General features: G+C 47.4%; 3 protein-coding genes across 8 annotated transcripts in view; all 3 read left to right on the top strand.

Moving 5' to 3' along the window:
• The window catches only part of cebpg (CCAAT enhancer binding protein gamma), a 9,596-nt gene extending 542 nt beyond the window's left edge, over window positions 1-9,054 (top strand). The window contains exons 2-3 of the mRNA XM_062392803.1: window positions 4,628-4,821; window positions 6,079-9,054. Of these exons, the coding sequence (XP_062248787.1) occupies window positions 4,628-4,821; window positions 6,079-6,566 (682 nt within the window). The 3' untranslated portion in view covers window positions 6,567-9,054. The remainder of the gene's footprint in view (window positions 1-4,627; window positions 4,822-6,078) is intronic.
• A 16,524-nt stretch (window positions 9,055-25,578) lies between these two features.
• Window positions 25,579-50,541, top strand: fhod1 (formin homology 2 domain containing 1). 6 transcript variants are annotated; one of them, XM_062391453.1, is made up of 28 exons: window positions 25,579-25,823; window positions 30,062-30,168; window positions 32,483-32,547; window positions 37,985-38,052; window positions 38,243-38,348; window positions 38,630-38,724; window positions 38,842-38,953; window positions 39,080-39,174; window positions 39,347-39,490; window positions 39,706-40,103; window positions 40,704-40,811; window positions 41,044-41,136; window positions 41,947-41,973; window positions 42,111-42,161; window positions 43,231-43,397; window positions 43,470-43,520; window positions 43,697-43,837; window positions 44,138-44,310; window positions 44,472-45,038; window positions 45,200-45,355; window positions 45,445-45,627; window positions 45,832-45,951; window positions 46,884-47,045; window positions 47,123-47,313; window positions 47,490-47,682; window positions 47,834-48,011; window positions 48,580-48,756; window positions 49,409-50,541. In XM_062391453.1, exons 1-28 carry the CDS (start codon window positions 25,659-25,661, stop codon window positions 49,489-49,491), a joined length of 4,176 nt encoding a protein of 1,391 aa, XP_062247437.1. In that variant the 5' UTR covers window positions 25,579-25,658; the 3' UTR covers window positions 49,492-50,541. The 6 variants fall into 6 exon arrangements, with proteins under 6 accessions (XP_062247437.1, XP_062247694.1, XP_062247527.1 ...); XM_062391710.1 differs by lacking the exon at window positions 40,704-40,811; XM_062391543.1 differs by lacking the exon at window positions 41,947-41,973.
• Window positions 50,542-51,573: 1,032 nt separating this feature from the next.
• On the top strand, window positions 51,574-62,331 carry slc9a5 (solute carrier family 9 member A5). Its single transcript, XM_062391335.1, has 16 exons — window positions 51,574-51,940; window positions 54,765-55,067; window positions 55,271-55,434; window positions 56,233-56,311; window positions 56,389-56,566; window positions 56,873-57,093; window positions 57,180-57,382; window positions 57,537-57,626; window positions 57,850-57,920; window positions 58,002-58,128; window positions 58,294-58,382; window positions 58,631-58,757; window positions 58,879-59,028; window positions 59,110-59,179; window positions 59,300-59,425; window positions 59,611-62,331. Exons 1-16 carry the CDS (start codon window positions 51,589-51,591, stop codon window positions 60,195-60,197), a joined length of 2,937 nt encoding a protein of 978 aa, XP_062247319.1. The 5' UTR covers window positions 51,574-51,588; the 3' UTR covers window positions 60,198-62,331.
• Window positions 62,332-70,726: the final 8,395 nt, after the last annotated feature.

Raw genomic sequence — 70,726 nt, 5'->3', positions numbered from 1 at the left:
ACGCCCACTAACACACACTGACACACTGCACGAAACGTTGTCGGAGGGTAAACCAGAATAATATGTTAATTACAGCCTGTGTTAATCCTCCTCCTGCGAACTCCGTTTAAAATCCCTTGGACTAAAATCATTTCACATATTATCGCAGACACGGCACGTGATGCACGCACGTTCGTCTCACACTCTGCTGCAGCACGACTCACGCTACACTTCGGCCCAGTTCAACTACACAAAACTTCCACTGCGGCTCATGAAACAGAACATTTATACCATGTATTCCTCGAACGTGTTCACTGACACGAGATGAATGAGAAGTTGTGTTACACAATAGTAGATCAACGTAATGCACAATAACTCATGTTAATTGTACCGTAAAAATAAACGTGCACCTCTAAAGGAAGAGGCGACACTAGATTGACAGATTTTCAAAAGGAGTTCGGTTTTATCTCCTTCGTCACGCAGCACGTGCAGGTCAGAGGATGTTTGAGTTCATACCTCATCGTGTTTATATTTATTAATCCTGCACAGTTTATCAATAAGAACTGATTATCTGATATTTTCACATATGCAGTACAATATAAAGTTCGGCTGTGATGTGTAACTGAACATGTGAGCTGCCGCTTGTGGGTGGGGGGGGGGGGGGGGGGGGGTTGATGTGATGATGCATGAGCGCCCTCTGTCGACTGAGAACCAGACAGGCTGATCCGTGGAAGTGCCCTGTCATGCTATTCTCTGACCCTCCCATTTTATCTAGGCTATCTTCATTTTACCACCACTATAAAATGCTTCAGGAACTTTCTCTGCTTTCAGAAGAAGTTTATTGAGGATGTTGGAGAAGGATCCTTTTTATTTACCTGGATTTTCAAGTTTAATGTTTAAAACTCAGAGGAGTCACTCATTCGGAAAAGATAAAGTTTTACAGGTGAAAAAGTGAAAAGGCTGTAAAAAATGTTCCAGGTCGATCAACAGGTCATTGAGGACATTGTATGGATACAGAAGATCTAAGGGGGGGGGGCTCAAAGAGATTCCAGTTCCTTGGTGAGATTTAATGGTCATTAAAGAAGTTCCAGGAATTCTTGATGGTTCCAATAGCCTTATAGAAACCTTCCAGAGTCACAGGAGCAGATCTAATAGTCCTTGAGGAGTTATGAGGGGTCCTTGAAGGAGGTCATATTGATAACTGAGAAGGTTCAAGAACTCACTGAGGATGGTCTGTAGATTTTTTTCAGGAATTTGTATGGATCAGGGATGTGTAAGGGATCCTTCATCAGATCCCTGAGTCCTTGAGCAGGTTCAAGGGGTGCTGGAGGAGTTTAGTGATCCTTCAACTAAGATAATGAAGGTATCCAGGATGTTACACTCATCCTTGAAGAGGTTCCAGGGATCTTTCAAGGCATTAAGGGTTCAGGGATCAGTGTGAAGATTCCAGGAGACCTTGAGGAGTTTCTTAGGGCGTATGGATTAATTTGTTAGTTTTTAGGGATCTTCAAGGGGCACAATGGGTCAATGAGGACGTTCCAAGGATTTCAGGAGAAGATGTTTGAGATCCTTGATAAGTGCTATGAAAGATGGAGAGGTTCAAGTGATGACTTCCGGGGATTATTTAGGATATTCAGGGGGTGTCGGAGGAGTTCCCTACTGTCCTTAAATATATTCCAGGAACCTTGAAAGTGTTCTTAAACTTTTAAAGAGTATTGAAGAGGTTCTGTCAGTACTTGAGAAGGTTCAAGTCAACACTGAGGAGGTTCCAGGCAAGAATTTCCAGGGTGCTCCTTGCTGAGGTTCCAGGATTTCTTGATAGATTCGTGGGGAGGTTTCTAACAATCCTTCAGGCAATTTAAGAATTTTCAAGGGATGTTCCTTTGGTCTGAAAGATTCTTTCTGAGTTTTATGGGGTTTAAGTAGGTTATTGAACTGAAGATTGATTTAGATCATTGAGAAAGAAAATTCAGGGAGTCTTTCAAGACTTTCCAGGAGGTTCTGCAGATAGTAAGAAAGTCATTGAGATTGTTCCAGGTATCACAGACTAGTTTCTCAGCATCCTCGACGACATCACAGACTCGTCCTGAAGGGAAATGAAGGTTTCTGAATCAGATGGAGCGTCTGACTCGCTGGATGAGCAGTGAAGGTTGAGTTTGTATCTCCAGCACACTCTGTGCCTCAGACTCAGACAGGGCGGGTCCCACAGGTTGACCTTTAACCCCCGACTGGCTGCACAGTGTTACAAACTGATCCCAGAGCAGATTCAACCGGTGACATTTAAAGACACAGTAACACACGTGTTGTTTCCACCGAGCCTCAAGCGGAGAAAATCAGTTGTGATGTCACAGTGATGTCATCAGGGTTAGCTCAGACACAATCACATAAACTTGAGCTGTGTAGTTTGACAGACGTGGCTTTCCTGTTGCATTTTGGGAAATGTAGGATCCATTGTTTTGGAGTTTGTGTAGGACGACAGACTCAACCTCGCTGAAATGCTTGCACAAGCATGTCCATTAGTCGTTGGGGTCTGTGTGCACACGCCAGCAGGTCGTAGCATGTATCGTGTTGGAGGTCTAAATATCCAGACTGCAAACAGGGCGGAGTGTCGACACCAGTGAGAAATGAGAGTCAGTGCCGACCTGAAGAGTCCTGCTAAAACAGGAGGAGTGAGACCTCTTTGAGTGGAGGCAGACGTTTCACTGAACCATCCAGTTGGAGAGGGAGTCGAGCAGAAGAAGAAACTATTGATTCAAGTTCAAATTCAAAGTTCAAAGAATCTTTATTGTCTCTTTCAGGACAAACATAAAACACTGAAGCCTTGGTAGACAACTAACAGAAACACCAGGACACATAGTTTACAGATTTGTCCAGAACACTGACAAATCCAATCACCAGTCAAATCTGTGCAAATTAGCAATTTGTGCAATTACCAATTCAAAACTATTTATATCCCCATGTGAATCACCAGTCGGTCTACGTTACGACCCTACACATCCAATCAGGCCTCAGAACGACTCAGGATCAACCAGGAGCAGCTGGAGGGTGATGATGGAGCAAAGAACATATGAAGATATGTGATCTATCCTCTGTGAGGTTTGGAGTTTAACAACACACTGAGATCTGAATTAGAAGAATTTCTTCATGAGGACGAGCACAGTGAAGCTTTGAGGATCGACATGAAGACCAGAGCATGAGGGATGACAGGATGAGAGACAGAGCTGTTATCAGTGGTGAGTGCACAGGGAGAGATTCCGGAGGAGGCCGAGGAGGAAATGAAATGAAAGCTTAACGGAGGAATCCTGAAAAGTGCTCAATGGTTGAGAAACAGCAAGTTACTTAAAAAGACCCAAGTTTGCTGTGACTCTCCTCCTCAGTCTGAAATGGTGATGGTGAGAAGCAGTCGTATCATTACCAACTAATGTCCGTGGTTTATGAACTACAAAGGTTTTTTAATATTATAATAAATATAATATATAAGTCACTTTAACACACCTCTGCTATCTTTACCCCTTGTAAAACATGCTGTTTGTGTCTGTTATGCAGCTGTCGCCCTCTCTTAAGTTTCCCTTATCAACATTAACATCACTGACACAATAGGTCAGTACAAAAGACAAGGCTATAATTTAATGCAGAAGTTTAGTTATTATCTGCGTTTGCACAAATTGCTCAAAAATAACAAAATAAAAGGCAATTATTGACACATTTTGAATCAAAAGCAAGATTTTTTTTTTTTTTTTCAAGTTGTACTTGGTAACTTTGATTTGAAACTGGTGAGCCAGCCTGGTGAGTTTGTTTCAATATCAGTACATTTTACTTTATTTTAACAGGACACGCCAGCCTGGTTCAATATCGCCAGCTCAGTCTTGGTCACTTGACTGAATTCATATAAATACTGAAGAATAAAATTGGTTAAAAAGTAGTACGTCAGTAGCTGTTTGTTGTGTACAGCTTTGTTTATCATTTGTCTAGTATGCACGGATTCTTTTAAACTATAGAAGTTCATAACTCATAAGTTTTGAAGTTGAAGGATTAACAATAAGTCTGTTTTAAATGCACTTATGGATCTTAGTGTATTTAACTATGAGTCCTTTGAGATCCTGTCATAAGGAAAACGTTTAGGCATATGGATCTGATAGATGTGGAGCTTTTCTTGATTCATTTTGAGTCCAACCCCCCGAGAGCTAACAAACTATCGAATAAACTTTCATAAACCAGAATCCGTCTCATTGAATAAATCACAAACAGCTTCAGCTGCTCTAAGATAACTGCCTCACACACGAGAGGCCACTTTGACAGCTGCCTCTAAACCGTATGGCAAGAGAGGCAGTGAGGTATCCAAGGCAGCCGGTTCTACAGGTAAACAGGTGGGATTATTGATGTAAACAGTCTGATCTCTGATTTGATGACGTGGTGACGTGTTATTATTATTATAAACAGGTGGGATAGTTGATGAACTGATGACGTGTTATTGATGATGGGGTATCGATTATTGGTTTCACTCTTTTCTCAGATGAAGTCACTTCTCACTCTCACATTACATAAACAAAACCAGCATCCGTCTCCCATTGGTCCGGTCAGCAGTCACTCAAAGGCTGCATTGCATCACTCTGCCACACACTCGCCCGTGATTGGCCGCTCTCTCTAGTCGCTGCCGCCCCCTGGCCTCTGATTGGCTGAAGCCTGACATTGCCGTACAAGGTAAAAGAGATTTCGCAATCGTCTGCTCTCCATGTTCCAAACAAAAACAGTGCGAGCTCCGCCACACGGAATCGAACTCCAACTTCACCCCGAACTTCCGTCGATTTGACGGATGGTTGACTCCACCGCGGCCCCGTGAAGGTAAGCGGCCGTTTAAAGTGTCCGCGGGTCGGCAGCAGGTCGGCTAACAGAGGCGGAGGGGGGGTTAGCATCGGGAGCTAGCTAGCTGGCTAGCTGCCCGGCTCCGAAGGAACGCAGTGTGGACGAGGCTCGTTGTGTGTTCGAGTAGAAACGAGCCGCGTGTGTGTTTCAGACCGAAGAGTCGCAGTGTTCACGCTCATCTGTCAATCATCTGTCAGTCAGCTGTCAATCATCGCTCAACCGCTAAAAGTTCACTAAACTCTCCCGGAAACAGAACCCTCGGCCGCGGCTCGGCTCGCTTGCCGTGCGCGGAGCTCACCGGGCTTTCATTTCACTCAGACCGGGTTTGAAGCGACTCATCGGGCGGGGGTTTGTGCTGAGCCCCGCATGACTCCGGAGTTCCCCTCTCCGAGCACAAAGAGCAGCGGCGATGATGCAACAGCAGGCAACAGCCGGAGCTCCGCTGTTTCACCCGGAGCGATTTCCCCTGCGCACAGCTGACTGGCTGCATGGCAACGCGCCGACCAATCACAGCGCCGCTGCTAATTGGACGTGCGGAACAGAAAACACCAATTAGCTCGTCAGATGGGGCGGGGTGGGGGGGTTGAGGAATGGTTCCAGGTCAGAGGAGAACCTGCAGTACCGACTGTGGGTTGTTACTGGTTCTTACAGAACCCTCACCTGGTCAGGGTCTTAGTGCTGTAACCAGTGTCACAAACCAGTCAACAGCAAAGTTCATATTCTGATCGTTAACGTTTCTGATTGGACGGTAAATGGTCTGTTTATCGATCTCTGGTCTTGATCACCAATCAGAGCTCTTTACAGAACAGTTTGTCATACACACATTCATACACACACTTACACACACACATTCACACACACGTTCACACACACAATCATACACAAATTCACACCAATTTTAAACGAGATGAAACAGAAAAACGTCAGTGAATCAAGTTTTATCGTAATTAATAAAAGATGATGAGTCGTTAGTGATAAAGTTTCCATTGATCAGACAGTGACAGGTGAGCACCAGTGACCTCATGTTCGTGAAACTAAACCTCTAAACCAACAGAACTGATTGTTTGTCCATGAAAATCACAAAAAGTTCATAGATTGAGAACACAGGGACACAGAGCACAGGTGTGTCCACTGAGGACAATAACAAACTCAGAGAGAATTTCTTCAGTTCATTTTTGAAGAGTGTGATTTGTATTTATATATGTAGTTGAACTTGTTCCTCCCTTGTTCCTCCAGGTTCTCGTGAGGTGAACAAACTGCTTCCTGTTTCTTCTCTCCACCTGAGGCGCCTGAGAGAGCGCCCCCTGCAGGCAACACATCCAACGAGCCAGCCGTCGCAGGCCAAACCAACCACATCTGATCTGATCTGCCAACTCCTCAGCCGGAGGCGGAAGGCCCCCCCCCAACCCAGCAAGATGAAGAAGCCCCATGCAGACAAGGACAGCGATGAGTATCGCCAACGGCGCGAACGCAACAACCTGGCCGTGAAGAAGAGCCGCATGCGCAGCAAGCAGAAGGCCATGGACACGCAGCAGCGCGTCAACGAGCTGAAGGAGGAGAACGAGCGGCTGGAGGCCAAGATCAAGCTGCTGAGCAAAGAGCTGAGCGTGCTCAAAGACCTCTTCCTGGAGCACGCCCACAACCTGGCCGACAACGTACACCCGCCGGCGGGCGGAGACGGCCCCAGCCCCGCCCCCAACAACACCTCCACCAATGGGCAGTGAGGGTCACAGGGATGTTTGATATCTGGAGCTTTTTTCTGGGAACTTTGGAAACATGGCCGCACGTCTTCTTCACTGCTTGTCTTTGTTAGAAATGAACTCACCCCCCCCCCCCCTCGCCCTTTAACCACACATCTTCCAAAAAGTTGGTCTCTTACAATCCCTCTGGAAAAATATTTTCCAGCTGAAGAAGTGAAGAGAAATAATGAGGATCCAGGAACAAACAGACCCATGAATATTTTAACATTAATTTATTGGACTCTTGACTAAAAGGCTTTTATTATGAAAGGCGGCAACAGCTTGTGTTAATTGGACATTTTCTTCCAATTATAATGAATTGCTTGAAAGTTTGTTCAGTGACAGAAGGAGAACCTGCTCCTCCACAACAGACTGAGTGTGTGGAGGAACTAAACCGACTCTTTGTGTTATTGATCGATTGATTGTGAGAAGATGTGAACTCGTATAAACGGAGACTTGGTCCAGTCGGAACTCACCAGCAACCGAAGCACTTCCTTCCTGTGCTTCCTCTTCCTGGCGTCTCGTCTCCGAGCCGTCGGGCGGAGACGAGGACGCTGCTGGACGAGATGTTGGACAAACTCTCTGCTCGTCCTCAGCTGCAGGACGGAGATGATTTCAAATCTTAAATTCCTTTTTTTTAGGTTGTACATTTTTTTTCTTTTCTTTTTAGAAATGTCTCGTTAGAAATACCTAATGAGATTTTTAAGGTTGTTCACTACATGATGATATTTAAGGGACAATTCAGCTTTTTAAAGTTTGTTCTTTCTACACTTGTATAAGTTAAAAGAAAATGTTGATACTCGGCTCAGCTAACGGAAGAGGGTGAATGTGTAAAAGCATAAAAACAGCAGAATTGTCCTTTATGAGCAGAACAGAGCAGGTGTGACTCTTGAGAGAGACGCAGGGCGTGTTTGATTTGAAAACCGGGGTCACCTGTCATGTGTGGAGCTCCTGCAGATGCATGTGTGTCTCCAGGGATGAAACCAACCAGAGCAGTGCATCCTGGGAAAACTGTCGTCACTTTGGATCCCATTGTTTTGTGAAGTCATCACATTGCATATTGATTATTTACATCGTCAAAGAATCAGCTGTTTGTTTTCCTGATCGATTGTTTGCTTAGAGAGAGAAATGTTTAATCACATGATCAGTTCTGATGTTTGCTCTGAATCATCTCAACACAGATTATTGATCGTGTTGAATCTCAGACGAACGCTCGACTTCCTGTGGACGTCACATGTTGATCAGTGGCTGGTGATGCAGTTTGAATGGATCTGAATGGGCCGAGTGGCTGCACAGGGTTTTGTCTCTGAACACGTCAGGTGTGTTCAACAGGCCGACCCAGGCCGACCCCGCCCTGCTCGCCTGAGGGGGGTCCTGCTCCAGACGCCTGTGTGTGTTAACTGTGTGTGTTTAGAGTGCGTTTGTGGTGCTGGGCGGATCCAGACACCTCGAGCCGCAGCTTTAATTAAATCCAGGTTTAAACCGGGCCGGGTCGTTTATGAGGTCTGAGCAGATCCGAACAGGCCCCCCCACCGCCCCCGTCAGCACACCGCGAGGGGGCGGGGCCGCGGCGTGTTGTTATCGGACTTAATAATTATGTGAGCTTTGTGCGGGTGTGGAGTGTTTTCCCTGGGATTTGTCTGTCAGGAGCTTCACCTCCCTGCAGCAGTGTTGTTGTCTGAGCTCTGCTGCTCCGGAGACGCTCGCTCGAACGTTCCCACAGCGTTCCCTCGACCACGTGACCGCTCTGTTTTAAACGTGTTCCCTCACAGGGGGGGGGGGGGGGGGGGTCTCACTCTTTCATTTCCATCATCAGTTTCTTGAGTTTGCTTCTAAAGTCAAACCTGCGGCAGATCAATCAGAAAATATTGATATTTAATATTTTCAGTTCAGGGTGTCACACGACGCCACCTGACGTGCTGATGCCATCAGAGAAATCCTGTTCAATTCAGTGAGATTAATATTATATTAATAGTTATTTAAAAAAAATATATATATAAAAATGACCAAAACAAGAAAAGAAAATGTAAATGTTCCTGTTTTTACAGATGAACTGTGAAAGTGACACCAACCCGATGTTTATTGTGTGACATGTTTTAACGTAGTTGAAAGTTCACAAAGATTTCAAACATTTGAATAAATGTTAAAGTGAGTCTGACGTCAGCTGATCTGTCTGAAGTGATCAGACACGTTGTGGGAACGTTTCCTCACGAAGCTCAGCCTCCGTCTTCCTTTCTGTCGTTAGAGTTTTCTACTTTCTTCTGAACAGCAGCATGTTTCTAGAGAAGTCTGCATGGGGGGCTGGAGGGGGGTGGGGGGGCGCAGATGAATCATCTGAATGGACATTGGATTTGATTCAATAGGAACAGATCAGATCTGTTGTGTTCAGGTCTGAATGTTGCTGGGCAGCATTTCTGTCACTCAGCGTTTTTGTATCACGAGCAGCGAAAATTAAAACTGATGAAAAATTAAATCATGTGTTTTTTGTCTTTCATTTAAAATGTGATCTAAAATTTTTATCAAGATTCATGAAGTATCAGTGAAAAACAGATTAGAAAATGAGATCTGTAACTTTAAAGGAATCTGACTCTAAAGTGATTGAGCTCCTTCGAACATCCTCCATCAAGTTTACTAACCAACATGTTGACTGAACACGATTTCCAACAGAGCTTCTTGTGGTTGTGTGTCTGTGTTGTGTAGTTGAGTGTTAAACTAGTACCCGCTGAGAATGGTGTTTTTCAAATGTGTAGTTCAGATTTTAACAGAGGATTTGGCTTCTTTCGGTTGTTCTGTTTTTACTCAGATATGTTGTTAAAATTAACTTGTGTAAGAAATAAGACACACACACACACACAGAGGCTGAGTAATGTTCCTGATAACTGGGGCTTAGCAGAACATTAATATCACATTCAGCTCTCCTGGCCAGAAACACCTTCGCATGCCCTCAGCCTGACCCTCTCTCCCACAGGTACCAGAGAGGGGGGGGGGGGGGGGGGGTGATGTCAAGAGCCAATCAGAGTGGCCGATCAGTGATGTGAGCTCATCACCGCTGTCCAGTATTTAGCCTTTCCAACATGCCGTCTCACGAGCGCAAGCGTGACGCTTTAGCTCTTATTCACTTTTTGACTATTTTGTGTGTGTGTGTGTGTGTGTGTGTGTGTGTGTGTGTGTGTGTGTGTGTGTGTGTGTGTGTGTGTGTGTGTGTGTGTGTGTGTGTGTGTGTGTGTGTGTGTGTGTGTGTGTGTGTGTGTGTGTGTGTGTGTGTGTGTCCAGATGATGTTTAATCTCAGTAATTTCTCCTGTGAGTGGTTGAAAGCTGACGTTCCAGTTTCGGGAGACGGATGATGACGGCCGACACGTCCTCCACATGCCGAGGCAGCGAGCGCGGTTATTTTTAGACGCTGACGTGACACTGATGGTAATTATGGGAACAATGGGAGGAGGTGGGAGGACCGTGGGCGGGAACACGAGCCCTGTGTCAGGCGGAGACGTTTGACTCCTCGCCAGAGAACAGCCCGCTGACATGCTCGCTCTGTCCGATGACCTTTGAGCTCCAGAGTAGAACTGTCCCAGTTTCCTTTATTGGTCTCGGACGATGATGATGTCATCACACCAATATCCTGTCAATCATTCACCATCTTTACGTCCGTGCTGCACCCTCACTGTTTGATAACCGTTTATCAATCATAAGGCCTTATCTGAACACACACACAGACACACAGACACACACACAAACACACACTGACATATACACCTATACACACAAACACACCACAATACATAGACTCTCAAAAAAAAATTATATTGTTAATGCAACAGCATGACCTCAGACTTTTATTTTGAAAAAAGCGTTACGTTTTATTTTTACTTGCTAACATGTAAGGTGTGTATGTGTGTGTCTGTGTGTGTGTGCGTGTGTGTGAGAACAGTAACCTCCTTCTTCCCACGATGCTTTGCTCCTTCTCACTGACCAGATGCGGGGACGTGTTCAAACATTAAATTGAGCGATGGCCTCGTCGTCCGTCGCCAAGATACGTTTGTTTAAAATCCACCTCCTCCGAGAACCTGGCAGAGGCTTCACACACGAACATCTGGAAAACATGTTCTGCATTTGTTTCCCCTGTTTTCTTCTTCAGCATCTGACAGAGCGACGTCCACCACAAAGACACACACACACACACACACACACATCTCTGTCCTCATGAGGACACACTGACAGGAAACAGTTTCTGACCTTTAACCCGGAAACAGCCACGCTCACAACACGCTGGCGTTTACTCAACATTTCGTTAGTTTCTCTGACCTAACGTGGAAATACAGTTTGCATGTAGTAGATATCTGCAGCTCCCCTAGTGTTTGAATCATGAACTAACCCTAACACAATGTAGTAATATACTGGGCCAGTAGGTGGCGATAATGCTGTGGTGTCACTGTTCGATGCCGACAACTGTGAACGTCGGTAATGTGGTGCAGTGAAGCTACATTTAGCTGCTAACGTGTAATTAGAACCAGCAGATAGTCGCCATTGTTGTTGTTTCTGGTTCACGATCATTACACAAAGCAACAAAGGGCTGGTGACTGAACTGTGATGTCATCGTTTCCTATCGTATCTGGACTTTCGAAGGTGGGAGGCTCAAACATGAGGAAACTGTTTGTTATTAATAAATATAAACAACAATATGTGTGGACAGGGGGTCTTATATAAAATTATGTTTCTACATCTTCAGTAGGAACCAATGAGTGACACAGAGAGGGGACGTTAGACTGTGACGGACACACTGAAAAACACCAGCACATCTGGATTCATCAGAACATCTGCTCATTGTCCAGCAGAGATCCTGATAGAGACGGATGTTCTGCTCGACCTGAGAAATCCTCGTCTCAACCTTCTGCTTCACACGAGATCCTCGACTCAGACGTCTACACACGTCTCACTCCTCCTCGTCTTATTCTTTGATTTTAAAATAATCACTGTTCTGGAAACGCATGATGTCATCAATGATGTCATCATTGATGCCAGCTGTGACGGCCTCATTACGAGAAACATTCATCACACACCCCCAGCCTAGAGTTAGTGACCTTTGACCTCTTGGGTGTGAGAAGACTGAACCGACCCGGATCAGGATCTGGTTTATACTCGAGACCTCTTCTCACTTGTTGTTCGTTGTGCAGACCAGAGAAGAAGCTGATTGGACGTAGACATTCCTCAGAGGGAGGAGCTTTATCTGGAAGTCTTCGTCTGTTACTTCCTGCTAAATTTCCACATCCAGTTTCCTGTTTTATTTTGAAATTTCTTACTCATCAGTCATTTTGGCTTCCTGTCTCATGATCGTTCACACCTGTTCCCCCACAGCTGACGTGCCCCTGCAGCTCCTGTCGGTCCAACCTGTGTGTTTACACCACTGAGCGCCATCAGTAGACTCTCGTCCTCGCTCCTCTTCCTCGTCTGTTTTATCTTTCATCTGTTGTTTTTATTTTATCTGAACGACTTCCTTTGAGAACTGTGAGGTTCTCTACATTTCTACCTCGTCCTTGCTCTTCCTCCTCGCTCCTCGCTCCTCGTACTCGCTTGGTTCATGAACATGTTTCTTGTTAAATCTGTTCGTACACAATGTGAAGCAGGAGAAGAACAGCCCTGCGTTGGGTTCCAGAGTTTGACTGAGTTTGTGTTTGGACGTCATGAGTCTCTCTGTTGGTCGAACGCAGAGAAACCTCTGGAGGGTCAGAGGACGTGTTTTCTGAGGAGGAGGAGGAGGAGGAGGAGGAGGAGGAGGAGGAGGAGGCCGAAGGTGAAACTGTTTATACCGACGATCGATCAAACGGCCTCGGTTCGGAGGAAACTGTCAAACTTCCAGAAATCTGTAAGCAATCAGGAGCCGTGTGATTGACAGGTTCAGGCTTCGCTTGTCAGAATGAATTAGGGCGGGAGTAACGCCTCCTGTGTTTCTGATTCATGGCGGAGGGCGATCCCGTCACTGGGAGTTGGCAGCGCCGCTCTCCACGCCGCTGATTTATTCCAGGTTTCACAAGTAATAAACAAGACAAACGCTCGGAGCCGAGCTGGTCCGACGCTCGATGAGCTACAGCGATGGGAATGTTCTGTCGTGCTGAGCGAGATCCCGGAGACATGTGCACTTCATCTCCTCCCACCCCCCCGAGCCGAGGCCGCTGCCCCTGCAGGTCGTCTGTCCTCGGGACGTCCACACTGTCCCTCTGCACCGTCCTCCTCCAGAGTGACTCTGAACCTCAAACTGGTTCTGTTCAGGATTCTTAGAACCTCGGTGTGTGTTGTGTGTGTGTGTGTGTGTGTGTGTGTGTGCGTTAAGGTCTTGTTGAAATAAGACTTGAGATTTTAACCTCGTGAGTCCAATATTCATCTGTGCACATTTCCGAATCTGATATTTTTACAGTCAACATCACGGGAGTGAATCCAAATCAGGTCATGCTTTCTTTTCAAATGACACATGAATATTCTCTTCAGTGGGATTTCTTCTTCTGCTCGAAGCTTCGTCTTCGTTTAAATCTAATTTATTACATTCACACTCTGAGACAGTTTGAGTCCAGCGACGTCTCCGTCCTCCTCCGTCCTCCTCCGTCCTCCTCCGTCCTCCAGGAGCTGGATCAGATAATCAGAGTGTTTGAGTTGGGTCTGAATCTGTGGAGATCAGAATCAACCTGTGAATCATTCAATCTCCAGAGAGTCACATCAGTCACACTCACACAACACATTTAATCTGAGAATCTGGGCCTGAAGTCAGATGAGTCATGGTAGATTAGATCAGTTTTTTTTGTTTGCAGAATGGTTTAAGTTTTGGATTCTGTTTTGTATAATGAGGCCTAATGAAATAATGAACATGTTAAATGGGAGAGGACCAAGGATCGAGCCGTGGGGAACGCCACAGATCCTGTTGCTCTGGTCACGTGCACTATTTAAATAGTTCCTGTTCCAGAGAAATGACTTGAATCACTTTACCACGTTGAGTGAGAGTCCGGCCTAGTTTCCAGATACTGGTGTGTTGAATCCAGCACATGACTGAACCTCCCTGTAGCCTGGACTCCTGTCTGTGCAGCGAGGCCGCAGCCAACGCCCTCGTCTGCTGCCTCGTGTGAATAATTAATCAGAGTAAACAGAGGTGTGTGTGTGGGGGGGGGGGGGGGGGGTGGTGAAGCTCTGGCTGCTCCACAGGTCCTGTTCTATTCAGAGCTGTTCAGGTCTGTGCAGTCTAAATATTAACCTGCAGATAGCACCGCACTGACCTGGATACACACACAAGGCCCGTCAGGTGGACAATACCGGCCAGGCTGAGGCTTTGTGATTCCTCTGAGCTGTATCGCAGTCATTTCCAGCTCTGACAGGACAGAACGTCTTTACACAGCGATAAGGAGACACCGGCCTATTTCTGTCTCTCTCTCTGTCTCACCTGGCAGCAGGTAGACTCAGGTGGATTCAGGTAAACTCAGATAAACCCAGGTAGATTCAGGTAGACTCAGGTAGACTCAGGTAGATTCAGGTAGACTCAGGTAGATACAGGTAGACTCAGGTAGACTCAGGTGGATTCAGGTAGACTCAAGTGGATTCAGGTAGACTAAGGTAGGTACGTACATTAACCCACGGCGTATTAAGAAGACAGTGACACTATGGTTTTTAAAGTTCTCTACAGTTCTCATGCAGCAGCTGCTAATTGGAGGTTATTTCTGTAACGGAGCCAAAACACTTACAGAATGTGTCCCTGTGGGCGGAGCTTTAAATTAACCTATAAATACACTGGGGATTTGTTGTTCATTAGCATTTCTGGTTGCACAACCATTTAAACCCTGATGGTTTGGATTCTGTGTGTATTGCTGATCAAACAGTGGACGTGCAGGTAGCAGAGGTTTTCTGGTTCCGATGGAGTCACAGGATCCATCATGGTCCTGGCAGGAAGTGCGTTAACGCTGCAGCTGTCGTCAGACGCTGGTCGAGTTCGACACGTCGGAGGTTTCAGAAACCTTGACCCTGTTAGGAGGCACCAGCAGGGGGCAGCGTTTCACACACAGAGGTGGAGAACTCCCATTTTAACCAGCAAAGAAGAAACATTTGAAGTCATCGGGTTCATGATGCTGCAGCTGCCTCACCTCTGTACAGCAGGGATCAGTGGCTCCCCCGTCTGAGGGGGTGGATGTGCTGGTGGGGGGGTAAATGACTGCCCTGGGACCTTTGAGCAACGCTGGAAGTGTGGCGTTCACGTGTCATCATTCCTCTCCACTCGTCTGTCTGTGGAGGGGTCACTGCAGCTGGGGCCAATCTGATTGGCTGTCTGCCTGAGACGGCGATGACCCTGACGAGTCAGCAGATGGACGACAGGCTGGAGACCGGGGAAGCTGCTCCTTCTCTCTGATTGGCTCACGCTCATTAACTCACTGTTCTTACTGCTCGGTTCACCCAGGTGAGAGGCGACGCTGATCACCTCCACGCCGCCGCCACGTCACCAGCGCAGGAGCCCAGATCCACTTCCTGTCCCCGACTGACTCGCTGTCATCGACCTCGTACAGAGTTCAGCTTTAAACTTTGACCCGACAAACAAATTCTCCGACATTCGTCTGGTTCCAGAACCTGTGAAACACAAATTCATGGAAAACCAGAGAGTGTAAATAGAGATGGAAGACATGACGGCTTCTTAAAGGAAGAGAAACCATCTCCCGCCTCCTCCATGTTAACAGATGGGAAATGAACCAAACGAAAAAAATCTAAGTAGATGTTAAATGTTTCTAACGACTGTTTCTGTCACTTTAGGTTCTATCAGCTGATCTATGCTAATCGTCTGAATATACTGTCAAGACTGAAAAGGCTTCATGAGTTCATAAACATTAAACAATACATTTTTAATATTCATTAATGTGAAGTTATTATTCTTATTGTAGTAAAGGTCACAGAGTGAACCGCCTCCTCTCGTCCAGACGCCCTCGTCACCTCCGCTCATTAAACCAGTTTGACTGGTTTATCAATCCACTGTGGCTCAATGGTTTGTGGTTTTATTTGATCGGCTCTCAAATTAGAGAGAGAACAGAACAGAGCTGAAGCTTGGAGATAAAACTAATCTGAGGCCGATCTGCAGAGGGTCACCCCATCTTATCTCACCTGGCAGAGGAAAGCACTGATACGTTGTGATCAACCGAACTCTGTGACCTTTGTCTTCATTAAAGTCAGTGGCTTTATGACCCGTCTGCTGGTCGGACATGTCGGAGGCATCGAGCCCTCGGACAGAAACACGCTCACAAACTGTTGCATGTAAACTTCCTCATGTTCCAGTTTAAGGAAATGATCTGTTTACTGATTGAAGCTCTGGAAGTTTCCAGCAGTGAGCAGCTGAAGTTTGTTCTGTGAGGATCAGACTCACGACACGTCAGGACAATCTGACTAAACTCAAACAGAATCAGAGAAACTGGAGCAGCTGCAGCCTGGAGGGTCACAGGGTCAGCTGGAGTCTGATTGGCCATCGTGGACAGAACCAGGAGATCAGGCAGTGTCAAGAAAAGTGCTTTGTAAATAAAGTTATTATCATTGGAGACACTTTGTTCAGCAGAACTCCCATCTGCTAACATGGAGGAGGCGGGACAAATGAACTATACAGCAGCCAGCCACCAGGGGGCGATTCAGTCATGTCGTCCGTCTTTATATTTACTGTCCATGTTCATGTTCTGTGTTGCGATGCTTTTTTACATCCGGTGTTAAAGACAAACTGTTTGGTGCAGGTGCTGCTGGGAGGAGACAGCGCCATCCAGTGGTGGAGCAGGAGCGAAGGTAGAGACGTCTCAAGATTCTATCAGGTTTACACTTCATGTGTGGAAGCAGCTGACGCACACACACACACACACACACAGACACACACACACACACTACCTCTCCAGCTGACCTGCATGTCCTCAGACAGTGGGTGGAGTCCTGCAGCCACTTACCTAATTATTCTGCCCAGTATTCCCAGTGTGACTCTGATCACCTGACGACAGATCAACGTCTCATCGATTCGGTGAAGAGAGAGAAGAAAGAAAAGAGACGTCAGCATCATCACAGTATTAATAATCAATAAACCATCTATTATCTATAACTCTGTGTGTGTGTGTGCGTGTGTGTGTGTGTATGTGTGTGTGTGTGTGTGTGTGTGTGTGTGAGTGTGTGTGTGTGAAGACGTCAGTGACTCTGATTTAACAGAGACACTTTATTAAGTTACAGACTCATTTTCTGTTAATCCTCAGTGATCATGAAGTCAGATTATGAGCATGTGCATCATCCACACACGACACGCCTCCACTTCCTCCAGACATGATGTTAAAACACTGTGTGGGTTTGTGTGTGTGTGTGTGTGTGTGTGTGTGTGTGTGTGTGCGGCCTCTGGTTTCCCGTTTATCCGGCCTAACCACCATCTCCCCCGATCTTCCTCTGTTCACCTACCAGTTCTCACACTGATACGAGCTCAGAGAACCACATGTACCTGAAGACCCGTAGAGGGACATCAGAAGGTTTCCTCCGGGCAGACGCTCTGTGGCGACTCTTCTTCGGGGCCTCGCTCAGACCTCGGCCGTCCCAACGAGCCCCAGAGGAACCAGAGCGTCGCGGCCGGAGCTTCTACCTCCTGAAGGCTCCTGGACTCTGGGGCTCATGTTTCGGTGCTGGAGCGTGTTGGTGCCAGAGCGCTGGAAGGGAGCAGAGGTTTATTCGTGTCGAGGAGGGGAAGCCTGTCAGAGAGAATTTAGAGCATCATGGGAGTTCGGCAGTGGACGAGGAAGCTCATGAATCAGGCAGCGACGCCCTCCACGCTGAGCTGCGTTAGATTAACACAAGACCGTGAAGAGTGAAATGTAAAAACTGAAACAGTGTGTGAGCGTGAGGGGGTCTGACCTCTGACCTGGGGACAGAGCACTGCTGCTATCACAGTGAATTATGGGAAATTTATCTTCCAGCGATTCTGAATAGAAGTAGAGAAATCTTCACCTGAGACGTCGGAAGATTCACTTCAACGTCTAAAAACAATAAAATCCATTTTCCCAAAAGAATCGTAACATCGGACGAGTTTAGAGTCGACGAGCAGATGATGAGCAACTCCTACGAGCTCAGGAGCCAGAGCACCGCTCGGTGGTTATCCTTCTGGGTTGTTTTTATTGCCTCCTCCATGTTAGCAGATGGGACATGCACCATACAAAAAATCAGAGTCATTTCAGGTCGTTCTTAACTCGCTTATGTTTGCTCAAGTTTCTGGTCAGTTTGGTTTTAATGAGTTATAACAAGCTGAGACGTGATGATTGACAGCTGAGACTCACTATGGGCGGGGCCTGGATACCACAGCTCCTCTCTGAGTGTCTCAGTTCAGACTTTAAACTTTGTTGAAACTCTCTTTTCTGCTCCACCGGCCTCCTGTGATGTCAGGTTGGGTCAAACATCACGATGATGGAGAAAGGGAAGAGCGCGTTTAAAAGGATGAGATGAAAGAGAAGAGGCGAGGAAAGGAGATAAGACAAGAAGGAAACAAACATGTCCTCGTCTCAGTTATCAGCTGCGTCACAAGTTCCTTCACTGGTTCTTCCATCCAGGAGAAACTGGCGGAACCTTCCCAGCACAGATTGACCTTCAGTGACAAGCCAAGGTCAAGAAGACAGAAAGAGACGAGATGTCCAAGTCCTGTGATTCACACCTGACTGGGTTCAGGTGTGAATCACTGACTGAACGTTACAAAGTTCATCCACCGATGATATGAACCCAGCTGCCCTCATACACACAAACACACACAGACACACACACAAACACACAAACACACACACACACACATGCACATCTCTCTATAGTTGTGAAGACACAAGGCATTCCCCTTTCCCTTTACCCTATAGACATGCACGCACACAAACACACACACACGTCTCCAGAGGTGAGCCCCCCGTACGCAACCCTATGAACAAATGTCTGTCACCACAACATGATGAATTAAATCACACACACACACTCACAGACACACACACACAGTGGCACATCATTAATCACTGGCTCTCCTTGTGTCCGTTGGTACCAGTGGAGCTGCACTAACGTTGCATCACCATGTTTTGAAACTCCTCCTGCTCCATGGCCCGTGGAGGCAGCGGGCGGGCCACGCCACGACACAGACACACACACACATCAGGCAGTTTGGCGTGTTGGACGGACGCTGGGAGTGCAGCCATGCTCCGGGTTGAACTGGTTCTGGGTGGCGGGGAACAGAGGAGGCGCCCGGGGAAGGAGCAGGCGGCTTGAGCAACAGGAACGAGCCGATTGGGCCGACTGCCACCCTTCACCCAGTTGGTCTGCTCCCTGATTGGACGAGGGATGTGGGGGGAAGGTGGCCGACCCCCTCTGAGCAGCGACCCACAGAGACTCGTCACATGTGCTGCTGCTGCTGGGACCATCAGCACGAACCAGTTGGATGAACCGTCTGTCAATCACCAGGTTGCTCTTTGCTCTTGATACAGCAGCAGCACACCTGAGACACGCCCCCTCTGGATCCCCCCTCACAGACAGGGCCGTTGCACCAGGGTAGGTTAGACATGCGGTTTCCTGGGGCCCTGCTGATCCATCGCATCAATCCAATGGGAACAATGTTAAACTGGTTCATCGGTGAGGTGCAACGACACCAAGGTCAGAACCCCCCCCCCAAAGAGGCCCCATGCTGCTTTCTGCTAAAGCGTTATCCTTTTAGAGGCTTGATTGAAAACAACTTCAGGTCAATGTGGGGGCCCCTCAGTAAAACAAACACACCCAATCTGCCCATGGTGGAAAACTGAAGGCGGGGGGGGGGGGGGGGGCTACAAGTTGCAGCACGCCTCCTGCCGCCTTCCGTACATAACATAAACAGATCCCATAAATACTTCACTGACATGTTGTCCCCACTTCCTCTGCCCCACCCACACTGATGGTTGACTGCTGTCACTGACCTGAGATCAGGTCACATGTCTGTTGCTTTCTGACGAGGTCCAGGTCGACCTCGCGACCTGAAATCAGCCGGGTTCATAACGCCACCGACCAGGGAGACGTCTGACCACGCCCCCTCTGGCGTCTGACCACGCCTCCGCCGGCTTTCTAATCACCTCCTCTAAAGCCGTCAGGATTCTGACTCCATGTCTTAATATTCTGTTACATCCTCTCTGATTGGCTGACAGGTGTCGGTTCTCATCACATGATGAATGCAGACGTCTCACAGGTCAACAGATCCTTGGTTCTAAAGACATCTGCAGAGTTTTGGATGATGAGTCGTTGCAGCAGCTTATTGGGTAAAACAGTCAGGAAGTGACCACGGCGTGAATCAGGAGGTCAGAGCTGAAATGTTCTGGAGACCAAAAGGAAACTGTTCAGTTCTAAACCAAAGCTTTTGACTTGGGAGCAGATGTGACCTGATAACATCAGATATCAAAGGAGGGAGTGGATCCTGAGTTCTTTCTTTTCCATCTCTCTGGAGAAAGGTTGAAGTCTGGAGACAGAAGCTGCGTTTGAAGACTGACGTCACGTGACTCATTTCAAAGGCCGTGATGCTTCCTCACATCCCTGCAGCAGGTCAGTGATCGCTGGTCATCAGTGCGTCGTTGGTGGTGTTTCCAACCCACTGATACCGGACCCGGTTCTCTGCTGGTCCAGGTCTGGTTCATGTGCAGCTGCAGTTCATGCTCCACTTCAAGGACTTGATTTGAGCTGAAAACCAGCAGCAGGGGGCAGCACTGAGACCAGAGTTGACCCAGGGTCTGTGATCAAAGCCTGATCTCTGGGGCTGTGATCCATCGAGGCCTGACATCAGCTGAGCTCAGGCAGCAGCCGGGCTCCAGCACAGTGTTTCCCACAATTACACTAATGTCTCAGAATCAAGGCGCTGGTGATTAAATGTTTTTCCTCGCACCTGGAGAACAACACAAAGCACCTGCAGGATGACGCAGAGCCACCTGTGTGAGTCTCCTGCCCGGGGCTGGTTGTGTTGAATCAACAACGCAGCCGATGACAGAGATTTACAGCCTGAAGAGCGGCTGTCTGTCACCGGCTGTTGTTTCAAACCTGCAGCCAGAGCATTCCTGGCCTCCGACCAGCGGCAGGTCCACACTCATCATGAAGCTGCAGTTTCTGTGTGTGTGTGTGTGTGTGTGTGTGTGTGTGTGTTTGTGTGTGTGCGTGCAGTTTCTCTTTCTATTGTGTCTTCGGTGCAGGTTGGACCAGATCTGATCAGACACACAGAGGTGTGACCGCTCCACAACGTCACGGTGGAAAATAGTTCTCTATGGTTCAGCAGCAGCAGGTTCTAAAGCATCTGTCAGTCACACAGATACTGGAAATTCCAGCTGTGATGCACACAGATACACACAAACACACACACACACACACACACAGAGGTATGATAGTGGCATGCAGTGACACTCACATGTAAAGGAAAGCAGAGATGTTTTGTGTTTCCTTCCGTGTCACTGTGAACAGGGGACGCTTTTCTTTACATCGCTGAGTTGCTGCTTTTATTTTGAAAGAACAGGAGCTGATCACAGTCAATTCAGCTGCTTTTATTTTGAAAGAACAGGAGCTGATCACAGTCAATTCAGCTGCTTTTATTTTGAAAGAACAGGAGCTGATCACAGTCAATTCAGCTGCTTTTATTTTGAAAGAACAGGAGCTGATCTATTAGAACTGTGATTGGCCTCTGTGGGTGAGGCGGTGGTGGTCATTAGGAGCGGGGGGGGGGGGGGGGTCGTCCATCATCGTCCTGTCCTCCCTCTCAGCTCAGCAGAGGTTGCATAACGCTGCTCTGTCCGTTTATCTCGGTGTGTCTTCGAGTGCTCACTAGATGATCTGGGAACACATCCTTCAGAGAACTGGTTGAACGGAGGCGTGGCCTCTGAAGACTGAGGAGTCCAGGGAGGCTGAGCTGAAATGAGACTGATTTCCTGTTTGTATCTTCTGACCTCCTCCCGTCTTCATGAGGCCTCGTCACACAGGTACTAATGTTTCTGTGCCTGAACCTTTGACCTCTTGTTCATCTCCACCGAGAACGACGGGAATCAAACCTTCACTTCCTGGAGTGAGTGAAGTCGCAGCGTTGTGACTGCACCCTTACTTCCTCTCCTCCACCCTTACCTCCTCGTCTCCTCTCCTCCACCCTTACCTCCTCGTCTCCTCTCCTCCACCCTTACCTCCTCGTCTCCTCTCCTCCACTGGCTCTTTTGCAGCCTAACAGATTCAGGCGAAAAATTATGTCATACAGAAATCACATGACCTAAACGTCATCCTGGACCAATGAGGAGACAGCGTTCAAACATAGTGTTACTGTCACATTCAGGTTTTTTGTTCATCTCTTCTTCTGCAGTTGTGTTATCACAACTGACTGGGGATCAGCGCCACCTACTGATGGAAATGAGCAGAGTACCTCTCCTGCCTGAAGGAGACATCTCCAAGTGGTGGAGGAAACGAGGTCACGACCCTAGGACACTCGATGCTGATGCTGACCAGAGGAAATGCAAACACGCTAAACTGATGGAGACACGTGTGATGAACATGTGAGTTCATAGAAAGCGACAGTGAAACCGTGGCGTCTCCCGAGGGAGCGTGTGGTCACCAGTTCACGGGCTGTGGTTAAACTGGTGGAGTCCCAGTGTGAGTTACGGTCCAGCTGGGTGGAGCTCAGAGCACGACAGTGAGGACGGCCAAAAGAAAACAGCTGCAAACGTTCAACTCCGGGACGCTCGCAGCAGCGCCACTGAATCCTGATGAGTCATCGAGTCGCTGCAGCTTCGGATTCACACCCAGTTCTCACCTCAGAGGTCAGAGGTCAGCGACAGGTCGACGTCATGTGACGGAGCAGCTCCCCCTGAAGACGAGGGGCGGGGCTACAGACTCCCAGGTTTCATATGAAACGTATTAAAATACATAAATATTACTGATTACAACTCAACAGCAGGGAGAGTTTGTTTACTTCTCCATCGGTTCACTGATGTGGTCCCCAGGGTCACTGATTGGCTGCTGAGAGCATGATGGGTGTGGCCTGATGTGTCACTGCTCACTGTCACCATGATTGATTGATTGATTGGCAACAAGAGGAAAACAACCAATAATTTTAGTGTGTGTGTGTGTTTGTGTGTGTGTGTGTGTGCATGTTTATGTGTGTGTGTGTGTTTGTGTGTGTGTGTGTGTGTGTGTGTGTGTGTGTGTGTGTGTGTGTGTGTGTGTTTTTTGTGGTCCAGGTATGACTCATAATGTGGGAAACTAAATCAGTTTACTGAGTCACATTGTGGGGACTATTTATTTTATAAATATAAAAGATAAAAAGTCCCTTTAAAGTTCAGGGTTAGTAAATAGATTTGTAATAAATATAAAATTATAGTAACTCCAGGCATCATTGTAAGTTAATGTTCTGTCTTCTGAAGTCGTGAGACACAAGTGTGTATGTGTGTGTGTATGTGTGTGTGTGTGTGTGTGTGCGTGTGTGTGTGTGTGTGTGTGTGCGTGTGTGTGCGTGTGTGTGTGTGTTTCAGCTTGTTTCATCACTATTCTTACGCAATCCTGCTGCAACAGTCCAGACTCCAAATATAGAGAAACAGCCCCACCTGCTGGATCCAACACAAACTGTTCCATTGGTGCTCAAAACTCAAAAAATGTTCATGGTACAAACGTTTTCCATTTGAAACACACAACCACACCGACACACCGACACACACACACACACACACAGGAAGGAGAAACTCAGGACAAACTTCAGAGAAACAAAATGTTAACGATTAGAAACAGATTTACTGCAAAGTCTGTAAAAAGATAAAGGAATTTAAATGTTTGAGGATAAAACGATTTAATGTGATTTATGTTTCAGTTGATTGAGCTGCAGTAACATGTGTGTTTTCTTCTCGTGCTCTCAGGTCAGCAGGTTTCTGATCGGACTACAACAAACCACCTGGTTCTACAATGGAAATTGTTTGAATTTAACCCTAAGAAACTATTTCTAAAATTCACGATACCTGAAGGGCTGAGAGTCGATCACAGAGAATCAGAGACGTGTTCTCTGATTGATTCTCTGTGATCGACTCTCAGCCCTTCAGTCAGAGAACCTATCTGTTCTTCTCCTGTTTGCACAGGAACGATTCATTACAGGTTTTATTAAAGTGGAACGTTCCACAGACAGTGATGGAGTGAAGGCAGATTGATGAGATGAGACGCTCCACACAATCTGCTGAAGGACGCGGTGACGCTTTAATATTCAAACACACCTTTGTCTGAATCAATATGACAAACTTAAGTTTAATAAATCAAAACCACAAATGGTGATGAAATCATGTCACATCCAACTTTTAATTTACAATTAAAAGGATACAATTTTTTTGTATCTTTTCATTTCTCCAGGGGTTTTCCTGAACGTGAGCTGTGTCTCAATTCACTGACGTGCTTCCTTCTGAAGACTCGTCCACGCGTCCAACATCCAACTGAGATGGTCTCGTCTTCCTATTGCGTCATTTCTGTATAATTTGAGGAAGTGGAGACTTGTCGTGACTCGTTCATCTTTATTCCCAGTTCCTGACTCAGACAGATGTGTCTCCAGCTGTCTCCACATCAGTAAACTGCTGCGGTGCGGAGAAAAAGCCACCAGAGTGCGCTGCTGCTCCACAGCAGGGTTCTTCTTCATATGTTGTTACCTGAGTTCACGCTCACATTCACCTGTTCACTGCTGATGTCACATGACGTCACCGAAGAACCATCCACCATCAAGTCATCCTCCATCCAACCGGATGTTCCCTCATATTCCCTTCAAAATAAAAGATAAACACACAGTTTTATAAGTCTGATAATTCCATCATGTTCCTTAAATATTTCTTTGATTATTTAACTAAATGTTTTGTATGTTTTCCAGAAACTAAACCTGTCACCAGTGTTCTTTTCCAGGAGGTATCCCGTCAACCTTCAGGATCTAGGCTGATAATCTTCCAGTCACAGTGACGACTGGTGTTGATCAACTGAGACGTTTCCTGTTCACGTGAATGAAAAAGTTCTTTCATTTCCTTTATTCTGCAGAAGCGTTTCCTCTCCTCATTCTTTTTATTTCATGTAACAACGTTTAAGTCATCTCTAGTTTTTAAGAGATTCTTAGTAGATTTTCAGTTTTTGGATTCTCCTGCAAAAAACTGGTTTATTCTCATGTTCGTCTCAGTATCAGTGTGCTTGTACATTTGTCAGAATAAATGTCTTTGACATCAACTGAATGTTTAAACGTGCACATGACTATTGAGACCCTGATTTACTGGTGAGAGATGTGAACATAAAGTTGTGCAGATCATTCTTCCTCCAGCTGCTCGACCGGAGCCTGAGAACTCATTACGCCTGTGTGCAGGCAGAAAGAACTTTTACATTCAAGGTTTTTAAAGTTTTTAATTCAGAGATTTTATATTTATTTTTATGTAAATGTGATGTCAACTCAAAATGAAAAAAATCTAATTATTTAACTTGTAGGCTACGTGTAGCGTTACAGGCTGACTTTCATCTACAGTTCATCTATGGGTTGATTGTCGAATTAAAACATGCTAATAACATAAAGACGCATGATGCACATACCCAGAAACACACAATTTATAAATAAAGACTGAAATGTAGAGCACTGTGAATGAATACAATAAAGAAAATATTTTAAAAAGAAATCAGAAACACAAGCAGATTAAGACACAGACATATCACACAAAAGCACATAAATAATAAAACAAACTATTCATGACATTAGACAGAAAGAAGTAAAACAAGATAAATCCAGATTTAATGCAAGAACAATCCAACCCTAACCAAAGAGTAAAAAAACTAAAGCTAAACCTAGGGATGATTATTGTCCGTTTTTTTTTTTGTGGTGAAAAATCATCGATAAGTGAGTTTTCTGACACTTGTTTAAATTAATTTAGAACTCTTTATTTTGAAAGGCAGTAGCGGATGTGTGTACAGCCTCTGTCTTATTTTGACAGGCAGGTCGGATGTGTGTACGTCCTCTGTCCCCGCTCATTTGACGTCTGTCTCGGTGGATCTCGAACCTCCGCACCGAGCCACTCTCACTCTGCTCGCCGCCGCTGGGTTGCGGTCTCTCGGCCATGGCCACCATCGTCTGCCGGGTCCAGTTCCTGGAGGACTCGGACCCGTTCATCTGCACGAACTTCCCCGAGCCTCGCAGACCTCCGACGGTGAATGTGGAGGAGAACCTGCCGCTCAGCGAGCAGCTCCCCGGGATCCACAAGCTGCTGGAGGCGCCGCTGAAGGTGGGTCACACACGGAGCTACCTGCCGGGAGGAGGGTCCCCGGCCCGGGCTTCATCCAGGCTTCATCCCGGCCAACAGAACCGAGAACAGAACTTTAAATAACATGAAGGAAACAACCTGTGAAGTTACCATCGCTGACTCCTTCGTGTAGAGAAGTTATTGTTTATTCTCATCAATCTCATAATGTCTTTGTTTGGTTTCTACCGTTTTAATAACAGCAGAACGAAGCAGACTTTTACTGTTAGTTTAATAAAACACCTGAGAACAGGGACATGTCAGCCTTGAAGCACCTGATTAACATTCATTATGAATAGAATATGAATATGATCATAAACAAGTTGAACCTGAATAAAACAGGACATTAAAACATCTCGCAGATGAAAAGTTAAAAGTGTTAAAATAATTTGAAGGTTATATCAAGATAAACAGCTTCAGTTGATAATTCTCACATCAAAAGTCTCAATGTTATTTCAGTTCAGAGACATTTTGCTCCTGAGTGAAGGTTTGAATCCCACTGATCATTAATGTGTCAAACCTCCTCACTGTGTTCACACAGAACACAAGCGTCATATCAATATTCGCTTAATGGAACTTGTCTTATAGTTTAATTGATACAAATTATATTGCGGTGATAATTTAGATTGTTTTGTTTTGTGTCTTGATTTGTTGCCAAAAGTTCAGATACCAGACCCTCAGGTTCTCTAACTCCCCTGAGGTCTGGACATGTCCCCACCGTCCTGCTAGGTCTGGACTCTGAGGACAGGGACCTGAATGTTGGTGGAGCCAAATTTTTACCTGATACACAAACTGCAACACAAACTGCAACACAATCAGGGGGGGACCTGCTAGGGGCCTGTGGGGGACACTCTGGATGATGTTGTCCCTGAAGCTCAAGTTGAAAGAGTCCTTTTAGAACAAGGAGACCATCTTTATATTACATTAAACACTAATGGTCTACACTCTAGAAGGTCTGCAGTTCTGGGGACTGAAGGTCTGAAGGTGTAAAGTTCTTGGGTCTCAAGGTCTAGACTCAAGAGTCCTGGAGTTCTTGTCTCTGGAGGACTTTCAGTTGCAATCGGAAATATTCAACCTCCCAAAGATTGTCAGGATTTACCAGTGGAAGAGTTTTTAAAGATCTGGATTAGGATTGAGAGACTCAATCAGTTAGTGATACGTTAAAAATCAAGAGTTTCCAAATGATTCATTATGTTTGAACTCAAGATCGGAAGGTCTGGACTCCAGAGGATCTTAATGTCTAAAGGTCATAGGTCTGAAGGTCTAGACTTGAGATGATCTCCTGGTCTGACGTTCCAACAAGTCTTAGGTCTGAAGGTCTAGACTTGAGAGGATCTGCTGGTCTGAAGGTCCAACAAGACTTAGTTCTGAAGGTCTAGACTAAAGAGGATCTGCTCTGGAGTTCTGAAGGTCTTAGGTTAGAAGTTCTGAAGGTTTAAAGGTCTCGACTCTGGAGTCCACTGGTCTGAGGACTGAGACGGGTTCTTATCGTGTTTGCTGGTTGTTGGTCCGATGCAGTTTTCCTCAGGTTCTGTAGTCCACCGATGTAGTGGAGTACAAGTACAAAGTAGAGTACATGGAAATACTCGATTACAAGTACAGCAGCATTACAGCAGTTCAATATTTAAAGTCCTGAGTAATAAAATGTCCTGCAGTTTCCTTTGTGTTGACTCTGCTGCAGGAAGTCCAGTTTTCCTGACAGGAAGTGAAGGCTGCTCCATGTGTCAGTGACTCAGTCATTCTTCACTTCAGGCTAAAGTGCACAGAGATAAAGTCACAGTCTGTTTTATTGAGTCGCTGTTGAATGAGCAGATGATGACTCAGCAGTTTGTGTCTGTGACAGCACTGTAATTCATCACTCGTCTCAGACGTGTTGGAGCAGAAGCTTGAGATCCTTCAGCGACATGCGACCGGCTGCGAGGCGTTCGGAGGCCGCGGGAATCAGCAGCATCAGATAAAGACCAGCGAGCGGCCGGCCCACTAGATTACATTCCTCCACCGAACCCTAATTGTTCCCAGCATGCCCCGGGGCTCGGCCTGCAGCCGGGCCTCCTCTGTGGACGCTGTGATAGGATCAGTGTGGAGACTTGATTCTCCTCATGAAGTCTTCTGCAGCGTTCCTGCTGCTCAGGACAAGTCCCCCCCCCCATCACTGGCTGGTGTGGGCCGAGCGGAGTCCTCGCAGGAAGAGGGTGGGGCCTGTTAATATGAGATAAGGAGGAGATATGGACGGACGGATGTAATGCTAACAACCGAGTGTTGATAAGAGCTGAACACGCTTTTCCTTCTGCACGTGGGGGGAGCAGCAGAGACACTGAGATATAAACAGCATCAAGTCCTGAGGAGGACACTGTTAGCCTAGCTTAGCACAAAGACTGCAAGCTGAGGAAACTGTTAGCCTAGCTTAGCACAAAGGCGGTACGTGCAGCTTTTCTCCTGGTGGAGAACGTGACTGGAAACAAACGGACACTTAATTTTTTTCTGTTTGATCAAAATTTGGGAAATACATTGAGTCTATTAAGATTTAGATTCTTTTCGTGAATGAACCACATTGCTCCACGTGACCTCACTGGCTCAGAACATGCAAGTGATGTCATGTGTTGGTCACAGTGCAGCTCAGTGAGGGTGTGTGTTTTCAGACAGGGTGTGTGTGTGTTAGTGTTTGTGTGTGTAGAAGAATGCCACTCTGCAGGTACGCATACGCACTGAGCTCACATCAACATCGTTCTCTGGCCTTGTTTCCATTTTCATACCTCACCATGACTCACAGCCGCACGACGCTCAGCCTGCCATGCCCAAAGGCACTACAGAAATAAATGCACAGAAAACCTTCTGCTGTGAACTCCCAGTCTGGAGCTGGAGGAGGTTTGTTTGTTGCTGCTCATCTCACATCAACTTCTGAAGGAATCCTGAGCTGCTTCTTCAGACATGAACTGAAATGTTCTGGAGGCTCTCGTGTGAGAACGTAAAGTCCAGACTTCTGGAACCTTACGCACTGAGTCCAAGTGAGGAACCAGCAGGACAATGTGTGGAAGCTTCCCAGAGAGCGAGTGGACGTGTGGATGAGGTTTCTAACACGTGACGTGAAACTGGAAGAACACAAACATCTCAGGATGAAGAGGAGGAGCCGGACACGTAGAAGACGAAGACGTCAACTTGGAAACACGAGGAGATTCCAGATCTTCTGGTGATGAGTGTGGATGAGCTGTAAACAACAACACTGATCTATCCACAGCAGAGTTTATAAGTCATGTCCCTCCTCCTGCTGCCCTACAGGCTCCGCCCCCCGCCTGGATGTTCCTCACATGTTCCTGTTGGTGGGAACGAGTCGGACCCAACAACCTGCTGCTGCCTAATATCTGGACGTTTTTGGAGTCCTCAGACAGAATGTGATCATTCTTCCTTACTGCAGGACCGTGGTGCTTTCACACTATATATTTCCATCATGGAGTTCTACCAACAAAGTCACCCTTTGTTTTACTGTCACATCATAATCAATGATCCAATAATAATAATATGAATCATATTATAAATCATTCATCAGAAGACACTCGCTCTCTAAAGTCCAACAGGAAAGAACCAACTGATCTCGTTTGAATCTTTATCTAAAGATAGAACAGGTGAAAGGAATTAACCTGATGAGTGAGGAGGAACAACAGCTCTGAGATCAGCTCCATCACTGACCTCAACCTGTGATTAGAGCCCCGTGACTCCACCTTCCTCTGTTCACAGGACAATTCAGTCTTAAAACATCTGATTCATCAACATGCCTCATCAGATCCTGGAGATTGAGATTCTGTAGAAACGTCCTGAGATCACGTCAGAGATGCAGTGTGACATCACTTCCTGATGACATCACTTCCTGATCTTTTCATTATCCACAATAAACAGAAATCTAGAAGAAATCAGAAGTGATATGACCCGTGTGTATTTGAGTGTGGATCACTTCAGATGTCAGGTTTAACATGTGAGCGGGTGTGATGATGTGTTCATGGCTCTTATTTGATGTAGGAATATTGAGCTCTTCAGTAGAAGAGGTTCTGGAGCTTCTGTTTGTTTCCTCACTGCAGCTGTTCACTCTGAGGATCATCATCAGATCACAAAGCTTCAGGGACATTTATTTTATTCAGTCTCTTTATTATGAAGGTCAAATATAACACACACTCACTCAGTTCATGTAGATTGACTGTGTCTCTGTCTCTGTGTCTGTCTCTGTCTCTCAGTTGGAGGAGTGCACTCTTCAGTTGTCTCCTAATGGAAACTATCTGGACCTGGACTCGTCGCTGTCGGAGCAGAGAGACGAGCTGGAGAGTTTCTACGAAGACGTGAAGTAAGAACAGTTTGTCTCATTCTCGTGATTTAGGTCTGAAATGTGTAAAGACGTCACTTCCTGTCCAGAGAGGAAACACCAGGTGACGATAAAGAGATGGAACCTTCATCACATCAACCAGTTAAAGTGTCCCAGTTGTTGACAGATTAGGACATGAAAAGACAGAAGAAGCAGAAGAGGCAGAGTTCTGGTTCCTGATGTTTCCTCCAGAGCGTCCGGCTCCTCCTTCTCTTTTCCAAAGTGTCCTTCACTCAACGAACCTTTAACCTCCTCTTGTCTTCTGCTGTGGTTTAACGTCACCACCTGGAAATCAAACAACTACATTCACATACGTCAGCTGATCACGGTGACTGGTGCTGAGTCATGAAAACTCAACGCTCAGTTTTAGAGTGGATTCAGTTGAACAGTGACGAACAGTTACACGCAAGCTCAAGAGCTCTAAACGGCAAAGCTACGCAAGCCTCATGCAACCCGCAAGGCTGTGATTGGTCCGCTAACTCCATCCTTTCCGGAGTCACATTTCCGGTTTCATGACTCATAGTACCGGCAGAAAGCACAGAAGATTTAAAAGAACGAATATGGAGCAAAAATAATTAGAATAGAGCGTTTGGAAGAAGAGATCCCAAAGTTTGTCCACTTGTAAAAAGGAAGACGTGAGAAACATTTGTCCTCCAGAAAAAGGCTCTGAGGAGCAGCTGTGGAGAAGTCAATAAACAGTCGACAACGACTGCCACACACAAACGAGGCGTCTCTGAGGTCGTCTTCGACAAAACACTTTACTCCACCTAGTGTTCTGGTGGGGAATTGCTTTGAGACACGCGCAGCCCTTTGAGAACCATAGATCAAAACAAGTCCGTCAACACAACTGCCTGAAAGCCGCAGCTGCAGAAGCATGCGCCGGCCTTGAGTCCACATGAGCCGGACACACACACACAGACACACACACCACACAGACACACACACACGCACACATCAACCCCCCGACCTGACACATTGGTGCAGTTCATCAGCAGCTTCTGAAAAGGCCGTGAAGAAGAAAATGCTGCTCGACCACCCTCACACGTAGGACACATTTCAATGGCTGTGATGTCATAGTGGCAACCAGCAGGGGTGTGTGAGGACATGTCTTCTTATGAATGTGAGGACATGTCTTCATCTGAATGTGAGGACATTTTGTCCACAACAACAAGCAGAACGGTTCAGGTTAGAATCAGGGTTAAAGAAGGACCAACGTGTGTGTGTGTGTGTGTGTGTGTGTGTGTGTGTGTGTGTGTGTGTGTGTGTGTGTGTGTGTGTGTGTGTGTGTGTGTGTGTGTGTGTGTGTGTGTGTGTGTGTGTGTGTGTGTGTGTGTGTGTGTGTGTGTGTGTGTGTGTGTGTGTGTGTGTGTGTGTGTGTGTGTGTGTGTGTGTTCCCAGCTGAGTCCCTGGCAGCTGTAAGGATCTACAGGGTTTATAAATGTGGTGAACACGTCATTGGAAAAGGACCTGGAAATTGTGTGTGTTTCTTTTGTGTGTGCGTGTGTGTTATGTTGACAAAAAAAATCTCATAATTGTTCCTTCTTTATCCTTAGACAAACACAAACTCTTACTTTCTTTTACTCGCTCTCTCTGGGTCTCTCTCTCTCTCTGGGTCTCTCCCTCACTCTCTCTCTCTTTCTGTCTTTCTCTCCCTCCCTCCTCCTCTCTCTCTCCCTTTGCCCCCCTCTATCTATCATTCTTTCCATACCTCCATTCCGTCCTTCTTTCCAGACTCTGAACCCAGCAGGCCTCAGTCTGTAGGTTTATGAGGAAACTGTTCTGGGATCAGTTCAGAGACGCTCGGTCACTGATGATGATGATGATGATGATGTTGACGATGATGACATGACATCTATTGATCACCCTGTATAGGCTAGGACCCCCCCCCCCTCCTTGTCGGTAGAACTAGAAAATCAAAGTAGATGTTAAATAAATGTGTCGTCCATCTAGTCACAGTTAGTCACAACGTAGCCTTCTCTGATTCGTCAGGCTCCTGTCACATGACCTCCTCCCAGAAGAAAACCACCAGCACCCCCCTCAGCTCCCAGAGTAGAACCAACATGGAGAACTCAAGAGTCTCTGGTCCTGTTGTCACTGCTAACAGCTGCTGTCCAGTTACATTCTGTATTTTACATTAACACAACTGTTTACATGTGGAGGAGACCAGCTGTTATTCCTGCAGTGTGTACGTTGTGTGTACTTTGTGTGTCTGTAGCCTGAGGCCTTGTCAGTGTCTCTGAGGTTGAACCAGTGTCTCTCCACAGACTCTCATGTCTCTCATCTGGTTTTTCCACAGCAAAGGAAAGAAGCCGATTCTGATCCTGAGGACTCAGCTCTCCGTTCGTGTTCACTCCATCCTCGGTAATTATCTCCTCCGGTTTCTTCTTTCCAGCGGCTCGTCCCTCCTGCAGCTCGGCGGTGATGAGTCAGGGGAAACTCTCGGTCAGGAGACTCTCTCTCTTCTTTCCGTCTCTCTATCCAGTCTCTCACCACAGTGACGTGTTTCCCAGTCAGCTGCAGGTTTTCCTCAGATCGAGAAGCTTCTCACAGTGTCACGTCTGTTCAGAGAAGAAAGATAGAACTCATGATTTAACAGTGAAGAGGTTCCCGGGGGGGGTTCTGTAGCGTCACCTGACACGGAGCTGTGGTGGCCTGACCTCCTGTGTGCAGCAGGAGGTCGGTGGAGACGCTGCCGGGCTTCTTTTAGTTTAAAACAACAGGGTTGTGTTTGATTCTGGACAAACAGAAACAGAGGTTTTTGTAAACAGTGACGCCGACGCCCTGTTCCTCATTCGTCGTTAAAGGAAAAACGACCTCGGCTCGTTTCACCATCGTGTTCCTCAGGCCTATGATTCTCTGTTACTAAGCAACCAACTGCAAAGTAGTTGTTGTGTGGTCACAGCCTCAATGTTGTGTTGTTTACATCCTGCACGTGTTACAATAACTGTTGGTTTCTTTGGGAACATTACGTTTTGGACTTCTGCTCTCTTCATTTGAACTTGTGGGATTTGTAGTTTTGAACGTGAGGATAAATAACTCCAGCTCGTCCTCAGACAGAATGAAGGAGACGTGTGACTCAGGTCTACTCCTGTTGTTCCACAGAAAGATACACAACAAAGAAAGTGGTTCATGTTTCTGTTGTCGCTCTTGTCAGGACTCGTCCTGCAGCAGCACGTTAATGATGAAGATGATGAAATCGATTCCTGCTGTTCTTCAGCTCAGTCCAGAATTCTGCTCACTGTGACCTCTGACCTGAGGTCAGACTGGAGGGAGCTGTTCTCTGAACCTTTGAACATCTGTAAGAACATCTGCTCTGCTGGACGGCCTCATGTTTCGATTCAGAGACAGTGAGCGTGAACAGGGAGATCAAGACAGAGCCGCCATTGTTCAGGAAATCATCTCTTTTGAAAACTGGGTACAAAGACTCTTTCTGAGAGAAACACTGGTTAGTTGAGTTTAGTTTGTGTTAATCTAAGAAGTAAGTGGTTCAAGTTAGAGTGAAGTAGAGATAGTGTCCTCACAAGTGATGAAGTGTGTGTCTCCGCTCAGTGTCTCTGCTGCTGGGATCCGTACAGACCAGACCTCAGATGTCACTGTTGTGTTGTGTGTCTGCTTGTGTGTCTGTGTGTTCACAGCCACTGGACACTACAGGACCAGGCAGGATTTCAGTCATTCTTAACTTTTCTTTAAAAAAGTTAAGAATGGGGTCAATGGGGTCATTGACTGACAGCACACGTCCTGAAACTTAATGAGATTAAATCTCAGCGACATCATCAGTTTCAGAATTAAACCTGTTCTCACACTCGTCCTTCACAAGACTCTGAGTCTGACCTTTGACCCCATTGACCCCCCCCCCCCCCCTCTGGGTGACAGGAAGTTACAGGGACTCATCACACAGTGTCAGTGATGACGACCCCCCCCCCCCCACACACACACACACTAACAAGATCTGACTGTAGAGCTGAAGCTCATCACAGACGTGAACATGTTCAGACGAGCAGGAGATCAGTGACTTTCACTTCAATTCATAAATTAAACCTTTCTTGAGAAACACTGAACATTTCCCAGAGATCCTGCTGCAGCACTCCTCCTCCTCCTCCTCCTCCTCCTCCTCCTCCTCCCCCACGCTGCTTGGCATGACCCAGCCCTTCCTGCAGCGAAGGGGATTTCCCAGCATGCTTCCTCCTCTGAGGCGGCGCTTTGTTGTGAGGGACAGTGAAGACGTGAAATCACAACCTCTCTCTCCTCCGCTGCCATCAGGGTCGAACGAACGTTCAGTCTGCATCAGAGTCATCGACTCTGGTCACATCCGACATCATCATCCTGAATGAGTCTCCTGTGATCATGTGATCAGATCCCTATATGTGTCTTAGACCTTGGACCTGTCACAGCCTGTGTATCAAAATGAACGGTGTGATTGACAGCTAGTACCGTCCAATGGGTGCAGGTGCCAGGTGTAGCAGGGCAGGCGCAGCTTTCTGTCGGGAACCTCAGTGCTCAGAGAAACGTTGTTCGGGGGGGGGGGGGGTTCGGAGCTCTTTCTCTAAATAATGTTCTCAGCTCACTTTCAGAGTCAAATTAGCAACAATGGCACAAACAGGAAATACCACAGAGTTTATCTGGGTCACGTCCTGTCTGCAGGAAAAACACAAGCATCCTTCCCTCTCTCTGTCCTTCTGTCCATCTCTCTCTCTCTCTCTCTCTCTCCATCCCTGTGACGTCATAACGTTAATGAGACTTTCATCTCGGTGGTCAGAACTTCTGAAGACGTTTGAAGCATCGTCCACTGTCACAGCTACGACTCGTGTTCTGTCACAATCAGATTAATCAGCCGGTGACACTCCGGTAGGAAACAGTCACCTGATTGGTTGGCGAAGGCGTGTGACCAAGTGGTGGTAAATTTGACATCAGTTAGTTTCACTGCTGCTCTGGTTCTATGGTCAGGATTTGATTTGTGTCCTCTTACTGTCCACTGCCCCTCGAGCCGACCTCCTGATGCAACTTTGATCGTCACAACTTTAAATAAGTTTGACGTGTCTCTTTATTAAAGCCTGTGAAATGTGAGCGCGATGTTATTTTCCACAAAGCTCTTTTTAACAGGATGACTGACTGAACATGAATGCAACACGACTCCTCCAGCCTTCACATACACATACCTGTGTGTGTGCGTGTGTCTTTGTGTGTGTGTGTGTGTGTGTCAGGAGGGAGGAATTTCACACACTCTCAGCTGGTGTGTGTTTGTGATCCAGGGACGTTCCCTCCTCAAGCCTCTCAGCTGTTGCTGCGTTTGGCCGGCGTCCATCTTGGGTCAAAGTCTCTTGATGACTCGAGCTCAGAGAGGAACCAACAGTTCGGTGCCTCCCTCCACGAAGCTTCTTTCACGATCACTGTTCCTGGTTTGAAGTTGTTTGTGTAACTAAACAACCGACTGCGGAGGAGACAATCTACTTCCTGTTTACATCACATGACCAGGGTGTGGTCACGTTTCCAGGTGTTGCTGTGGATGAAAACCTTTCTAACATGAAACTGAGGAAACGACTCAGTGATGGACTTTGTGGGGAAACAAGAAAACTGTGATGTCATCATTTATTTTTAGTGCTGTGAATCCACATTGAGCTTCTGTGGTGACACATGTGAACAGGGGGGAAATATTCTGGGATGGATTGTTTTTCCATTCATCTCTTATGGTCCAGAGCTTTTTCCTCGTGAGACTGATGTGGGACACAGCCGCTCTTTGTCCCTCGTGTCTCGTCCCCGAGCGGGAGGGAGCTGCCCCCCCCCCCCCCCCCCCCCCTCGGCCTCATTCAGCTTCTGTGTGTTCTCTCTCTGTGATTGTGGAACTATCACAAACTATCCATCTCTCATCTGTTCGGTAGTAATTTAGTTTGAAATGACAGGTCGCAGTTTCTCCCAGCGAGTCATTAGAAGTGATGACACCTCTTAAAGCTGCAGAGCCTCCTCGCTCTCTGCTCACTTTGAATCCTCGAGTTTCCAGCGATGCAGCAGACCAGAGGAATATTTCCAGGAGAAACGTGGAGTCTGTGGTTTCAGTGTTTCTCTCAGTGGAGACATCACGAAAAAAAAAAATGCTTGCAACAACAGAGACACACAATAACGTGAATCTGAAGATCGGACTCGACCTTTGACTCTTGGAATTGTGCTGACGAGGAGATTCACAGATTCTGTGAAACATTGACTCAGTCGGTTTCACACCAGACTGAAAGCAGTGGAAACACAGATCACAGAGGGACACTGAGGATCGATGCTTTTATCTGATCAATGGAAATGAACCTTGTCTTTTTAGTAAAGGTTGAAGTATTTGAATGTGGTGCTGGGTTAGAGGTCAGAGGTCAGGCAGGTTCAGGACACTGTCAGCTCAGAGGTTAGCTGAGGTCAAGCTGTGGGTGATGATGATGATGATGATGATGAAGAAGAGTCTGAGGTCCAAAGAGATGGGCCTGTTATTATGGGATGCCTATTCTGCTGGCGGCAAAGGAGAGGAACAGGGCCTCATCTATTTAGTATTGTTTATTTGCTGTTATGTTGTCTGACTGTGTGTGTGTCTGATTGTCTGTGTGTCTGATTGTGTTTGTGTGTGTGTTTCTGCTTTGATTTGTATCACGGGTTCATTTTCCCGCGAGCAGTTTGATGTGGTCTTTGCCTTTAAACTGTTTATATCTTCTCAGCCTCTGATTGGACGTCAGCACAGTTTCTCTCCTCCGGTCGAAGCGTCTCCATGATTCCAGATCAAATCCAAATAAACAGGAAGTAGCTGCGTCCGAGACCAAACGCTGACTGAGTCATGTTCTTAAAGTTGCCTGAATCATTTTCATGTGTCAACACAACACAAAACATGTGTTACTGCAAGTGTTTCTCTGGTAGTTGTGTTAGTGGTGAGGTAGTTTCAACCATCCACACACACACACACACACACACACACACACACACACAGCTCTCATTATTCAGACTTTGCATTGACTTCCATTCAGTTTTGAAAGTAGTTCACTTGTCATCTATTCATCATTTTGCCAAATTGTATTTGGTTTGGCTGCAACTCTGTTCACCTCTGAAACTCTGAGAAGAGAATGAGTGAATTTTTCATTTTTCCCTTTAACATGACTCACTCTAACTCTACCCATAAGGACCAGGCTCTGGGCCCCAGGAGGTCCACTGCTTGTGGACAAGGTCAGTGTCTGTCCTGGAAAACGTCCTGAAGGAATAACAAAAGTAACAAAAACGAGGAGACACATAATCACACACACTCAGCAGAACCCACAGGAGTGGGTGGAATGTGACAGCGGTTGTAGAAGCCACAGTCGTCCCCGTCCAGGCCACCGGAGGACATGTCACAGCTCTCTGTCTCCACCTGGTGTCAACCTGTGTGTCCACAGCTGAAGGACAGGAGGACAGAACCTGTTGATCCTCAGATCATGAGATCGAGTTGAAAGTGAAGCCGAACATGTTGAACCAGATTCACACGTGTTGTTGATGTGAGATTAACAGAATTCAAAACGTAACATGATGCTGTCAGACGTCAGGTCACTGTGACCTTGTGACCTTCTCAGATCACACTGGGATCTCTGCTGTAGCGCCTCCTGCAGGACAAGCTGTAAAATCAGAGCTGGATCTTTGTGTAGTTTAGTTCATCATTAGATGGAGACGAGCTGAAATCGATCTGTTGTGTTCAATCTGTGACTGAAACTAGGAGCTCAGCTGATTCTGTTTGTTTCTCTCCCCCGCTCCTCGGGAACGAGTGGACTTGAGGTGACTTCCTGTTTCCTGTTCTTGTGTGTTTCAGAGAAACTGTACAACTCTCAGGGTCCAGAGCTCCGACGCTCTCTGTTCTCTCTCAAACAGCTTTTCCAGGTAAAACCCAACACAACAACACAACAACACAACAACACATCAGCACCTGCACATCCCTTCAGAGGTTTATGATCAGTCCTCTGGAGTGAATCCACCTTTCCCTCGTTCCCACAACGTGTTTCCTCCATGGACCTGGTTGAACGTGTAAAGCTGATGTGTCCTGTCCACCTGTCTCTTGTCCTCTTCTCAGGACGATAAAGACCTGGTTCCAGAGTTCGTGGCGTCTGAAGGTTTGACATGTTTCATTCAAGTTGGAGCCGAGGCCGACCACAACTACCAGAACTACATCCTGAGAGGTGAGACGGATTAAAGGGCTGCTGCAGCCAAAGCACACGTCCAACACACGTCCAACACACAACAACTACTTGACTATCGTGCCTCCAACACAACCAGCAAATGTCCAACAGGCAACAGACTTCTTTAGTCTCTAAATTACATCGTGAAACCAAAACGAACCAGATCAAACGAAACTAAGGAACAAACACATGAAGCTTCAGACTCTCAGATGAGACAACCACCCATGTGGTGTGTAGCTGCGTGTAACTGTGTGTGATTGTGTGTCTGTGTGTGTGTTCAGCTCTCAGTCAGATCATGCTCTTTGTGGACGGGATGAATGGAGTGATAAACCACAACGAGACGGTTCAGTGGCTCTACACTCTGACAGGAAGTCTGGTGAGTCCGTCCTGATGAACAGTTTGAAAGTCTTTCAGTTTGAAGCAGCAGGACGAGTCGGTGTGTTGAAGCTGTGACGCCACCTGCTGGACAATAAGTGAACCTGTTTCTCCTCAGTCTCGTCTGGTGGTGAAAACGGCTCTGAAGCTTCTCATCGTGTTTGTGGAATATGCAGAGTCCAACAGTCCTCTGCTGATCCACGCTGTGAACACGGTGGACACACGCAGAGGTACACACAGACACACACACACACACACACACACACACACACACACACACTGTTGACCTGCAGTGAAACTTGTAATCATGTGTCATCGCAGGATATGAAACGTGAATATATGTCTGTGTGTTGTAGGTGTGAAGGCGTGGAGTTATGTGATGGAGGTTCTGGAGGAGAGGAACGGCTCCGACACCGAGCTGCTCATGTTCACCATGACGCTCATCAACAAGGTGAAGAAACACAACACCAGTTTATAACAGTCACACAACACGGCAAACACCCAGTCCAGTCAGGATGTGGAACAATATCGGGAAGCTCTGAGCTCTGAGCTGTATTAATGTGTGTGTGTGTGTTTGTGTGTGTGTGTGTGTGTGTGTGTGTGCGTGTGCGTGTGCGTGTCAGACTCTGGCAGTACTTCCTGATCAGGACTCGTTCTACGACCTCACAGACAGTCTGGAGCAGCTGGGGATGGAGGACATCATCCACAAACACATGAACGACAAGACGACGGAGACAGACCTGCGAGCTCAGTTCACTGTGTACGAGGTAGACACACACAACACACAACACACATCAGACACACAACAACAGACACAGAACTGCCGCACTGACAAACACACAAAGAACGACATCATCTGATCTCTGCACCAATCAGGAAACATGAAGCCTCCAGTTGAACAGTGAAACCGTTTGTGTGTTTGTGTGTGTGTGTCTGTGTGTGTGTGTGTGTGTGTGTGTGTGTGTGTGTGTGTGTGTTGCAGGCAGCTCTGAGAAAGGAGGACGGTGAGGTCGATGACTCCGCCCCTCACCTCCGTAAAGAAAGAAGAAAGACGGCCTCCAGCGACCGCCGCCGCTCGTCCAGTCAAAACCTCCCTGACCTCCTGTCCTCCTCTGCAGGCTCCTCCCCCTCCACCTCCCCCGTCCCCCCCGTCTTCTCACCCTCCACCGCAATCACCCTCCTCTCCCCCACCATCTCCTCCGCCTCTTCCGGCAGCCCCACGGCGGGACTCGGCAGCAGGGCCTCGTCTCCGTTGACCTCCGACACCGACAGTCCCGCCTCCAGCCCGTCTGGATCTCAGAGAGGGTCCCCACTGCCCCCCCACACCCCCGCACATGGCCCTGTGACCACAGAGCAGGACGCCAAGTCGCCGACCAGCCCGTAAGTGAAGGGAGTGAGATATTTGTATTGTTCCTGTTTCAAACGCCCCCCCCCCGCCCGGGTTTCTCTCTGGGTTTCTGTGGTGTTTCCAAATGTTTCTGACCATAGACTGTAAATAAAGATGGACGATATGAAAGCTCCTGCCCCCTGGTGGCTGGCTGCAATGTAGGTCAACAGCCCCATGGCCTTAATAAGTTGTTTGATTTTATGAAAACAGAGATATTGTGATTGACAGCAGAGACTGACTCGTGATTGGTCGAGCGTGGCTCAATGCTGCTCAGTCTCTGACTGTAATGACCCCTGCATCACCACAAGGTGGCAGAACCTGGATCCAAGATATTATGATTTCATTTGTGGAAAGTGGGAGGAAGTGGAAACATGAAGTCCAACTTTATTCATAGTTTGTTTTTGACTAAACAACAAAACAACTAATCAAGTAAACAATCTGCAGACTAATCTATAATCTATAATTGCAGCTGATCTAATGTGGGATCTGGTCCTGGTTCTTCTTGTTGTGTTTGACCTGGTGTGGGTTCTCTGTCTCTGATATCACCACTGGTGTCCCCCCCCCCCCCCGCCGCGGTGTGTCTGGACCACTAGGAGTCGCTCTTTCCTCAGCCACCACATGTCGGCTCTGGGTCTGAGCAGGAGGTCCCGGCTATTCTCCAAAGCCAGCTCCATCTCTGAGGAGCCTTCAGCGGCCGGCAGGTCTGTAACTGAGACTGACCTCAGAGCAGCTGTGGAAACATCACTAACACCCTGATGTGTGTTTGTCTGAAGTGTCTCCTGCAGGCTTCAGGAGACAAAAATTCTTTCTCCCCATACTTGACCATTCATTAATTTAATCTGTGTGTGTGTGTGTCTGTGTGCTGGTTTGTGTGTGTGTGTGTCTGTGTATGTGTGTGTGTGTGTGTGTCTGTGTATGTGTGTGTGTCTGCAGATCGTCCTCCACAGACGTCGTCTTCCAGGAGAAGACGTCCCCGGTGAGTCCAGAGCAGTCGAGCACGAAGACGGAGACGAGGAGCGGATTCAAGTGAGTGAAACAGGAAGTGGGCTGAACTGGGATCTGTGGTAACCATGCTAACCATAACGCTGCAGCTGGATGAGCACAGATTTATATTTTCAGATAAAGATCAAAGTGACTGAAGTGACTGTGTTTGTAATAATTTAACTGGGATGTGGAAACATCTGGATCATTACTTGATTATCTTGAAATATTTCTGGTCAATGTCTGGATTGTCTTATCGTGGTTCATCTCTGGATTATTTCCTGATCATATCTGGATCATCTTTATTTTCTATCTGGTTGAGTTCTGGATCATTTTTTGGATCCTTTGTTCATAAGGTCTCAGTGATGTTATTTCTGGATCATTTCTTCATCTCTGGATCGTCTCTGGGTTTAAGTTTTTGATTAAGATTTATTCATCTCCATCTTTTCTTGATCTTGGGTTTTCTCAAATGTCTTCATCATTTTGCTAACTTTTCTGGATCTGCTCTGGATCTTGTTCATAAAATGTCTATTCATTTCTCTGGATCACCTCTTTTGTTTGTATCCGACAAACTGCTGCTCTCTCTCTCTCTCTCTGTCTGTCTGTCTCTCTCTCTCTCTCTCTCTCTTGCTCTTTCTCTCTCCATTATAACAATATATTGTTTTGTCTGTTGCTCTAATCCTCTCTCTCTCTCGCTCTCTCACTCTCACTCTTGCTCTCGCTCTCTCTCTCTCTCTCGCTCTTTCTCTCTCCATTATAACATTATATTGTTTTGTCTGTTGCTCTAATCCTTCTCTCTTTCTTTTCCTCCTCCCTCGTCTTTTCTCTTCTTCTCCTCCCTCGTTCCTCCCCCAGCTCTGGGGAGTCTGACCAGCTCTTCTGGTGAGTATACTTTACCCCCCCCCCCTCCCTTCACAGACCTGTCATCAGGTTTTGTGTCGTAGCAGCTGAGGATGATGAGAAACCTGTTGGTGCGTGTTTGTGTGTGTGTTGTTCAGCTCTGTGTTGTGTCCCTGCAGCTCAGATGACTGTAATGTTAATCAGGACAAGCCGGTTCTAAGGAGGTTTGAGTAAGTACTGCTGCAGCCCCACTGCATGCTGGGAGCTGGAGGGTGGACGGCCGGGCTGGGCTGCTGCATTTGTTGGTGCCTCGCAGTGTGTTTGTGTGTCTGTGTGTGGTTGCAGTCTGGGTTGTGGTAATCTGTTTGCAGTTAAATGGAAAGAGAAGATGCAGGTGTGGATCTGCTGTGGGTCAGATCAGAACAAGTGACTGTGATTGTTGTGAAGCTTCTAAACACAGACACGAAGTCCAGATGTTCCATCACAGACCAGAGAGCAGCTCTGTGCTTCCTCACACCTGGACCAGGTCCAACTGTAACACAACGGACACACCTGTCGTACATGTTGAAGTTTGACAGTGAATCTTCCATGTGAAAACTGAAGGAGTGTGTGTGTGTGTGTGTGTGTGTGTGTGTGTGTGTGTGTGTGTGTGTGTGTGTGTGTGTGTGTGTGTGTGTGTGTGTGTGTGTGTGTGTGTGTGTGTGTGTGTGTGTGTGTGTGTGTGTGTGTGTGTGTGTGTGTGTGTGTGTGTGTGTGTGTGTGTGTGTGTGTGTGTGCGTGCGTGTGTGTGTTGCTGGTGGTGGTGGGGCTGATCCTCGGATGTTTCTCTAATCCGCCTGCAGCTGGTTTGGTTTTGACTTGAAGAATACAAATTCAGCTGGTGATAATTATTTGACGTGTCGTCTTTGTGTGTTGTTCGTCTGTAGCTTGTCTGTAGTTTGTCCTCTTCAACATGTTCAGACTCAAACCATCAGCGTGTGCGTCACTTGATGACCTCGCTCCTCTGTCTGTGGTTCTTACAGAAGATGGGACCGACATAGTGCCATCTAGTGGTGAAGGTGCAGATTACACATAATACCGTCGGTTTCTGGGGTTCACTGTATTTCTGCAGTTTGAGTCTGAACATGAGATTTAATGATCAAAATCAAAATGTTCTGCTTCAGTGTTCAGGACGATCGCTTCTCTATTATAATTAAAAACTTAATCAATCAAGTGATAAATTCATTTTGAAGCTGAAAGTCAAAGACATCAGGACGTGTTCTGTGTGTCGGCCATGTTGACTCTATCCCCCCCCCACAGAGGTAACTTCCTGCGCAGCCTGGCCGCGACGCAGTGGGAGAAGAAGAGAAGGAGTAAACACTTGAGCCAGTCCAGGCTGTCCTCGTCTGATGACATCATAACCCCGAGCTTTCCGCCCGCGGAGGAGGAGGGGCAGGGGGGAGGGGCCACAGAGCCGGCACCTCACGGTCAGGAAACAGAAATACACATTTACCTCTAAAGAAACATTACAACACTGTGACGTGTTCGTGTTGTTGCAGCTTCCAGCAGCTCGGACACAAACGGACACTCCGACTCCCAGAAGGACCCAGGTAAGGAACTCATTACCCACAAGCCCCTGCTTCCCTGAGTGTGAGAGTCAGGCCTCTGATCTGACCCCTGATCAGCTGCTCATCTCAGACTCAATGAATCTCCAGTGTAGACTAAGTATAAGTCGTTATCTAGAGTGTGTGACGGTGAACTGTGTGTTGTGTGTCTGCCTGTGCAGATGTGTCAGTGCAGCGTCCCTGCAGCACGCTCTCCAATGACAAGAAGTTCCTGCTGGACATGCTCTACTCTAAGACGGCTGCCTCAGTGCCGCTGAGCCCGACCGCCCCCCCCGGCGAGGACCCAGTGAGCGTCCAGGCTGGTGAGAGAGCACATGACACTGCAGCAGGCGGAGCTTCAGCTCGAGTGAACAACCAATCAGACGAGTTCAGCAAAACACGTTTAAATATGTTGAAGCAGATTGTTGTGTTTCACTGAGTTACTTTGTCATCTGATCCGGAGTTAGTCGTCATCCACAGTTTACTACTTCACAGCTCAGGGTCAGACTGAGACTCTGTATTTAAAGCACCTCGTGACCTCTGACCTCTGGGAGGCGGACGTCATGGAGCGACTCAGGAACCCGAGGCAGAGTGAGACGTCTGTTGTGTGTCCCTCCTCTCAGGTGGAGCAGACCATGGCGGTCGGGGGCGGGTGCTGGAGCGTCTGTCCAGCTTCACCGCGCGCTCAGTGGAGCCGCCTGCAGCCTCCGAGAGCAGCGCCTCCCGCAGGGCGGAGCTGGAAGGGCTGGAGGGGTCCGCCCAGGCCGCGCTGGCTCGCCTGGCTGAGGAACGAAAGGTCAGCGTGACGCTCTGTGCACGTGACACGTGTGTCTCCAGATCACATGACCTCGTGTGTCTCCAGATCACATGACGTCATGTGACTCGGGACGGAACCTGACACGGTAAAACATGTCTTCACTCCTTCATTTATTAACTGTGTCCACGTGTCCCCATCAGAACCGTTTGGTCCGGCAGCAGAGCAGCGTGGACGTGGAGGGCCCCGCCCGCCGCCTGGAGACCACCCCCCTGACCCCACTGGGCCCCGGGGGCCCCGGGGGCCCCTCCGACGCCTGGGACCAGCTGCAGCCGAGCGCCGCTGCCCTGCGCATCAAAGACCTGGACTTCTCCGACCTGCTGGACGAGGAGGACATCGACGTGTTGGACATGGACACGCTCGACTCCACCTCCGCCTGCTTGACTGGCATCCCTCCCCCACCCCCTCCTCCCCCAGGCATGGCTCCACCCCCTCCTCCTCCCCCGCCTCCACCACCTGGGGGCATGGCTCCTCCCCCACCACCTCCCCCTCCTCCAGGTGCCCCTCCTCCCCCCTCGTTCGCGGCGGCGCCCGTTCAGAAGAAGAAGACGGTGAAGTTGTTCTGGAGGGAGCTGAAGCAGGCGGACAAGCCTGAGAAGTGTCGTTTCGGCCGGGGGACGGTGTGGGCGTCTCTGGACAAGGTGGCGGTGGACACCGCCCGGCTCGAGCACCTGTTTGAGTCCAAAGCCAAGGAGCTCCACGTCACCAAGGTAACCAGGCCTGGTCCTGATTTAATTGTTTTTAGATTTTCTCTAAATGATGATTTTATTTGAATGATTTCACATTGCACGATGCTCACTGAGTGTGAGCGCTGGTCGTGGTCAGAGCGACGCCACTCGGACATTTTAACACCGCGTGTCTCAATGTGCAGAAAGCCCCCGAGACCAAGAAGTCTGAGATCCAGGTTCTGGACTCGAAGAGAAGCAACGCCATCAACATCGGGATGACCGTGCTGCCGGCCGTCCACGTCATCAAGACCGCCATCCTCAACTTTGACGAGTTCGCCATCAGCAAGGAGGGAATAGAGGTAACGATCCCTTCCTGTCTGAGTCTATGTCGACTGTGTTAGAGGTGAAAGGTCTCTGAACTCCACCCCCCCCCCACCATGTTGAGCAGAAGATCCTGACCATGACCCCCACGGAGGAGGAGAAGCAGAAGATCCAGGAAGCTCAGCTGGCCAATCCCGACGTCCCGCTGGGCACGGCCGAGCAGTTCCTGTTCAGCCTGGCCTCCATCAGCGCCCTGACCCCCCGGCTGCAGCTGTGGGCCTTTAAACTCAACTACGAGGCTCTGGAGAAGGTAACACACACACACACACACACACACACACACACACACACACACACACACACACACACACACACACACACACTCACACATCAGCTTCACATGATTATTGATATGTGGGGTAACATGATATCATGCTGTGACTCAGTCAGTCATCCTGAGGTCATGTGACCCAGATGAAGACTGATGGTCATGTGACTCTGTCGCCCCCTGCAGGAGATCGCGGAGCCGCTGTTCGACCTGAAGCTGGGCATGGAGCAGCTGGCGTCCAATCAGACCTTCAGGAGGATCCTGGCGACGCTGCTCGCCATCGGAAACTTCCTGAACAGCTCCAGCGTAAGAACACGTGTGACTCACTACTTCTACATGGGAGGTCAAAGGTCAACTGACCATTTGTGAAGGATCAGTTTCTCTCTCCTCTCGTCCGTCCCACATTTTTCATATCTTCAGACGTAGAGCAATGCATGATGGTCAGGGACCAGCAGTTGTACAGTACTTTCACAATGCATTGTGGGAAACTGAGTCCACTGTATAATAATGAATGAGGAATAAGGAATGAGCTGTTTGATGATGTCATGAAGCGTGTGTAAATCATCACATGTTAGATACGACAGAGAGAGAGGAACACATAACTGGTGCACACACATATCACACAGACACACACACACACATATCACCCTGACACACACACATTTCACACACACACACACATATCAGACACATATCACACACACACACACACACATACACATATCACACAGACAAGCACACACACATATCACACACACACACACATATCAGACACACATATCACACACACACACACATATCAGACACACATATCACACACACACATATCAGACACACAGACACACACACACATATATCACACAGACACACACATATCACACAGACACACACACACACACATATCACACACACACACACACACATATCACACAGACACACACACACATATCACACAGACAGATCAGTCAAACCCAAACACACGTCACACACACATATCTCACATACACACAAATCACAGATAAGTGTCTAATCTGTTTGAAGAAACAACAGTGGCTATCTGTGATCACAACCTGTGTGTATGTTTGTGTGTGTGTGTTTGTGTGTGTGTGTGTGTGTGTGTGTGTCAGTTACGTGAGATGAATAAAAAAATTACTTTTAGTCAAACATTGAAACTTGTGAACTTTGTGTGTTAAAAACTAGTTTTTGTAGTTCAAAATTGTGTGTGTGTGTGTGTCCAGGCTAAAGGCTTTGAGCTGGGTTACCTGGAGAAGGTGGTGGAGGTGAAGGACACAGTTCACCGTCAGTCTCTGCTCCATCACACCTGCAACCTGGTGGTGGAAAATTACCCAGAATCCTCTGACGTCTACTCGGAGGTTCCTGCCATCACCCGCTCTGCCAAGGTACCGCTCTGTGACATGTGTTAGCTCTGTGGTGAGGTTCAGTTCCTTCAGGTTGTGACGAGGGAGTGTTCCTGCAGGTGGACTTCGAGCTGCTCGCAGAGAACCTGGTGCAGCTGGAGAGACGCTGCAAAGCATCATGGGACAACTTGAAGGTGGTCGCCAAACACGAGACGAAGGCGCTTCTGAAGAACAAGTTGACGGACTTCCTGAAGGACTGTACACAAAGGATCATCATCCTGAAGGTGGTGCACCGCAGGGTCATTAACAGGTACTACACACACACACACACACACACACACACACACACACACATTAATGTATACACATGTGAACTTTATACACAAACTCATTTACACACAGGTACACACACACACTGAATTCAATCTGTTCAGATACAATACACACAGCTACACAGAAGTGAACGTGTGTGTGTGTGTGTGTCAGGTTCCACTCCTTCCTGCTGTTCCTGGGTCAGCCGTCGTCTTCGATCAGAGACATCAAGGTCACGAGCTTCTGTCGCATCATCAGCGAGTTCTCTCTGGAGTATCGCACGACCAGAGAGCGAGTCCTCACCCTGAAGAGGAAACGAGCGACTCACCGGGAGAGAACCAAGACCAGGGGCAAGATGATCACAGAGGTAACGACCCCCTGACCCTGACGCACACGGGGAGGTCAGAGGTCACAACACAACAGACACTCAGAGCAGAACAACACAAGCTGCATTCTTCTCTGGTTCTTCTTCTTCATCCTCCTCATCTTTGTCTTTCTCCTCTTCCTCTTCCTCTCAGACGGAGAAGTTCTCGGGGGCGGTGCCTCGTCCGGACAGTCCCTCCCATGTCTCCACGTCGACGGAGGCGGAGCTAGCTCAGGAGGAGGAGCATGAGAACATGAAGAACCTGCTGGTCAGCAGCGACGCCCGTCTGAGTGTCGACCCGAGAGGCCTGAGACGCTCCCGAGCCGTGCGCAGTAAGACCTGAGCACTCGAGTACATGTACTTAGTTACTTTGAGGAACTGAGGAACACACTGAGCATGCAGGAAGGAAACTGTTGTTGACAGTTACTTCCTGTTTTCAGATACATCAGACATGTTTCTGTTTATTTGCAGCAGATGATCAAAGAGACGCTGATGTGTCCGTCTGATTTCAGTTATTTTATTTCAAAATAAAAGCCTCCATATTTTGAGCTGATTAATGTGCAGACAAGGAATCTGTGATGAGTCAGTTCTGATCGTAGACGGCTCCGTGTCTCTATCACCCCCTTGTGGCTGGCTGCATTATAGACCATCAACCTCTCCTCCTCCATGTTAGCAGATGGGACATTAATTCATCAAGAAAATAATCTACAGACAAACTTTGACCCCAATGATTGGGCGTTCGTATCAGACCTGTCATCCATCTTTATTTCTAGTCAGTTATTTCTATTTCTAGACGTGAGACGTCTCAGATCTTCTTCGCAGTAAAGACAGATTTAGTCTTTATCTGAACATCTTGGTCTCTGTCCTTGTTCTGTGTTAAGTTCTGGTTCTGGTCTCCAGGTATGGGCAGGGTGAGTCCGTGTCAGATGTCTGTAGCCAGAGACGACGGGACCAGCTCCCAGGACGACGCCACAGACGAGATCATGGACCGACTCGTGAAGTCCGTGACTCAGAATCCCTCCGAGCGAGCATCAAGCCCCAAGACGCGAGCCCGCTCCCGAGTCAACAGGAAGTCATGTGAGTACAGAGAACTGTTGTAATGTTCCTTTAGATCTCCAGAAGGTCGTGACCCCGTGACCTCGCCGCCTCGGTCTGGTTCAGACTGTTGAGACACAACAGCAGCTCTGTGTCCAAAACACCCTCTTTATCTGAGCGAATCAAATCTCTGTTTTCACTTCATCACTTAATCTGTCTAGTGCTCGTCCAATCAGATCGACCGGCAGCTGTGAAGGACGCTCCGACCTCGACCATCGCACTGAGCGGTCATCACGTAGCTGAGAGTCGAACACTGAACCGAAACTTTAACCCACAGTCAATGAGGCGGCATCAGAACCGTCACTCAGCGCCGCACGTGATTGGTCAGATTAAAGTCGGGGCACTGTCACACGTACGCGGCTTCTTGCCCGGTGACGTCACAGCTTCAACCAACATTAACGACGTGTGTGTGTTGACCTCACTTTGCTGTCATTGGCTGTAGTTTTCCCCGTGAGCCAAAGAGGGAGGAGTCTGCGTCAAAGCAGCTGCTGCTTTCTGAAGTCGTACATGAAAATAACTCGACAACCGCTCATCCAATGACAACGCATGACACACCTGATTCCTGTCACATTGTGCACTGACCAGTCAGCAAACGAACAAACAACAACAATGATGTGTCTGTGTTGTGTTGCAGTGCGGAGGACTCTGAGGAGCGGCCTCAGTCTGGACGTGGTTCAGGCTCTGGGACTCAACAGCAAGACGGGAGACAGAGTCTGATCCATCGAGAGATCGCTGATCATTATCGATTAAAGAGACTGGACTCAGATCAGCTGGTCAGATGAGAGGCTCCGCCCCCCGACAGGAAGGACGAACTTTATTGTCAACACTGTTCATGTGGAAACCGTTAAAAACCAGAGAATCAGTCTCATTCCGACACAGTGTGTGGTTTTATCACATGTTGATGTGATTATATTAAGATGTTGAACAACAGCAGTTGATTCACACACACACAGACACACAAAATTACACAAACTCAGCTGTTTTTATTTTTGAACAACACAAACTAGTTTTTAACCCACAAAATTCACAAGTTTCAATGTTTCACTTAAAGTTCTTTTTTTATTCATCTCACGTTACTGCCACACACACACACACTCACACACACACACATTAAAGACAAACTTTAAAATGTTTGCTATTTAAAACACGTTAAGTTAAAGCAACGATCTCTTTCACCAACATTTCGCTAAAGTCTGAATCGAACTGAATCGTGTTTTAAAATGAACTCGTGGATCAATTCTTTAATTGATTGAGCTGATAAATAAAACCAGAGACTTTGTCAAACTAAAGCAGGAAACTGACGAACTGAGACTTTTAAAAACCTGATCTGATGATCATCTTAATACAGAATGTAAATAAGAATGAAAAGAATGTATAATAAAAAAGTATTTTACTGAATTTTGTTGTTGAAATATCATCTGTCACCACTAGAGAGATTTGGATCAGGTGAAACGTCAACTTTAGAACCAACCTGCTGTGTCACACACACACACACGCATATGCACACGCACACACACAAACACACTTCATGTTACAAAACAAATAAGAATAAAATCAATAATGTAGGACAAAACAGTTCAACACTTCACGTCACTGCTTTAGACCTGTGTGTGTGTTTCAGCTGCTTCTACTGACCTCAGGTCAGTTTGTGTGACTTCTGACGAATACTCTGTTTTAATTTAAAGTGGAAGATGAACATTTTATAGAAACAGTAGAGGAAGCGTGAACCTGTTCCATGTTCTTAGTAATAAAGTTTTTTATGAAGAACTTAAGTTTTGTGTTGTTTTCTTCAAAATGAGGACGTCTCTAATTCTGAGAAAAACCTTCATTGTTATTAAAAACTTTGTTTTTGTTATAATAAATTTGATCATTATTAATTGATCACTTATCATCTGCATCGCTTATCAAAACAACTCAGCTAGTCAAATCTCATAAGCTTTTATTTTGAAGGCCGCAACAGGTCAAAACAAAACACTGTTCATCCTCCGTGAATCTCCACCCGACCTAGGAGCGGGCTTGTGGGGTCAGGGTCCTGGTCAGGGGTCCGGGTCAGGGGTCCTGGTCAGGGGTCCTGGTCAGGGGTGCGAGGCTGTTGGCCCCCAGACTCCCAGCTGACTACAGGCCTGGTTGCATCTCAGGGTCCTGTAGGAGGAGCTGGAAGATGATGCTGGGGAGAAGAACATCTGGAGCCTCCTGAATGAAAACACTGTTCAGATTAATCCTGATGTTTTCAACCTTGACCTCTGGGCCTGGTTCTCTGATCCAGATGTGGAGACGTCAGCTGGTGGTTCCGTGTCTAGAGTTTGAAACTCACACTCGTGTATGTGACACAGCTTCCTGTCTCCTGACCCCTCTGTGTAGCTGATGACCCTTTAAAGAGACTCGAGCCACAGATTGAGAACCAGAAGAGGAAATCACTCAAAGGTCAAATTATAAAAACAGGTGGAGGAAGAATTCAAGTATAAACAAAGTATAAACATGAAAGGTCTGTGTTTTAGTGTCACAATATTTAATTATTTAATCACTGTTGTATCCTTTTTTATTTACATTGTGTATGTGTGTGTGCGTGCGCGTGTGTTTGTGTATGTGCGTGTGAGTGTGTGTGTGTATCTTTAAGGCGGGACTGGGGGGGGGGGGTCACATGTCTAGCTCCGGTGTCCCCTCCTCCGTGTCTTACCGGTGTGTGTGTTGTACCGGCCTCCTCCTCCTCCTCCTCCTCCACCTCCTCCTCCTCCTCCTCCTCCGTGTCCTCTCGGTGTCCCGGTGTGTATATAACAGCTCCGGGATGTCTGCCCGCTGAGCTCCGGGGTGAAGATGCTGCTGCTCGGTCTGATGCTGCTGCTGCTGCCGGTCTCTGCCGCCGACCTCCCGGGGACGGGTCCGCCGCTCCGGGGGCCGGGGCTCGGCTTCTCCCCGCCGGTACCTGCCTCTGCCTCCGCCCCGCCGCTCCTCCTCCTTATCCCGCAGCCCGGAGCGGAGCACCGGGCTCCAGGTGTCGCCTTGGCCCGATCAGCGGCGGAGGATCCGACCGGCCCCGTGGAGGAGGAGGAGGGGGGGCAGCATTACTACGGCGGCGGGTACCGGGTGGTCCAGTGGGAGTGGAGCTACGTCCAGACCCCGTTCATCATCGCCATCTGGCTCCTGGTGGCCAGCGTGGCCAAGATCTGTGAGTGCGCGCGCGCGCGTGTGTGTGTGTGTGTGTGTGTGTGTGTGTGATCTCAAGTGAAACACTGTCACTTTACTTTGGTTCTGGGTTTGATCCTGGTTCTGGTTCTGGATCTGGTTCTTGTTGTTCTGGTTCTAGTTCTGGTTCTGGGTTTGATCCTGGTTCTGGATCTGGTTCTTGTTGTTCGAGTTCTGGCTCTTGTTCTTGGTTTGGTCCTGATCCTGGACCTGATCCTGGTTCTAGTTCTGGTTTTGCTGCTCCACTGGAAACAGAACCACACACCTACTTTATAAAGTGCATGTACCTGACCATGAGTCTGATATGAAACCAAGTGCTCACAGGTTTAATCCAGAGTGAATCCTGTTTCCTCAGTTTACATTGATATGAATCTGCATCGAACTTCAACTGAACAACATCAAGTGATGAGTGAAGAGGACTCAAACTCTGGAGCTGTCTTCACACATGAACTCTGGAGCTTTACTGAAGTTTGTGAAGCAGGAGGAGGCGAGGGGCGGAGCCTGTAGAGCAGAATGGGCGGAGCCTGTAGACCAAGATGATTAAGATGCATTTATTAGTCCCAAACACACACAGACACACTCATGCAGGTAGGGAAATGTAACCTCTGCTTTTGACCCATCTGGTGAAGGACACACAGAGCAGTGAGCGACCATGTACGGCGCCCGGGGAGCAGATGTTGGGGGAGTAAGGTGCCTTGCTCAGGGGCACTAGACAGGGTAGGGAGATCAATCCAGGTTCGTCTTTTTGTTGTCTCTCCGTGGAGTCGAACCAGAGACGAACCAGAGACCTTCTCTGCCCATAGTCCAAGTTTCTGCCACTAGACCACCGCCTCTCCTCCTAGACCACCGCCTGTAGAGCAGCAGGGGCGGAGCCTGTAGAGCAGCAGGAGGCGGGACATGACGTATAGACTCTGCTGTGAAAAGATCAGTGTTGTTGTTTACATCTCATCCGGCGTCGGCCCTCATCACCAGAAGATCTGGAATCTCCTCGTGTTTCCTAGTTGACGTCTTCATCTTCTATGTGTACGACTCCTCTTCTTCATCCTGAGATGTTTGTGTTCACGTCCACTCGCTCACTGGGAAGCTTCCACACATTGTCCTCGCGGGTTGAGGAACATGTGAGGAACATGTGAGGAACATGTCAGATCCTCAGGTTGTGTCTGAAAACAGCTTTTGTCTCCGTCTCCCCATCTTTCATTAAACATTCTGTTCTTCTGTCATGGCTCTGTGGACACACACAGATACACACACACAGACTCACACACACACACACAGACACAGTGTCATGTTTCCTGAGCTGCTGGTGACTCACTGTGCTGCAGGACATTAACAAGATATACATGCTGCTCATTAACGTGATAATGTTACACAAACACACACACACACACACACACACTCAGGCTCTGTTCACTATGATGAATCCACTTCTCTATCCTCATGTGATGACAACTCAACCTGTCGCACAATTATCTGACACTCAATGTTTGACTGTTTTCTTCTCGTGAACAGAGACGCACTGTTGATGCACACAAACCAACACACACACTGTTGTTTATCTAGACTCAGACCAACACTCAGATTGTGTGGACGAAGGCGACTCTGAGAATCGTCCCTGTCTCCTCCAGATGTGTGTGTCCGGAGCTGAAGGAGAGAGAGAGCACATCTGGAGATAAGCAGCTGTTTGAGAGGAGATGAGGTCTCAGGTTGTTACTGTGGAACATGCTCCTGAGTCTCTGAGCTGCAGCCGCTCGTCTCCTGAGACCGGCCGGTGTGAGACGTCCTCTGAGACATTTGAGGACTCATTCACTTTCTTCTTATATGTCAACGGGATCGAGTTTCCTGAGTCTGTCGCCATGGAAAACGTACATATGTAACTGTCACATGTCACATGTATGAACACGGACACGTCAACATCAGGACGATTCAAGTTACGTTTGATCTTGATGCTGTTGGAAAATCGATTTAAAGGGTCAGTCTGTATATTTGTCTTCGAAGGCCGAGTTTAAATGAGACTTAAATGAGTGTAAACATCTAGCAGCTGTAGATTAACACACATGATGTTTGTGTTAGTTAGTCTGAGCGTGTGTGTGTGTGCACGTTTGATTGGTCGTGAAGCTGCAGCGGCTCGGAGACGTCACCTGAGGAGGACGTCCTCCAGGTGTGTCCCATGTCTGTCCTGTATTTAGAACTGCATCCTCAGCTCCTTAGAGCAGCTGCAGAGCCACCTCGTCACCAGCACAATGCATCCTGGGATATGCTGTCCAGAGAAGGATCCAGACGTCATCTGTCTTCAAACACGTCCTCTGCATTGAGACACAGACAGACTCGAACCATAAGTGTGTGTGTCACTTTCTGAAATCCCCCCCACCCACCCCCCGTCTGAGACTCGCAGCTCATTGGTTCCTACTGAAGTCTTCAGGCTCTGAAACTCATCTTTTATGTCATCATTATTATTCTAACGTCTCAGTCGTTTGTCCTCAAACATTAAACAGGGACTGTGCTGGGGATTATCTTCAGCAGCACATTAATCATCAGTGTTTGTGTGTGTGTGTGTGTGTGTGTGTGTGTGTTTGTGTGTGTACCTGTATCTAAATAAACTACACTGTGTTTTGAATGAAAATTTAATTATATTAGTTTTATCTCTCTTTGTTGAGATGAGGAACTTTCAGAGTTTCTGTCCTCGCTGTGCGTCTGGTGTGTGGAAGGATCAGCGGTGTGTGTGTGTGTGTGTGTGTGTGTGTGTGTGTGTGTGTGTGTGTGTGTGTGTGTTTGTGTGTCTCTCACGTTATTTCCTGGTTCTCCTGCAGTGTTCCACTTCTCCCAGCGCTTCACCACCGTGGTTCCAGAGAGCTGCATGCTCATCCTGCTGGGCCTGGTCCTGGGCGGCATCGTCCTCATAGCCAGTAAGAAGCAGCTGTATCATCTGGAGCCCGCCCTCTTCTTCCTCTTCCTCCTGCCGACCATCGTGGGCGACGCCGGGTACTTCATGCCCGCCCGCCTCTTCTTCGACAACCTGGGAGCCATCCTGACGTACGCCGTGGTCGGGACGCTGTGGAACGCCTTCTGCACCGGCTTCTGCCTGTACGCCGCCAAGCTGCTGGGGGTCATAGGTCAGTTACAGGGGTCGCAGGGTCAGTAACTGGGGGTCAGAGAGGGTCAGCTACCTGGAGACTGTGATATTGATCTGTGATGTCATCCTGTAAGTATGACACGTTCAGGTGCCAACAAATAAATACTGTTTAAATATATATAAACTTGTGTGTGTGTGTGTGTGTGTGTGTGTGTGTGTGTGTCTGTGTGTGTGTGTGTGCAGATGAGCGTGTGCAGGCCGGCCTCATCGACTTCCTCCTGTTCGGAGCGTTGATCTCGGCCGTGGACCCGGTGGCGGTGCTGGCCGTGTTCGAGGAGGTTCACATCAACGACATGCTCTTCATCATCGTGTTCGGAGAGTCACTGCTCAACGACGCCGTCACCGTGGTGAGACACACACACACACACAATACACACACACAGACACGCGCACACATACACACACACAATACACACACACAATACACACACACAGGCACACGCACACACACACACAGACACACACACTCACTCACACACACACACACACACACACACTCACTCACACACAACCACAGGGCACAAGAGGTAAACATATGTAAGAGAGACTTACTAGGTGTGTCTGTGTGTGCGTTTGTGCGTGTGTGTGTGTGTGTGTCGGTCATGTTCACTGAGTTATTTTGATAGTTGTCTATAAACTAACCCATCACTGAAATATAAAAGCAGAATATGGTTCATTGTCACAGACCTGAAGTCAGATCCTCGTCTCGGCAGCGGAGACGTTCTGACTTTTCTACTGAGTCAAACGTTCCAACACGTTCAGGAATTTTATTGTGAAAAACATCTCGACGCAGAAAGAATTCACATTGACTCAGTAATGTGAGATTAAAGAGTTCGAGCAGATTAACTCTGCAGCTTTCTAATCCTCCACAGAACTCAGAGTTTGAGCTAATCCCAGCAACACGACTCAGTGTGGGAAGAAACTCACACTGTGACCTGCAGGAACAACACACTGCATGTTTCCATGACAATTCATCATCTGAGCTTGACAGGAAGTGACGTCAGTGCAGCTCAGTCACCACTGACTCACACACACACACACACTCTCACACACACACACACACTCTGGTTCCTGCCAGCAGCAGGTGACGTCACGGCCCTCTCACTGGGAACCAGCTGTAACCTGAGTCCTTCTCTCTGCTGCAGGTTTTATATAAAGTCTACATTTCCTTCGTGGAGGTCGGAGTGGAGAACGTCCAGACGGCAGACTACTTCAAAGGAGTCGGTGAGTTCACAGAGACGATGTGAGTGACGTCTTCTCTTCTGGAGCTCACTCATCTTCATCGTCTTCCTCCTGCGCAGCCTCTTTCCTCATCGTCAGTATCGGCGGGACTCTGGTGGGTCTGGTCTTTGCCGTCCTCCTGGGTTTCATCACTCGCTTCACTAAGAAGGTCCGCATCATCGAGCCGCTCCTCGTGGTCCTGCTGGTCTACCTGGCCTACCTGACCGCCGAGCTCTTCTCGCTGTCCGCCATCCTGTCGTAAGTCCAGAACGAGCAGAGCTCCATGAGCCACACGCAGCCTTCACCGATTGGTCGGGCTTCGATCACATGACCCTCTTCATGAATAAAACAAGCAGCCTCAGCTGGCAGAGTAGAAACAACATGGAGAATCATCCCAGTGTCACTGACCCTGTTCTCTGTGCAGCTGCTGCTCAGTTCAGTTCAGTCTTTACAACCAGACTACTTAGTGCAGATTGATATTAGATTAGGTCCCTGTCCCATCTCCTCTCATGTACACACACACACACACACATAGAGACAGTCTCCCTCTTGTCATCCAATCAGAATGACCTTCTGTGGCATTGGAGCCAATAAATACGTGGAGGCCAACATTTCCCAGAAGTCTCGGACCACGGTCAAGTACACGATGAAGACTCTGGCCAGCATCGCTGAAACCATCATCTTCATCTTCTTGGGGATCTCGGCCGTGGACAAGTCCAAGTGGGCCTGGGACACAGGCCTGGTGTCCTGCACCCTCATCTTCATCTTTGTCTTCAGAGCCATGGGTCAGTCCCCCCCTCGCCTCCCCCGACACTGTGACCTCCGCCCTCTGTCCATCTGTAACCGACCTATGATGACCTCTGATCTCCAGGTGTGATCGGTCAGACCTGGGTCCTCAACCGCTTCCGCCTCGTCCCATTGGACAAGATCGACCAGGTGGTGATGTCGTACGGCGGCCTGCGGGGGGCGGTGGCGTTCGCTCTCGTGGTTCTTCTGGACGGAGAGCGCGTCAAAGCCAAAGACTACTTTGTCGCCACGACGATCGTGGTGGTGTTTTTCACGGTCATGTTCCAGGTGAGAGCTGAGTGTGTGTGTGTGTGTGTGTGTGTGTGTGTGTGTGTGTGTGTGTGTGATGACGTCTGAAGGTTGTGTGAACGTGTCCTGGTCTCTGATTGGTTTGTGGTGTTGAGGTCATCGTCTGTGTCACACGTTCACTTCCTGTTGTCAGGGCCTGACCATCAAACCTCTGGTGAATTGGCTCAAGGTTCCTCGTTCCACCAGCAGGAAACCGACCATCAACGAGGAGATCCACGAGAGGGTGAGAGGACACGTCTCTTCTTCTTCCTCCTCTTCTTCTTCTTCTTCTTCTTCTTCTTCTTCCTCCTCTTCTCCTTTGTCTTCCTCTTCAGTCAAAGAGAAACCCCCTGTGCTCCTGTCCTCTCTCTCTCTCCCTCCATCATCCAGGTGTTTGTTAGCTTCAGCTCTGTGGTCACTTCCTGTTATTGATCTGATATCTTGATGATGTCATCCTGTGTCCTCAGGCCTTTGATCACATCCTGACGGCGGTGGAGGACATCGCAGGACTGCAGGGATACCACCACTGGAGAGACAAGTCAGTCCTGAAGACATCCTGAGGACATCATGTCTGTGGTCATGTGTCAGACATGAGTGGTCACGTGTGTGTCGCCTGCAGGTGGGAGCAGTTTGATAAGAACTACCTGAGTAAGCTGCTGCTGAAGAAGTCTGTGTACAGGAAGAGCGAGCTGTGGGAGGCGTATCAGAGGATCAACATCCGAGACGCCATCAGCGTCATCGACCAGGTGAGAGCCGGTCGCCGCTTCACGTGTGTAGAGAACTGAGGGATTATGGGAGATGTGGCCTTCAAGAGGAGAAACAGGGAAAACTGATGTGAGGACAGCTTTTAACCTTTGACCTGTGTGTGTGTGTGTGTGTGTGTGTGTGTGTGTGCGTGTGTGTGTGTGTAGGGTGGGAACCTGACCTCAGCCAGACTGTCTCTTCCCTCCATGGCCTCCAGAGCCTCGTTTCCTGAAGTCACCAACGTCACCAACTACCTGTGAGTCCCATGACTGCTGGTGTGTGTGTGTGTGTTTGTGTGTGTGTGTGTGTGTGTGTGTGTGTGTGTGTGTGTGTGTGTGTGTGTCTGTGTGTGCCCAAGGCAGTAAGGGCATCATGGGAAATGTTGTTGAATGTGAATCGTGATTTAGTTTAATTTTAGAAGGACAATAAGGTGTGATCCAGGCTCGGTGTTGTGTTGTTGACTTGTTGTCTGCGTGTTGTTTACTTGTTGTCTGCGTGTTCCAGGCGTGAGAACGGCAGCGGTGTGTGTCTGGACCTCCAGGCGATCGATAACGTCCCCGGAGCCAAAGTGGAGGAGGACTCAGAGACACATCATGTCCTCGCAGGAAACCTGTACAAACCCAGGAGACGGGTAACACACGCGCAAACACACACACACACACAGTTTCTATCAGGCGTGTTGTTTCTGTGATGTGTCAGTGGGTTATATGTAGTGGCTCACTCTGTTGTGTGTCTGTGTTGTGTTTGTTCAGTATCAGTCCCACTACAGCCGACACTTCATGCCTCTGGGGGAGAAGGAGCGTCAGGATCGGGAGGTTTTCCAGAGAAACATGAAGAGTCGCATGGAGACGTTCAAGAGCACCAGACACAAACGACACAAGAAGGAGCGCAGCCTCAAGAAGGTCTAGCTCACACACAGACACACACACACACACACACACACAGCTGTAGGTGAGCTGACGGGTTTATTCTTCTTCTGACAGCGGCGAGGATCTGACAACAAAGACGACGGCGGCGACAAACCCAGACGCAACGTCAGCTGGCATGACAAAGGTCGGGCACAGTGATGGGGGGGCAGAGCACTCAGGGGCCTCTGTGGGGCCCTCACCTTCAATACACCTGACCGCCAGCAGGGTGTGTGTGTGTGCACTGACGAGTTGTGTGTGTGTTCAGATCCAGTGGGCGTTCCTGTGACGGAGGAGGACAAAGCAGGACACTCGGACCCGGAGAGGGACGAAGACGTTGGCATCACGTTTGTCGCTCGTCAGGTCGAGACGTCGAAACCACGACGGACATCGGGTGAGATCAGTCACATGACCTGTCACGTGACCTGTCACATGACCTGTCACATGACCTGTCACGTGCTTTTATCACCTGTTCTTAAGCTGTTCCAGTTGCTCTGTGATGATCACACTGGTGATCAGTGGTTGGCTACAGGAGCAGTTTAGACTCTAACCCTCCTCTCGTTGTGTCTCCTCCCTCAGTCCCAGCAGATGTGGACGGTGCTCAGAGTCCCACTGCCCCCCCATCACCCATCATCGGAGAGAGCCAGTTACCGTGGAAGGGTGGTGTGGGCTCCACCCCCCCCTGTGTGTCTGTGGAGGCCACAAAGGTCATCCCCGTTGACCTCCAGCAGGCCTGGAACCAGAGCATCTCCTCCTTGGAGAGCATCTCCTCGCCACCGGCCCCTGTCGAGCCCATCCACCCCCGAGTGATCGCCCTCTCCAGACTGGGAGGGCCCCGCCCGGCCTCCTACACCCCACCCAGCAGTCTCTGGAGCAGCACCTCCTCCATCGGACCACAGGTGTCACAGGGCTCCTTCCTCTTCTCAGAGAAGAAGAAAAAGAAGGAGGAGGAAGAGGAGGAGGAGGAGTCGGCGGCAGCGCAGGAGATGCAGCCACTCATGTCATCTCTGAGGCCCCCCGGGTCCCTGCCCCCACCACCACCTCCTCCAGGCTCCACCCCTGGCGCAGGGGGGAGGAGGAACCCCTGCGTCTACCTGAGAAGCCTGGTGTCAGCGCCCCCCGCAGGCAGCAGCGAGCCACACAGCCGAGGCCCCACCCAGCTGTAACGCACACGAATTCCAGGTCGTCCAATCAGAATCCAGCTCGCCCTGTCAGTTCTCACTAAGGTCCCTCACACATGAATGTAGCAGCTCAAGTTTCACCAAAGTTAAAATTCACGTGAAGTCAAGCTGTGGATGTACTTTGTCACAGGAAATAAAGGTTAATTCGCCCCCCCACTCACACAATGGTAAACAGGGGGGGGAGGTTCGCCAGTGATACATTTGCGTTTATTTGACTGTGCCCTTATTCTGATATGATAATCATCCGTCCAATCACAGCCTCCGCTCCGCACACTTGATCAGAGATGTTTAATCGCATGAGCTCGTTCACGTCACCACCCACTCACGTGACAGGTCACATGACCTGATCAATACGTGTTCCAGGTTGAATCCTGTGACTCTGTGTTCACTGTTTATTTCTATCTTTCTTGTGAAACCAACATTCTGATATTTTATTCTAAATTTCTGTCTTTTCTCTTCCTGTAAAACACTGTTCGATGACTCATCATTCACTCACGACCGTTCACTCATTCTGCGTCCAATCAGAAAGCTGCCTGGAATTTATAACTCCCTCCCTGTGACTATGAATTCAGGACCTACACTGTCCCATTCACAGAGTAGGTTAAAGTGGTGGTGAGGCATTTGTGTTCAGAGCTTCTTGTGTCTCGTCTGATATTTAAGAAACGCAGACAGAGTCACTGGGTCACATGACTCGTTTCTGTCTCATCCGTCCTCGACTCTTCCTCATCTGTTCATTCAGTTTATTGTGATGTTGTGTTTTGGTCGGTGGAGTCACATGTCGTACTTCCTGTTTGTAGGAGACGACAAGACGTTTAATGACAGGAAGTGGTATATAGATTTATACGTGAACATCTCTGCTGATGTTCATGATGAGAGCAATTTAACTGAAAATATTTTCAATATTCCATTTATAGTGAATCATCTTAAAGTGTTGCTGCCGCTTTTTAGAAAAACCAGTGTAGTATTGATCATCTACAGATAATCAGTCTTTTTAACCCTGGACCAGTTCACATGCTGAGGGACAACGACTCATGTTGTAATAAAGTGTATCTGTCTGAGTGAAGATGTGTGTGCACAGCGCCACCTGCAGTGTGACTCCCTGTTGTGTGTTTCCAAGCCTCATCGCTGTCCACGTGTCGAGCGTCATTTGTAAAGATCGACTGAGTCGCTTGTTTTCAAAGACCAAAGTGTAGAAGCTTCATGAACATGTAGACAGCGTGTGTCTGTCCATAACTGCCTTACTCTGTGTCGCTGTGTGTGTGTGTGTGTGTGTAGGTTCATCATTCACCAGCAGAATGTTTTCACACTGAATCTGAAGTTTGTGTGTCTTGTTTTTCCAAAGAATCAGTTTGTGTTACAGCTTCTGTCGCACAAAGTCTAGCAGCTGCTGCAGCAACTCAACTTAACACGACATCAAACAACACAACATGAAACAATGATACAACACCACAGCATCTCACAACACCGCTGCTCAACTGCTGTCCATACCCACATCAGCATGGACCACAGGAAGAGACACACACAGCTGCACTCGTCTTAATGTAGAACCTTTCATCCCACGTGTAACAAAGCTACACTGGATGGATGATGTAGCACAGGATCATCACGTCTGGGTTTAATTCTCTTCTCTTCTCACTTCCATTGGATTGGATTCAATTTATTGTTATTACACAGAGTACAAGTACAGAGGCAACGAAATGAAAAGTTGTGACAACATGTGACCTGAACACAACACAAGGAACCAGCTGCAGATCAATAATCCTTGATTAAAGGATCAGATTAAGGTGAACATTACAGATTTCACACCAGCAGGTCTCATGGTGCCCCAGGCGTTCAGACGTCCAGGTCCCTGAACGCATCGTGCTGCAGCAGCTGCTGGAGTCTCCTCATCGTGTCCCAGTGACTGAAGTGAGAGAAACATGCTGCTGCTTCTAGAAAAGGCCTTTACACTGAAAACATACTTGAACAGGGGCTGACAGAAGGAACCTGAACGCATCACGGCGTGTGGGTTCCAGCTCTCGGCCTCAGATTCTCACGTCCTCGAGTCTTTGAGTCTCATCTGTGATTCGTTGTGTCCAAATTCAAATGAAGAATTCAGAATGTTGGCGTCAATAAATGTGAGCTGTATTTTTCTGAGCAAACTCGTCTTTACTGAGTCTGAGACAAATGAATGAAACTTGAATATGATGGAGACGCATGTTTAACAAATGTTGAGGTGACGGAGACGCATGTTTAACAAATGTCAAGGTGACATGTTTGTGTTGATGTCAGACAGATGTGCACGAGGGTTCATGACTCAGCTGATGAAGTGACTGTTTATTGACCTGTTGCATTGTGGGAGCATGTGAGGTTTTAGAGCGGCTCCAATTCAGTAAGTAAATGGTTCATTTTCCCATTGACATTTGAGGTCGAGGGAAGAAACTACACGTCCCATAAACCACCATGAACGATCCTTTCACACGATTCCTGCTGCTTCTTCTTGAACTAGTGTTGTGTGTATAGTGTAGTAACACAATGTCGAGGTAAACATCAACATGAAAACAGCTTGCTCCAGCAGTCACATGTGTTGCACCTGAGGATTGTGGGTAGTGTAGTTTACCTCAGAGGGTTAAAATATTATGAATGATGTTTAAAACCTCTGGAACTGCTGAGCTGTGACCTGAGCCTGTCTCTGATTGGCGCCACTTCAGGAATGGCGAGTGATGATTGGTTACAGATGGGTGACTTGTGACGCTAAGCCAATCAGAGGCAGGGTATGAGCAGGCGAACTCTATCTATTGGAGCGAAGTTCAACCTGATCTGTAACTACAGGAGGCGCCGACCGAGGCTCCGAACACCTGAAGCTGACCTGCCGGTGAACTCCCGGTGAACTGGCGGTAAACTACCGGTAAACTACCGGTAAACTACCGGTGACCTGCCGGTGAAAGTGAGTGGAACCAGTGAAACAGATTTTTAATGTTCCACGTGACTCCGCAGGATGGAGGAGTGAACTCATTGCTGATAGCATGTTAGCTTAGCCTGCTCCGCTCATTCATCTGGCTCACCTAACCAATTAGCATGTTGGGCTATCTGTGATGTTAGCACACGTTCAGTTTAAGTTAGTTGATGGAGGCTGCTAGTTTACACTAAGTTAGCTGATGGAGGCTGCTAGTTGACAGTAAGTTAGCAGATGGAGGCTGCTAGTTGACAGTAAGTTAGCTGGTGGAGGTTGCTAGTTGACAGTGTGTTAGTTGATATAGGCTGCTAGTTGACAGTAAGTTAGCAGATGGAGGTTGCTAGTTGACAGTGTGTTAGTTGATATAGGCTGCTAGTTGACAGTAAGTTAGCTGGTGGAGGTTGCTAGTTGACAGTGTGTTAGTTGATATAGGCTGCTAGTTGACAGTAAGTTAGCTGGTGGAGGTTGCTAGTTGACAGTGTGTTAGTTGATGGAGGCTGCTAGTTTACACTAAGTTAGCTGATGGAGGCTGCTAGTTGACAGTAAGTTAGTTGATGGAGGCTGCTAGTTGACAGTAAGTTACCATATAACCTCTGGCTGGTGGTCACATTCAAACACAAGGATCCAAGAGCCTTTAACCATTTATTAGTGGTGAGGTTGATGAAGGGATGGAGGAAGGATGGTGAAATGATTTCTGTTCAATGAACAAAATGAAACTCATTATCTTTCAATGCCAAAACAATAAAAACAACAAAAAAGTGCAGGAGGTTGTTTACATATTAATGCATCCTTTAGGTTAAAGGTTCAGTGTGTAGAATGTAGTGACATCTAGTGGTGAAGTGTCATGTTGCAGCTGAACACCCCGCGCCTCATCCTCCCCCCTCCGAACAGGAAATAGAACTGGGGACAACCATCAGTTTTCATAAATACTCAAAGCGTTGAGTTTGACCAGTCTGGGCTATTACAGGAAACATGGTGGCTTCATGTTAGTGAACATTAACACAGAAGCTGATGAACACTGGAACATATTGTGTGATATACCTCCTGCTGTGGCTGTTTTCTCACTGACACAGTATTGTGTCCTGGGGGGTGAATTTCAGCTCATGCAGTAAAACTGTCTACCTGTGTTTGTGAGTCTCCCCTGCAGCTATATGTTTTGTAACTGTGCATGTCCTGAACTGTGCAAATTCTGTAGAGTGTGTAACAGAGTGAGAACATGTTCTGTAATAACAGTGAGCAGCTTAGTCTCTGTGATTCAGGTGGTTCAAGGTGATGGATCACGGTGGAGGTTACTGGGAATCTTCTGCTGTAAATCAACTATTCTTTCCATCATCAGAACACAGTTAATAATATTAATGATCCATAGAACACTCGCTGGTTCATTGTCACATGACCGACTGAATATCTGTCGGTTTTGGAAACTGGTCATTTTATTAATAATATTTTCATTGAAACGTTGAGACTCAGTGTCCCTCTAGAAATAATTATTTGATTAATTAATAATCGATCCTGATCTGGATAAATGATGGTTCATTGTTTCCTCTGCTGATGGAAATAAGTTATCATTTGGATAATTAAAACATCTCTCACTAAGGAGGCTGAAGTAATACCTCCAGGTCATTTCACTAATTCTGAAACCTCCTGAGCAAAATGGACTATTGGACTGCACCCGATGGTTCAGACCAGTGTACCGCCGCTTTGATCCAGCAGGGGGCAGTACCCGGCCTGTTTAGATTAAACAGAATCACATTTAGTTACAGTGAACCAACAGAACTCTACCTCCTGTGTCCTGGTTTCATGTTGAGATGTTGAGTGGACTGTTCATGAAGAAGCAGTTTGAGTCGAGTTCAATCAAATGTGAAAGTGTTTTTTAGCATGTTGTCTCAGTGATGTCATCACAGCGTGTTACTTCTCTGTGTGACGTCACAGATTATTGTTGTTTGTTTAATGTATTTTTCGGTCTTTTACCATTTTATTTGGAGAGGGACAGAGAGCAAGCTGTGAAACGGGCGGGGGGGGGGGGGGGAGGGGATAGATAGAGAGCATGCTGTGAGCAGAGAGCGGTGGAAGACATGCAGCACAGGGCCGCGGGTCGGAATCCAACCCAGGCCCCTACGGGTGAGGCACAGGTAGTGACAGATTCACCTGGTGGTCGTTTGCATTAGTCTGTTCCTGTGTGAACCTGTCTGATAAATACACACTGTTGAACTGTGCAGTTGAAACAGTCGTTTGTTTTGTCCACAGCAGAGTTGATCATCATATGCAGTGATCTTCAGTTCCTCTATGAACACACTGACTGAAGCTCTTACTGTTTTCTCTACAGCTTCATGTTGTTCAGAGCTTTAGATCCAAACTACAGCTTCATGCTCCGATTTCAATGTGATGTAAAGAGCAGCTGTCTTCAGACTCGTCACACATCTGTTTCTCAGCAGCTGCTCTCAGATCTGTGGCTCCTCTCACTACTCAGCTGCTGTTGTAGCTCAGAGTTGATCCTCATCAGACTCTGAACCTAGTGAAAGCACATACCAGCACCTTGTGTGTGTATGTGTGTGGCGGGGGGGGGGGGGGGGGGGTACTGTGGGGCTGCAGTTCTGCTGTGTCAGACACTGTAGAACTGTTGTGTCCACTGTTTCTTACAGTAACTTGTTTAAACTTGTACTTGCACCATCTGTTTTTAAGTCTGACTTTGTAAATGTATTCTATGAAAGGTACCTTATCAATAAAGTTTATTATTACTCATTTCATCACTGCTCGTGTGCAGACTCTTTGTACTGTTGACTGTTTGTCTGGTTATTGTTCCTGGTTTAAATCATGATGATGTGTTAATTTGTTTTATCGACTGATAACAACATAAATGTTTTTAATATCTGTGGCCTCGGTCTGTCATTTACTGTTTAATCAGCGGAATACTAATTACTGTTTTCATAATTAGTTCATCATCATATAATTTTGTACAGCTTTGTGTTATTTTTGTTTCCACAGAGCAGGACTGTGGCTCGGCCTCCGGTTCCTGGGACTACAGGTCTGGACTTGAGTCATCGTCTCTGAGCAGAGGAACAGAGAAGGTGAGAGATGTTTGTCTGCTGCAGGTCGGGGAGGTCACTTGTCTCTGGCTCTAAATAGATGTAATTGATTGTTTATCAGCAGCTTCACCTGAGCCAGGTGTTTGAACTAGTTAGTGATGGACAGCAGAGGAAACAAGGGGGGGGGGGGGGGACTGTCTTCTCCTGCTCTGTGACCTCTTCAACATGTTGACAGACTGTGACAGTGTTGATGTAATGATAACTGGTCATCAAATCCTTACTAAGATCAAACTTATTGGAACCAAACTTAAATTGTTCTTGTTTTGTCCAAGTCCCATCTGTCAACATGGAGGAGGCTGTGTTTAAGGCCCTGTACACACCTGGTGTCAACATGTGGTTGTTGTGTTCCGATCACAAGTGGATAGCTCTGAGTACAGGTGTGTACTGGGACTATGACCTATACTATAGTCAACCACTAGGGTGTCTAGAGGAGGTGTCATGTGGTCCATCTTTATTTCCAGTCTAGGCTGATGACGATTCCTCATTCTACAGAATCGACTGTAATCCCGTCATTTATAAAATATTACTCATTACTTTTACCAATCAATCAATCAATCAATCACTTGATGTGCAAGATTGTGAAAGAGAGAGGAAAAGTTAGGTTAGTATAATAAAAGTATAGAGCAGTCAAGTGTAGATGTATAAATAAAGCTATTTTCGGAGTCTGATTCAAAAGTATTCCCGGCTCTGCAGCTCTGTGTCCGTCTGCTGGGAGGTCCTGGTCTTTCTTTGGAGGCTAAGCGGCCGGCCCCCGGACCAGCCGGCCAAGAATGAAACTATTCTGTGGGGGCTTAGCTCCAGGCCTGTCCCTGCTTCTCATTGGCTGCGAGCAGATTGTTCTCTGAGCTGGAAAACCCTCTCACATTCTTCTGTGATGAGCTGTGGCTGCCGGCCTGTCAGTCCCAGCTCCGAGCTGTACTTTTCCACCGGAGCACAGAGATGTGCTGTTTTATAGATGTGCTGTCATCCTGTTCTCACACCCCCGAGATCACACAACAACAGTAATTACACAGAACAACGCACAGGACGGCCCAGCAAAGCATGCTGGGTAGTCACTGCTACGTGTCACTGCATGCCGGACGTCCACTCGTCAAACTGCACAGACGTAATCAGAGAAGTTTTTACTAACAATAAACAACATGCAAACAAATGTTTAGATTCACAGACCTAGAAAGGTCTCATAGGTCACATCTGGCCAGGAGACATTCATCTGCAGAAACCACAGACTGAAATAAAGATGGCCGACACGTCTCCACTTCCTCCCACTGTCCAGATAACGAAGCCAAAATAACTCAGATACGAACTCTGCCATTTTGTCCTGATGAGGTCATTTGGACTCAGAGTCTGTAGTAGTGATCGTGTAGCCATGGTGTCATAGTCCCGCCCATACATGCACTTGACCAATCGTGAGTCGGTCTCAGCTGTTTGTTTTTTTTAAATATGGACTTTGATTTCTTTGATTTTCCATCTGTTAAAATGTCGGAGGCCGGGTGTATGACCTATACCGCAGACAGCCACTAGGGGGCATTCCAGAGGATTCGGCTTAGTCATGTTGTCCATCTTTATTTACAGTCTAGGGCAGACATTTATGAAAAGTGTAACTCACGTTTGTTTTCCCCTTGTAAATATCTGTTGGTGTTTTATGAATCAATAAGCTGATGGGTCCGATACAGTTTGACTTTTTTATTAATAAAAACTCTGTTATTTGAAATCGACCAATCATAAGAGCCGTAGCTGCACACGACTGAAACGCTTGTAAATTAAACTTTCATGGTTTTTCTTAAACACTGGTTGTGATGGACGTTGAGCTCTCAGCTGTGATATGATCCTGTCACTCATAGATTTTTTAATAAGTGGTTATATCCTTTCTGGACAATCTGGTTGAGTTTAGGAGCAGTCGTATTTTATGGAACCTGAATAATTCAAAGTGAATTGGGATCAGATTTTCAAGTCTTTAAGTGGCGTGACCCTGTTCACCCTCCTGCCCTCGTCCTCCTCTCTACATATTCAGCAGTCATATGAAAGGAGCCTGATGGGGACCATAAAAGTCTCAGACAGGTTGAAGTGTTGAGTTCAGGAGCCCCCCTCCCTCCTCAGGGAGGCCTGGCAGACATCCTCAAAGCTTATGGTTCAATGAGACTCCACAGAGGCCCCCCCTTTAAGGCAGAGCTGATTTTTAAATGTCCCGAGCAGCACAACAGAACAGCAGGACCAAACAGTCACTCACAGCCAGAAGAGGGGAGACGATAGGCGACCATTTTAAAGAGGAAGGGGGAGGAGTGGGGGAGGTCAGTGACTCTGAGGGAGGAAACAGTAAGAGAGAGAGAGAGAGAGAGAGGAGTTTTTACATCTAAATCACTTGTTCCACATTCTGGACTGAGACTCGTGGTTCTTTCCACTGAGGGATCCGGAGCTTCCTGGTTTTACTGTTCACTGCTGCAGCTCCTCTTTTCAGCCTCTGTCTGAAACACTTAGCTTTGCACACTCAGGTTACCTGACTTGACCATCTGCGTTGGCTGCATTTGTTTTTTCGCACCACGCAGCTAGTTTGTGTAACTGTTCCTGGTCTCATCATGATGTCATCATGATGTCACCATGATGTAAACAGCACTAACATGAGTGTGTGGGTTTTAAAGCGACGTCTGGTTCTGTTTCGTTGCAGGTTTAACGTCAGTTGATCAGAATCAGACTCAATCCATGTTCCACCTGGAGGACAGTCTACAGGAGACGGTAAGCATTTTACATAACACATTAAAATAAATGAAAGTCTATTCTACATTGTTTATTCTGTAAAATATATTGGAACCAGACTGTTATAGTTGATTGTAGAAGTCAAATGTTCAGTTACTAATAACCTGGAGTCTTGATGACATCATCACGTGTCACGTATGCCGGACTGAGGTCCACGTTGTGTTCATCTCTCAGTGTAATGGAGACACAGCTGTGTCCCCTGTGCTCCTTATTATTTATTTATTCATTCATTGTCTCCAGAGACACCTCAGTGTCCCCTGTGACCACTGGAGACCCTGAAAGCTCAGAGGTCACTGATGCTGGGAGGAGCACCTGCCACTTAGCGTTAGCAGATACAACAATATCCCACAGGACAGGAGCAACATCAGTGTGTTCACAGGTTGAATTCAACACACACACTGAAGTTATGAAGCAAAACTCAAACTTCACATTCATGTTCATTGGTTGGTGAAGTGTAGCTGTATTTTGGTTTGATGGGAAATATTATGACTTCAGATTGGTTTGACAGCAGCTGATGATCTGCTCAGTGACTCATTAAAACAAAAGCAACCGTTATAAGTTCAGTCATTCAGGTCAGGAAACAAGTCAGCAGTGAACTAGTTGACTATGAATCTGAGACATTAGACACCAGCTAAAGATCTCGAAAGAGATTCAATCTCTGATTGTTATTCATATTTGTCTCCACTTCTCATATGAATGTGTATGTGCAACCCTGCTAACGCCAACTGAATGAATCCTGTGTGAAATGCTTCTTCAGGTGACGCTCACTGTACAGGTCTGATGAACAGGACGTCAGGTTGACCCTCACTGTCACAACCAGCGAGTGCAGGAAGGTTTCAGACAGCCACTTCGTCTGGACAGTTATTTTGTAGTTCAGTTTTATTAGTTTCATTAGATAAACCCTGGTCCCGATCATCAGCTCTGACTTAGCAGCATTGGCTTGTAACTGACTGATAATCAGCTACAGCTAGCTTCTCCACTGACGCCCTCATGATGCTACGATCAGACAAGGTAGCTAGCTAGCTGATCCAGATTACATGTAATGTGATGTAATCTACCTCACTCGTCAGATGAGTTGGTTTGTTGTTGTGACTCTGCAGGAAGTGGTTTCTTCATCTTTCAGTACTTTCCTCTGTTTGATGAAACGTTAGCATTTGTTTAAAGCATTTAAAGGAACTAAACATTTGAATTGTGGAATATACTGTCTTCTGATTGGTCAGGCAGAGTTCAGTGTTCTATCAACACAGGTTTTTTCATCTAACAGTTCGGTCAGGAAGGCAACTGCTACTGACATTAAGGTTATGTTACATTCACTTGTTGTCGAGTCGTGACTGATTAGAATAAGGACATTTCTGAGTAATAGCAACAGTGATGAGATCTAAAACCAAAATGTTCCAGTATAGAATCGTGTGTCTGTATTGTTCTGGTCTCCCATCAACTCCCTGTTGTGAAGGTGTCGTAGATCGCTGCACTATTTAAAGACCTGATGTCCTCTTATTGCTGCCAACACCTAGTGTGTGTGTGTGTGTGGATGTGTGTGTGTGGGTGTGTGTGTGGGTGTGGGTGTGGATGTGCGTGTGGGTGTGGCCAGCTGTTTGGGGAACTCAATGAATCTGATAGAATCACATGCTTCTAAAAGAGAGAGAGAGGGAGACACAGAGAAACAAAGAGAGGGGGAGAGAGCAGGGGGTGGAGCTGTGTGTGTCTGAGGGCGTTTATTTTGTTAAGAAGCTCCTGTGTGAACA

The sequence above is a fragment of the Platichthys flesus genome, chromosome 1, assembly GCF_949316205.1.
Source record: "Platichthys flesus chromosome 1, fPlaFle2.1, whole genome shotgun sequence".
Lineage (NCBI taxonomy): Eukaryota > Metazoa > Chordata > Actinopteri > Pleuronectiformes > Pleuronectidae > Platichthys > Platichthys flesus.
Note: the sequence above shows the minus strand (reverse complement) of the source record. Positions and strands in the feature narration are given on the sequence as shown.

Coding starts and splice junctions, on each gene's coding strand:
- fhod1 (XM_062391453.1), top strand. CDS start 25,659: ATGGCCACCATCGTCTGCCGGGTCCAGTTCCTGGAGGACTCGGACCCG. Junction 39,175..39,346: donor CCATGACGCTCATCAACAAG/GTGAAGAAACAC, acceptor TGTGCGTGTCAG/ACTCTGGCAGTACTTCCTGA. Junction 44,311..44,471: donor GCCTGGCTGAGGAACGAAAG/GTCAGCGTGACG, acceptor TGTCCCCATCAG/AACCGTTTGGTCCGGCAGCA.
- slc9a5 (XM_062391335.1), top strand. CDS start 51,589: ATGCTGCTGCTCGGTCTGATGCTGCTGCTGCTGCCGGTCTCTGCCGCC. Junction 55,068..55,270: donor CAAGCTGCTGGGGGTCATAG/GTCAGTTACAGG, acceptor GTGTGTGTGCAG/ATGAGCGTGTGCAGGCCGGC. Junction 56,312..56,388: donor AGACTACTTCAAAGGAGTCG/GTGAGTTCACAG, acceptor CCTCCTGCGCAG/CCTCTTTCCTCATCGTCAGT.